The following is a 60,659-nucleotide window of genomic DNA, read 5'->3' as shown; positions in this document are numbered from 1 at the left end:
CAAATTTAGACAAAGCATTGACAGCATTTAAGCAGAATCGGTACAAATATGACAAAGAAATCAGATATAACCGAGCATCAAAGTGGATAAATACAGATAAATTATTCTTGGGGCTCAGAACAGTAACACGCTGATAAACATATATGAAATGTAAATCTCAGGGAATAAGTCACAAACAGCGGTAGTTGCCCCAAACCAACTGACAGCTGCCTTTAAAAATCTGTGGCTGTTTCTGTTGCCACCGGAAGTGCCTCCACTAGCTGCCGCTGCCACGATTTGCTGTCTCTCCTCCCCCGACGTCCTTTTTTTTGGTAGAATACATGTGAGGCTAACGCACTTTTTTAATAAAATGTACATTCATTCTGCTTGTTAACCTATAATTCAAAAATAATACAAATCAGCACCGGATCACAAATGTTTGATTGCTGCCGCGTGGTTTTTGAATGGATGTGTATTGGACACCGGCCAATTTAATAACAGGGACAATGATGACTTGGAGACAGGAGTGTTAAAAGTCGATGCATCATTTCCGATGAGGGGAAACAAATGATGAAATTGAGTGATATAAATAAATAAAAAAAAGTTTCGTCCAGATAAAGGATTTGGGCTGATCCTGGGTCGGGTGGGCCCTCGTGGTCCGCGACCCTCCTCTACACCAGGAAAAAGCGATGAGACCCAATCACCTCCTCCATTACGCGCAGTGATCTCACCTCCCCATTTCCGATTGGGTTGCTATATTTAGGAAAACCAGCCTGCGCTTTATAAGGAGCAGGCTGCTGGGAAAAGGCTGCGAATTCAGGAAAGACAAGTCACTGTGCAGTCACATGTGGAGATTCACAAGTGGAGGGACTGGGAGTGAAGAGGGTGGATGGTACTGGTGGAGCCGCAGCTAGGGACACGATGGCAGGGATGGCAGACATACGCAAAAAACTGGTCGTGGTGGGGGACGGCGCCTGCGGGAAGACGTGTCTCCTGATCGTGTTCAGCAAGGACGAGTTCCCCGAGGTGTACGTCCCCACGGTGTTCGAGACCTACGTGGCGGACATCGAAGTGGACAACAAGCAGGTCCAGCTGGCTCTGTGGGACACCGCCGGGCAGGAGGACTACGACCGGCTGCGCCCCCTCTCCTACCCGGACACAGATGTCATCCTCATGTGCTTCTCCGTGGACAGCCCGGACTCGCTGGAGAACATCCCCGAAAAGTGGGTCCCCGAAGTCAAACACTTTTGTCCGAATGTGCCTATTATCCTAGTGGCCAACAAGAAGGACCTGCGCAACGACGAGCACGTTAAGAACGAGCTGTCCCGGCTGAAGCTGGAGCCGGTGAAGGTGGAGGATGGCCGCGCCATGGCCGCTCGCATTGGCGCATATGACTACATGGAGAGCTCGGCCAAAACCAAGGAGGGGATCTGGGAAGTGTTCGAGAGCGCCACCCGGGCGGCCTTAAAGAAGCGAACCACACAGCAGGGTGGTTGTCTGAAATGCTGCGTGTTGATGTGAATCCACTTCCTCTGAGTGGAGGACCACGAATGCGCAGAAGGACGTTGGCACCTCCGGGGTGTGTGTGTCTGGACACGGACGGGCAGGGACCACGGTGTGGAGCCCCCCATGTTAGCAGGCGACCTTGGCTGAATGACTGCGAACAAGTTGTTTTTTTGAACACACTCGATGATCATCTGTGATCAGTGTGTGTGTCTGTGTGTTCGTGTGTGTGTGTGTGTGTGAGAAAAGCACTGGTCACAGTATGTTCTTTGTGGGTCACATGATCCCAGTCTGACTTGTGGAGGGGTAAAAAAAAGAAAAAGGACACACTCCTCCACCCTGTGTCTGCTGTGTGGACAGGGCCTGCTTCCAGCCAAGATTTTGATTTCACACTTTCTTTGTGCTTCAAACTGTTTGTATAGGCCACTGCCTCACTGCCACGGTTTTACTTTGTAATAAGCAAAGCAGTAATAAATTGCACTCGTTATTTATGTCCATGTGTATTGTAAAAAAGAAAAGAAAAATACTGTATTCAATTTGGGAGATTGCACAGCACCTGTAAACTTAGGCAATTTACAGAGAGTTTTATAAAGCCTGCACGTCGGTGTACGGAGACCCACAGTGTTCTGTATAGCTTCTTTGTGTTTTATGCCATTAGTTTACGGTCCATGACATCAGCTGTCTCAGGTCTGTCAGTTGGATCGACATCCACTCAATGCATGTTTTTGACTCCACAGTATTATTAAGTTTGATAGTTTTTATGCAACAGGGCACATTTCACCACTGATGGAGTAAACTACACATCGACCAGTCTCGAAAAGGGCTTCACATATTGTCCAGTGTGTTTGTGTTAAAGTAAAGTGGGCAAGCAAACAGTTAACCTTGTGTTTCTCCTCATGAAGCATTCTTCCACCCTCAACTTTATGCTTGGCCTTGACTACACTGACTTGTTTGGGCAGGACATTGATGAAATAGATGCTTTTTTTGAACATGGATTATTACAACTGTGTAAGAAAAAGCTACAGCTGCTTTTCTTGCAGCTCAACTGAACCAAATTATTAAGTATCACAGTACATATGTGAACTCTTGGAATCCAGAATCCAAGTTTCTAAGACTGTCATTTTCTACATTGATATGAGGGATATTTCCAACACAAGGTTGAGCATGTGAGATGGTTTAACATGTGAGTGCTTTGCTCAGAGAAACATGTTGTCTTAGTAAATGTCATGAAAAGGAGAGTGGGCTACATGTGAGCTCCAAGAGCCAGTAGCACACTCCCATGTGATTAAACCATTTGGCGGCAATAAAACATTTCAAGTGGAAATTAATCGTATGTTATGTTATGATAACCACAGTCTTATATTTATATATATGACACAAACTTAAAAAAAAGGGTATCCCTTTGACTGAAACACAGACTGAAACTAAATGTAAAGTAGTAAAACTAACTGTTGAAGCTGTAGAAAGTTTGTTTACAGCTGTCAAACTGAAATATGTCTTGCTGAGACGCACACACACAAGATTCCACCTTAATGTCGACCTGTACGACTGAATGTACCTCAGATGTGTGTGTGTGTTCAGGAACTTTGAGGTCGGCAACAGAGATCAACTGCACGCCAGCTAAGTTTCCATTCTTGCGAAATAAATTCTGTTCACGTTGGATCTGTGTCTTCATAAAGCGTTGTGTAACTGTCCTCTTACGCTATGGTGGGAGTGCCTGGTCAAATGACAGCTATGAACATCAATTACAGAGGCTATTGCTACACTGACAATGCAGGGCAGAACCCTGGTTGATGTACAACGTGAGCTCCTCTTTTAATGCTATTTCGAAGACAAAAAGCTCAGTTTCACTCTAATGTGTCATTTTCTGTGGTCCAATAATAGCAAGGATAAATCAGAGTGTGAAGGAGAGAATCTTTAACAAATCCAACCAGGGTTACGATGGTGTAAAAGTCACATTCCTCGCTGCCTTCTGTTGCTGGGTTTTTTGCTGACTTACAGAGCAGGAATGCATTGTGCTGGATTGGTTAATTTTTCCCACACTGGCCCCCCTCATGTGCCTCTGATTTCCAATGTTGTTGGGTTATTATTCACTGACGGCCAGACAGGGCAGTTTTCATCTTCTCCAACAATAGAATCACGCAGAAGGAAAATAAAGAAGCGTTTTAGGGACTGAACCAATGCATGATGTAATAATCTTAAAGGTTTGAACGGTGGATGTCAAACAATGGAAATCTTTGTAAGGAAAAACAATGCAGAATGTAAGGGAACAAGCAGTACTTTTTCTTGGAAACTCAATAAAAAAAATCAATGTGTCACCAGCTTAAATGTTCAATTCTTTTGCATAATTTTCTCTCACCGGAGACCAGTTGATATTGTGCTGTCATCATGCCATCACAAACCCTTTCATTTGTCATTCTTAATATATACATATATCTATCCTTTTTACAATTCTCTGGTAGCTATGCTAAGTACATAAGTATTTTTTCAACATGTACTGAGTACTAATACTTTTTTTTGCTTCTTTTCTCAAGGAAAATATCTGAATACTTTTTTCCCTTCTGCATCATATGGCAGAGCTGGAAAATGTCTGGGCTTGGCTTTTTTTGTGTCAAACAGAGTCTTTATTCATTCTTCTCGTTCCCATTGTTTTATGTTCAGAGAGAATGTGAGTCACAGAGGCTATTTGTGTCTCTGCTAAATTTATACCTGCTAAGAATACAAATGATGTATGTATGAGGGACAAATTGTGACAGTGTTATTGTAATGAGTTACTATTTATTTTGAGTTTTAGGAAAACCAAAGGAAACTGCTCCTTTATGCATGAAAACTCATCATGAAGGAAATCATTAAAAGTCACATCAGCTTTGCACACACTCTTCCAAAAAGATAAGATCTGAGACATAAATTATATGTAAGAAGACTTTATTGAAGCCCACATAAGGGTTTTTTAAATAGTACAAGACACAAAGAAATCAGTAGGATAACCACAAATGGTAAACTACGGTGAAACGGGACAAACCAAATCAATACGTGTTAGCATGCATTCATGTATATTTTTGGTAGAACAGAGTTACTGTTGTCGAGATGGTTACACAACAGATATAATCAATACAAATACTGCATTAAGCATTCTTTGCCGCAGCCAGTTAGTTGGATTTGGCGACAAATGGTAAAGGAATGTCAATATCCATCTGTCTGTCGCTTACTCTCACAAATGGTTCAACACTTTTGCTTTTCTCCTTCATAACGTCAACAACATTGTTGTGGAAAGCATTCATGTGTTTTACCAATGAGTCAATCCAGGACTGGAGGTCAACATTAAGCTGTTCAGTAGACATGTCAGACACAATATTTTGGATTTTAGCTCTCACAGTTTTCAGATATTCCAGAACAATTCTGGTGTACTCTTCAATCTGTCTGGCAACATCGGCTACGACAGGGGAGTTGATGGCATCGTTGTACACATCAGCAACAAAGGCAGAGATCTTTTCTACATTCTGAGATTTCACGGTGTGGAGAAACATCTCACTTTGTTCAGTGATAAATTGCAAGAATAATGAAAATTTCTCTTGGATGTCTTCCACTTGGATATTTCCTAGTTTCCTCACAGTGACAATAACTCTATCCTGGGTGTTCCTCATAGCTACAGACAAATCATCAAGAATTTCTCCTCCACTCACAATGTGGTTAGAGCCAGGGAGGGTGAATTCAATGGCTCTGATAAAATCAAGGACTGATCCAAAGATGTAGGAAAAATACTGTGGAATCTTTTGAACAGCTTCCTCAGATACATCGGCAACAAAAGCGCTAAGTTTCTGGTAGATCTCAAGCCCAGACAGTCTCTGCTCATACCCATAGATCTGGAACTTGGTCTCTCTCAGGACTTTAACAATAGCATCAATAATAGCTTCAACTCTCTTTTGGTTATTTCTGAGGATCATAATAGTTGTATATGTGACATCTGTCATAACAGCAGAAGGATCTACTGTTGCGAGTTTGTCAACAGCCCTCTTGAACACCACTCTGCCTCTCTTGCTAGCCCGTTCAATGGATTCCACAAGCCTTCCAGCTTTCCTGTTGATTTCTTTATATGTGTAATAAGCAGGACCTGACACCAGCTCCACAGCTCTTGGTACGTGGCTCTTCACTTCCAACATCATATCATATGGCATCTCCATATTCCAGGTTGTCTGAATGTTCAGTTTCTCAGAGTTCATCACAGACATCTTCACACTCAGGATATCAATGTCTGTAGTTGGCTCAGACTGTGGGAAAACATGAGACAAAAATAAATGTTATGACAAAAACAAATACACACTTTTTTCATTTAAATCACAATAATATGTAATTAATAAGCATTAAGAAGTCAAAAGTTCTCTTACCGGGTAGCGACCATAGAGTCTTGCTTTGACTTGTGCTGGGGATTTAGTCTGCATCTGAACTGCAATGAGTCCTGCGGATGGAGTGGACATAGAAACAACCAGGCCTTCCTCTGGATTTCCTGTAATCTCTTGGTGGATTTCCATCGTTCTGTCAGGTAGATTGACCTTTGCCGAATTGGTGATGGAGGTTTGGACATTTGCATGACTTAAGGTGATGGCACTGTTATGGGTTCCCTCTACCATTGGATGTTGCACAGAAAGGACAGAGGATATTTGGAATTCACCAGTTTTGATTACGTTGACGTTGCCGTGAATCTTTCCAGTCAGAAGCTCAAATTCAGAGGCTGAAGAGGCATCAAGTGTGATGATGATGTTGTCCTGGTTGAGGATGCTGGCATCAGTTTTGAGTGTGATCATTGCTGTTTTCACTGAACCCTCATAGGTCAGATCACCCAGTACTGGGATCTTGATGCTCTGAATTTTGGGCAGAGTGATTTTGGGAAGAGTCAGCTTGCTCAGGGCAGATGGAACATGCAGAGCAGGCATTGTGATGAGAGTAAGGTCAGGCAGGGGAATGGTAAATGTAGACACCTCGACATTCATCACTGGAACCTTGTAGGCGGGCACTGTAATGGTTTTGGGAAACTCAATGCTATATTTTTCATACTCTGCCTTTGCCTTGTTGTAAGATGTAGCGAGCATGGCAGCAGCCTTGTCCTTGCCGATGAGTGCTCTCTTGTGCAGAGTCTTGACGTTGGTATTAATGACATTGATGAGTGGATCTAAATTAATGTCAATGGTAATCACCTCAGGGTTTTTCTTGTAGGTCAGCTTGGAGTTCATGTCAAATGTCTGCTGAGTTGTGAGTAGGAGGTCGCTCAGGAGAGTATCTTCCCACAGTGAGAAGTCCTCCAGTCTTGGTGTCCCAATACCAACGAATGGCACATTAATTTCAGGAATTGTGATGGTTTGTTTCAATGCATCAAGATTAGCTTCTCCATTAATCTGGGAAACAATGATTATTTCTTTCTCCTCATTATCTATGGTGAAGGAATGGGAGTATTTGTACTGGTTGAATCTAGCCAGGCCTGTCCAGCTAGCTTGCTGAACCTCAGAGTTAAGGGTAAGAGCGATGTCATTCTGGAGATCTACCTTTCCAGACAGCAGGAATGGAAGGGCAAGCTTGGTGTTTCCCCTGTTCTTGGTGTCAAACATAAGCTCATTAGGTGTGATAGAAGCCACCGCACTGCTTGAGAGAGGTCCCTCAACTCCTCCGGTCAGCTCTGCACTGTGAGAGGCAGTGAAATCAATTTTCATGTCTTCAACCTTAGCCTGGAACTTGACATCTGCAACACTTCCCTTCATGAAAGGTGTCTCTGTCTCAACCTTGCCACTGATAATTAGGTGTCGGAAGATGCACATTTCAGCAACCACATTTTGATTCATCTTGTATTGGCCGCATCCTGTTTCTCCGGTGAAAGTTACCTTGGCTGTGTGGAGATCCATGACCACTTCCATGTCACTCTTGTGGGATCCCTCATTTGAGATGTCCTGAACTGCATATTTTTCATGAGCAAGATTGTTGAAGGTCAGACGCGCAGTGCCATCCTCAAGCTGGAAAACGGTCTTTTGATTCATCTGTGCTTCAGTGAAGATTTTAAGGATTGGCATGTTCAGGTTTTGTTTATAGGCAGTCTCTGCAGTGGCGGAAACTCCATTTTCCATGGCCAAAAATGCTTTGTTGACAAGCTCTGCAGCATAAAGCTCAGTATTTACCTTTGCAGTAGTATCAGCAGAAGCCTGAGCTGACAGGCCATAGAGAGTGATCGTTCCCTTGTGGTCAAGTGTGAAACATGACTGGTCAACATTGATGTTCTCAGAAACAGACAGACGACTCATCTTGGGCAGGGCAATGTGGGCACTGGCATCGGTGGTGAAGTCAAGGATTTTCAAAGTAGATGTAGCCTGTGAGTTAAGGTTCATTTTGAACTCTGGTGTGACTGATGCAGTTGTGGTATTCTCCAGATCAGCAGTGGTCCTGAGATTGTAATGAGGAGATGTAACCCTGAACTCTCCGTAAAGCTTTCCAAAACAGGGAATTTTGGTCATATCTGCAACCTTCTCTTTCAGCTCCATAGTGAATGTGTCATAATCAAAAGATCTGATATTCTGGACCATTTTCATGAAATAATCCCTCACGTCTTCAATCAGTTGTTTGAAGTCAAAGGAATACATTTCATTCACAAGCTGCTGAACAGGTGCCAGAGCTTTTTTGAGCAAAGGCTGGAAGTCAATTGATCTGAGAGCAGCAAATGCCGACTGAATCTTCTCCCTCACCTGATACTGCTTCATAGTTTTAACAACCTCATCCATGATGGCCTCAATCATCTTCTCAACCTCGTATTTGGAGAGGATTTCTTCAATTTTGGAATAAACAACATTGAACTTGTTTGCAATGTCATGTTTCTTGATGAAAGCCATGAAAGTCTCCTTGATGGATTTGAGCACATTCATGACTTTGTCAGTTGGGAACTTGGTTGTCAGGTTGCTCAAGACATTTTCCATTGAGTTAATAAACTTTCTCAGGTCCTTGACAAAGAGTTTGTAGTCGAAGTTGTCGATGACCTCCTTAAGTTCCGCCACTTTGTTCTGAAACTTGAGACTGATTTCCAACTTGTTGTTGATTTCTTTCAGCATCTCAATGCTGTTGTCCATCATCCTCATCATTGTGATCTTTACGTTTTCAATGACTGCAGGCAGGTGCTCAATGAATGGGATTTGGATAAAGTGGCTGTCGCTGTTCTTGTCATATTTCACAAATCCAGAGATGGAATAATCTTCAATGGCCTCGGTAAAGAGGGAGGTTGACATTGCTCCTGCCATCTCAATACCCATTTTCTCTGCATTATTATAAGCGCTAATTTCTTCATCGAAAGTGTGCTCGTTTACTTTGGATTTCATCTTCAGTGTGACACTTTGCTCTTGCAAGCTAAGCATGCTGTTGAACTTGTTCTCCATGTTGGTCTTGATCGGTGATGTGCCTTCCAGTTCATGGGTGGTTGAAGCTCTGGACTCAAATGAATGTGTGAACAGAAGAGGTTCTGCTTTCAGGAGGAATTTGCTGTACAGCTCGCCGCTCTGTTGTCCATTCAGATACGCTGCACCATCTGAGTTGAGAAGGGCATCGATGGTCAGAGTGAAGGGTGCTGCAACAGTTTTGACTGTGCTGTCCAGACGAAGATATGGTGAGTTGAAGTTAGCGACATCGTTGAACTTCATGGTCAGACCAGCAAGCTCCATATCAGTGGTATGTGTCATGTGAGATCCCAGGAGTTTACCATTTGTATTGCACTTTGCAGACAGGACCATGTCAATAAACTTGATTTCATACGTGTGCTTGAGCTCTTCCTCTGAGAAAACTCCCATCGTTGTTCCAGTCAGCTCCATGTTGTAGGGCTGTGCCTTGAACTGGGCATCATTCACAAAGTTAATCTCCATGATCTTCAGGTCATTCTTTACAGTAACTGAAGCAGTGTAAGGCGCCATGTTGACTATGATGTTGTGCATGTAGGAGTTCTTCTTATCCAGGACGTTGTCAGTCTTGGAGTGAAGGCTAAACGATTTCAGTGCCAGAGACAGTGTGTGGGTATTTTCAGTCTTCATCTCGTTGAAAGATCCTACCAAGTTGTTGGAGACAACCAGGCCATCATCATTCACTCTAAGGTTCACTCTGTTAATGGTGTTGATGTCATAGAGGTTACCCTTAAGGATGCTGTTGAAATAGGCTTCTGTGCTTGCAAGCTTAGCCTCAACATTGAGGTCGACTTTATTGTCTTGAATGGCTCCCTTGGTGGTCAGAGACATGGTAGCACCAGAGGTATCGACTCCACCATGGAAAATATTCTCAAAGGTCATTGGGCTGTACTGGGCAGTGGTTGTACAACTGGTTGTCAGGCCATTCGTGTTCAGGGTCAAGGTTGCCTTGTGAGAGGCAAGGCTTGAAAAGATGTTCATGGAGGCATCTGTGTTTACCTCCAAACCTGAGGGGTTCATGGACCCAGTGATCAGGGAGTAGGCACGGTTCACTGTGTCATCAGCTTGGTTCTCAATCCTGAGACTGGCCTGTCCTGCGATGGAAGAGAACTCCATCTGGCTACGAACCATTCTGTCATCAGCCTTGGTCACAGAGTCAGACTGGATGGTAAGCTTAACATCCTTGTAGCTAAGGCTCATTTTGGTAGTGTGCTTGATTGGGTTGCTGTTCATGTTGGTGTTAGACTCAATCAGAAGTTCCTCATTTGCATATGATGCCTTGACCTTGTTCACAACCTTCAGGATTTCAGAGTTCAATCTCAGCGTACTCTCCAATCTTGCTTCTTTCTTCATTGGCTCAACAGAGAAGGTGTGCAGATAGGTGGTGGTAGCAGTCATGGGTCCAACGGTCACACTTCCATCTGTGTTAATGTCTCCAGAGAGAATGTTGGCGTCAACAGTGAACTGTGTGGTAACAGTCAGAGAAGTGTCTAGACCCAGAGGGGAGACAGCATAGATGTTGTATCTTCCTGTTGTTAGTACATTGTCTGTGACAGCAATGGTCTCCAGCACATTAAAACCTGTGTCCACGATCATGTGTTTCAGGGAGCCATCAACGGTCAATTTCATAGTTTTCTCTTCCGTATCTGTGATTTTTGCAGCTCCTTTAAAACAAACAAATCAGTAGAAATATTAATTAGTATCAACTTTTATGTTATTTCAGGTGTGTTAAAAACACATGTGTATTTTGTAAGGAATAAAGATCAAATTACCCTCAGTTGAGAAGGAGAGAAGTTTGACTGGACTTTCAGCCATGATGCTGAACTGGGCCAGGTAGCTGGGAGACTCAACAGTTTTGTTTCCAGCAGAGACTGTGGCTTCCAAGTTGTAATAGTTACTGTGGAGTTTGGCAGACACTTCCACCATTCCCATCAGAGGCATGATGAGATCATATTCAGAAGGAATGGTAAAGGTGGGGATTTGGATCTGCTGTGGGACAATATTCATGCCCACCTGAGGCAAAGAGATGTGAGGGGAGGTGAGCCTTGCAGGTATCCTCAGCTCCTCAGATGATTTGCCTCCAAGAGGCAGAGGGATAGTGACGGTCATACGTTCCTGGTTGAACTGGTATCTGAGTTTGCCGTCCCTGGTGGAAGGATGAAAATAGAATATTTGTTTAATTTAAAAGAGACATTTGATCTTATTTTTGTTATGTACCTATTTTATAAGTAATCAGGAAAAAATGCAAGGTTCTTATAATCAATATTTGTATCCTAATTCATGTATTTTAATATGTGTTACACTTACAGGTTCATGAAGAGGTTTTCAGGCATGGCAGGCATTTCCACCTCTGCGATTTTGTTCCTCAGAGTCTCAACATAGGGAACATCAGTTTGGATCTTGTCCATCCAGATGTTGCCGGCCTGATATAGAAACACCACATTTATTATAATTTAGTCTGGGAAAAAGAAACTACAAGCAAATAAAGATAATATAGAATATATGAAATTATTATATTCTGTTCACCTCAACTGCCTTGTTTAAGATGTGACCCAGTCTCATGTCAGTCTTGACAACCTGCTGCTCCATGACGTCATCAGCAAACTGCCTGAGCCAGGCCTGGAGGGCCTCGGTGTAAGGCACCAGGATCTTAGTATCAGCATTGACATTGGACAGCAGCTGGACCTCAGCATGGTCCTCACCTGAGATACAAAGAATTTAGGGTATTTGGGCAAATATCTGAAAGGATCAGTCAATCCTAGTATTTTGTAGAAAAACTTACCATATTTGAATACAACTGCCTGGATGGAGGAGGTCTCTGGAAGCTTGACATCACTCTTGATCTCTAAGGTGAGTCTGTCAGTGTTGCTCATTGTTGCAGTGATGGCAGCATCAGCCTTGAGTGAGGGGACTATCAGTTGAACCTGCAGCATGCCATCAGTCACGGCCTGAAGCCTGAATACAAAAACAAACATGATCCAGTCAGTGCCTGTATTTAAATAAAGACTGTAGAATATTGAAGCAAGTATCAAGCTTGGGTTTACTCACTTGGCACGACCAATCAGAGAGAGCTGGGGCACGTTCTTGTTGGAGATCTCAAGGATCATGGATTTGCCTTCGGCACTGCTGTCGGCCATGCTGACCTTAACACCGGCTTCAACATCAAAGTCGGGTATCTGGACTTCAGTGGTGAAGACGTTCCTGTTCCTGTTGTATTTCATGGTGGCTGTGGCCTCGGTCGGCTGATCACCTGAGGTGACAGAGTAATATAAAGTTTAACTTGATTACTTATAAATGCAATCTGTAGATGGTTATCACTAATAGAAAAAACATCAGAGGTGAAAAGTTTTTTTAAGTATGATGATCATACCTTCAGCTTTCAGGGTCATCTTCAAAGAATCAACCTTCTGGTCGCCATCTTCTCCTTCACTGAGGAGATTGTAGGCGATGGTGGCTGTGTACTCAGAGACCTCTTTAGTGGGCTTGATGTCCACATTAAACCTAGAATGAAAAGTCAAATATCATTGATGAGTGTTCAGTAAAAATCTTAATGAAGAAAACGATAAAAAAACTTTTCTTTCACAATATCAATATCATTTGGATACTTTAACTAAGCAGTACAAATAAGTACAAATCCAACTAATATATTCATAATGTCTCCCCTTCTCCATAGATATCAAATATATTACTTCTTAATGTACTTCTTAATGCAAATCATACCTTTATTCAACCCATATATTTTTCAGCCCAACATTCTTTATCACACTGAATCGTTTCCAAGTGCTAAGGCACCAATTGCTTCAGACTCATGAATAATAATCATGTGGCATGCTGCAATCTGTGATAAGACTGTCAAAATAGTCACACGTTCTCCAAACTTACACAGTCTCTCCATTCAGGGGGAAGTAAGGGGCATCGGCCGAGCCAGCGAGAGCACGAGCTGTTTCGGTGCAGTAGCTGAGCCCAGTGAAGAGAGGGCTGCAGCTTTCATCACTCAGGGTGTGTGGGATCATTTTAGCCTCGCCGGCACCCACAATCAGCACTTTATTGCTATTTAGAAGAAAGAACAGTAAAATTAGTATCTATCTTTTAATAACTTTTATGTAATAATAGTATCACGTGTTGTAACACTTGCTAACAGTTATGCTAGTAGCTCTGAATGTGGCTGCAGAAAAACAAATTCTTCTAGGCTCTTAACACATCTGCGTATATTCAACAGCAGGTAGACAAAGCAGAACACAACCATGTATATATATATATATATATATATACACAAACACAACAAAAATGAACAAAGACATTTGATCTGTTAAATATTACAAATGAATGTGTTTTATGTAATTTGTTACCGGAATCTGAAGAGCTTTGTGGTGCCCTGTGGGGCGGGGATGGAAAGCTTGACCTGGCCCTGCTCCATGCTAATCTTAGCATTGAGCGTGCTCTCATGGTACATGTTGGTTTGCATCTCAACAGCAGACGCAACAAATTCAGGGACATGGACTCCCATCTGAGTCATGAACTCAACTCCAACGGAGGGCATGAACAGCAGCTCCTTCTGTGAACAAAAGCAGAGTGTGTGAAATTAAATTGGATGTAGAGGCAATCAAAAATATCAAACAACACCATCACACAACCCTTACTACAATTTAAAAACTGAGATAATTGTATTACTATTCATATTTAATTCTTGGTATTAATATCAAGGAATAGTACCATGTTTGGAGCAAGGCGAAGGCCTCCCTTTGCACCAGGAGTGAAGGTGCCGGTCATAGCGAATGTCAGAGGCAAACCAGCTGCAGTTGACATCATGAATTTGTTGTCCATGAAGATGTAGTGGGCAAAGATCTCGTTGTCAGTTCTGGACATCATTTTAGACAAAGCCTGATGGAAATAATAAGTTATTTTAAATGATCCCTTGTTGATGGGCAGATAAAGAGTTGTAGTTTGTTGGATGCATTGTAAATGGATAACTGGAGTAAAGATCAGTACCTGTGCAGGAAAGATAATGGCAAAAATATCTGTATACATCAGTGCGTTTTCAGCAATAGACTTCAGGTCGCTGGCCTTGATGAAACCGAGCTCAGCTCCCATGATCCTCAGGTAGGCCATGGCCTCTGGAGACTCTTGATTCTGCAGATCTTTGACCAGCTTGTTGAAGTTGCGAACAATTTCTTTCACAAGGTTTTCAGGGACCTAAGGAAAAAAGTTCCATTGCATTATTTGTGGTGGTAACAGTGGAAATGAAAGGGTGTTTAACAAAAATAAATAATCCCACACGAGATTTACCTTCTGTCCTTCTGCTTTGAGGGGAGCAACCCATTTCTCCAGAACTTCCTTGATGTTTGGTGACATCATGTCTTCGGCCCAGTACAGAGTCTTGGACAAAGTGTCAGGGAAGAAACCGTTCTTTCCAAAGAGAGCGTCAATGCTCGGCTCGAAGCCTTTTCCTTCCATGCCAATCTACAATGCAAAGTGAAGCAATTTAATAACTAGATTGAAAACAGTGGGTTTAACGAGTTAAACCCTAAATTTAAGCCAAATTCTATTTAGCCAAATTTCCTAAGAAGAAAAACATAATTGTTGTTTTTTTACTGTTATTATATAACATTTTCTCGACTGGTGTTTCTAGTGACTGTAGAACTACAATGTGAGACAGCAACAAATTACTGATAATTGAGTATTTTACCTCCCAAATGTCCAGGTTGAAACCAAAAGCGTTCAGAGTAGTCTCAAGCAACATCTCTCTGGGCAACTGGTTACTGGGATCAAAGATAATGTTGCCCTGAATGGCGGCCTTCATGTCGTCATCTTGGGCCACATCCAGCTTGTAGCTGCGAGACTTTGTGGTGTAGTCGTTGTGTGTAAGAACATCAGTGTCTTCCAGGGCATCAAAGATGGTCTTACCGAGCCTGAGATTAAAAAAGAGACGGTAAAACAATCAGCTGAATATAAATACTTGGGTTTGTTAAATCAGGAGAGTATTTACACAAAATAAATCCTGTCAGTTTATAGGTTCTCCATTCTTACTTCTGGGTCTGTGGATCAGCGGAGGTAATGATGTTGTAGACGTGGGAGGTCACAAAGGACTTGACCTGCACGTTCTGCTCCTGCTTGATCAGCTTCTTCAACATTTCAATGTCGCTGGGCTGGGGATCCCTCATCAGAACCAGGTATGCTGCCAGGCGCTTCTGCACAGCCCCCTTGGGGTACTGGCAAACCCTCTGGAGGTTAGAGCGGATCTGGATACAGAGACAAGAGTTACATATTTGTCACCTCAATTCAGGAAACGTTATACTTTAAAAAAATGGAATCCGTGATATTCTCCCGACGGGTCGTTATTTGATCTACCTCATCTGTCACAGACATGCGTCTGAAAGCCTGGATGGCGGCCAGCTGCACAGACAGTGTGGTCGCAGGCTGTCTCATGCACTTGAGCAGGGTGTTCTTGATTGTGGCGTCAGCATCCTCCAATGCTGCTCCCATGTTACCAACAACCTGAATGGAAGAGTGCGCACATTTAGAATAAAAACGCATGGAATGGGAAATCACCGCTACAAATTTTGTGTTTTGAGAGATCACAACAAGTTTCTTACCCTCAAGGTCAGGAAGGTCAATTCTTTCTCTCCACCGCAGTCGGGGCCCAGAAGAGAAGCCAGAAACTCAGAGACAGCAACGATCTCAGGGGTGACTCCCTCTCTCTGGTGCAGTCTAGTGAAAAGAGTTACACATTAGATACAGAGTCCCTGTATTCAATGACTGCCTTCATATGAAAAAAAAACATTTAAAAGATGATATGTGGGTTTACTTACTTCCTGGCGACATTGCTCAGAGCATACATGAAGGGTTTGCTATTCTTGTACTGAGCCATTGCCAGTATGTCCTTAACCATGAGGCGGGAGGGATTAGCCAGCATCCCCAGGGCGTAGACAGTAGCGTCAACCTCGAGAGCACCTTCGTCAAAGGTCCTGAGACCCTTCAGAATGGCACTAGTGCATTCTGGGGTACCACACTGGACCAGAGCTTGGAATGTCAGCGGCATGGAGATGTCCATCATCTCAACGGCAGCAGATCCCAGGACGTCAGCATTCAGGACTCGGAACTGAGACACAAGTTTGCGGAAAAGGCCGGCGCGCTCCTCGCCCTGAGCGGTCTGGGACAAGGTGTTCAGCTGCTGCAGTGTGGCGAAGGCAGCCTCTTTGGTCTGGATGGGGGACTTTTCATCAGAAACATCCATGGGCAAGGACTGGATGTTGCCCTGGTCTGTAGTGAATTAAAGTGTAAACAGTGAGAAAATAATATAGAACATGGACACATTCGACACATTGTGATGTTCTAGAACATGTTATAAAAACTAAACCACTCACTGGCTTCAAAGATTCTGTCATTGATCTTGGAAGTTTCCCTCAGAGTCAAGGTCTGCTTCACCAAAGCAGAAATTCCATATTCACTTCTGTTTATTGGAGACAGAATAAAGCCAGAATTACAAACTGCAAAAATAATCTTATTTCACATAATGTGATCTACATTTGTAGAAACTGTATGGACAAAAATACAAACATTTATTTTAAATTTAGAGTAAAAAAACATACATCAAATATACAACATGCAGTTATTGCCCTCTGCCCAATTTAGACATGGTTCAGTATCAAAATCTAAATTTGATACCCCTCTATTAATGCTCTGTTTGAACTTACTGGTGGGACATCGGCAGGAAGAGATGCTTCTCTGTGCAGGTGCCACTGGTCATGTGCTTCTTCTGGTTGTCAAACTTGTAGTTGCAGGTCTGGGTGCTGGAAATCATCTTGGACATAGGGTAGTTCTGATTGGAGAGAGACAGCATGTTTTTAACAATTTTGTTAAAGAGTTGTATAAAGCATCATCATTTTAGAGGTTTGATTTAAAAACTATGATGTCTAAATGTGTATGTATGAGGCGCTTGTGATTGTTTGTTGTCTGGTTTATTTGTAAGCAGGATTGTGTAAAAACTACAACACTAATTTCAATCAAACTTAGTGGAGGGATGGGGACTGAGTGAGACGTGTGGATGTTGATGAAGGGATGAATCCAGGATTTCATTTAATTTTTACTCTTCTCTACATCCTAGTTGAATATACTGTATATATATCGACATTCTTTTATTTATTTTCTGTTTCTCCAATAGTAAATGAATATATAGCTCCTTCTATTGATCCTTCAACCATTAAGAACTTAAACAGTTTGTGATGATGGCGGCGTTCGGTCGTTACCAGGCCAGAGATGAGGGCCAAGGGGCTCGTGTCCTGCCTGCGAGCGATGAACTCGTCGCACTGGGAAAGATCGCGGGTGACGGTCACATCAGTGGCGATGTCCTCCCTTGAGTTGATGGTGAAGTCAGTGGAGCAGACTCCGTGCACGGTGGGCTGAAAACGAGGAGAGGTTGTTATTAATACTGAAAAAAAACACAGTCGCGGGAGCCTGAGTGGTAAACACGGCTCTTGTCCTGTTTTGCCCTGACTCTGATTATCAATCGATCTGAACGATTACCCCCCATGGTGAGAGCAGGTGATGCCATTAACAAGATAAAGTTATCTAGGACTTTGACCTGTTGATGTTACAGGAGTGTATTTATCACCCGTGACTGGGGCAGCTTATCTACTCATTGTGTAACTTTTTTATCTATGCATGACTCTTCTACACAAACAGATTCCTCAGGGATTCGGGTCTGACCCGTTGGTAACCATGGCAAACACAAAAATAAGGCAACAGAACAGACGGACAGGGGGAAGTTACCATTTCCTTGTTCTTCTCCTCCTCCATCACGGGCACGAGCAGAGCAGAGACGATTCCCCTCTTGATGTTCAGGATGTTGACAGCCTCGTTGTCCTCAGCGTAGAGATGAACATTAGTCATGCCTTCGACTTTGAGCTTCAAGGAGTTCCTGTCGACGTGGAAAGAGCATTTATGACCTGCCCTTTTGCTCTTTACATCCTTAATAATTGTTCTTGCTTTTTGGACAAATAACACAGAGGATGAATAAATCTTTCTTACAAGGCCATGGCAGCCTTGAAGGCCTCATTTCCAGCAGCGGGTGCGTAGACTGTGTGTCCCTGCTCATCCACATGAGAGATCTCGCTCAGAGAGCACTCTGTGGTGCGCAGGATGAAGCTACAGGTCTGGGGCACGTCAATCTCAACCTATATGGCAAATTAAACATTGTTTTTGTTAGTACAAGTGTTTTACTATCAAATACAAATATTAAGTTTATTTTCCAGTTTTGATCAGGGCAGGGAGACGTACCACGCAGGAGACTTTGGAGCCGCTCTTATTGTCAGTAGCTCCACTCACGCCGTTAATGGTCTCAGCTTCATAGTCGTACTTAAACGACCGGAAGTTCTTGAATCTTTTGGCCACTAAAACAGTGAATTTGAAACATGAGTCAGACAACTGTAATATATCTGGATATAGTTTCAGAACACTAATATAAAAAACACTTCGTGGAACTTTTAATATTTTAAATGAAATGTAAAAACAGCAGATTTCACAAGTTAAGTAATTTGACATGAAACAATCAACTCACATTGACACACTGGAGATTGTTCCGTCACATCTTGCTCTGTCAAAGAAGGAAAACATACGTGCTTGACATAATGATAGAAAAATAGAGTGAAATAGATAAATAATGATCCTATACTTGAATAGTAAAGACTATGTTGAGATCCAAATATGCTGAGTAACAGTACAGAAAATATTAATTTGTCACAAACAAAAAATATCAAACATTTGAAGTCTAAATATAAAACTAAGTCCTTAAATCCTACAAGCTTAAAAATAAAAAGACAGTACTTACGGGCTAGTGTGTATGTTCCCAGCAGAAGCAAAAGGCAAAGCTTGGTACCCTCCATGATGGGCATAGCAAAGCTCCCGATGCTTAAAGGAAGCGAGAGTCTTCCTCTTTCAGTGAAGACTAACTTGAGCTCTTGGCTTTCGGCTTTTATAGTTCTCCAATCTTAAGAGTGTGCGATCACCAGGACTTGGAAATGTGTCGACCTGGTTCCAAAGTCTGAGCAGTCCTTGTGGCAGGCCAAAGGTAAAAACATTTCACAAACCAGGACTGAGTGACTCCGTCAGCACAGGGTGGGGGTGGTCTGTGCAATTAGGATCAATCACCTCCTATGGCCTTGCTTTGTTTTTCAGAATCAGTCAGAGAGTGATCCTGGAGTATTTTTTAATATAAATCTGAATCGTTGAAATTGTATTTTTTAAGAAAATCATTTGTATCTTTATCTGAAAACACATTTTGTAATCAGATCAAAACCATTCAATAGATAATATATCCTCAATCACTAACTTTGATTGCTTGTTGTGCTCAAACGGGCTCGATACACTTTGTAGGTAATTTAGTTTTCTTTCTAAACATCTTTTTTTAAACTGCTGTCATAAAGTCAAGTAATGTTTTAGTTTGACCAAATATGGATTTCATGTTGACAGGCACGGCTTAAAAAAAAACAAAAGGGAAAAAAAAATCTCTCTGGTGTTTTATTTTAAGTTTTCAGCTTTAAAGTTACACTGTATTGTCATTTTAAACATGTACAAGTACATGAAGTCCTCTTACAGAAACTAGAGTCAACCTTTGACCCATGAACAATATGAATCATATCACCTGCTGCTTCAGGGTGTTATCGCCGTCGTGCACATACTGTATTTCTTTCAGGCTGTTTTATCTGGATAACCACATCAGTAATGGAAGTATATTATATTTTATATGACATCTACCCACTATGACTTTGTTGAAAACTTTAAACATCATTAGTGTCTTCAGTTATATCTGAGCTTTTAATGCTATGACCAGTAAAACTGTCTCCTATGACCAAGGCCTCTTACAGCATATTGTACATATTAGAGACACTGCTTTAATGTAACTAAGTACATCCACTCAAGTACTTTACTTAAACACAAATTCAAGTCATGTGTACTTGAGTATTTCCATTATGTGACAACGTAAAAATAATCTATGTCTATGTCCTAACATACATTTATACACAGTATATAACTCACTGGGGGGGATTCTCTGTATTGACTTCTTTTTCTTGATTAAAAAGCGGTGCCTCAGCACTGGTATCTTAACACTCTTCACTGACCTTTCACCTCCTCACAGAAGTCTGTGAAAGGATCAGGATTACAAAACAAGTGAACTCAAGATAAGTTAATCAGGCAGAGGTTTGACAGCTTGACTTTACATAACAGTGCTTCTTGAGTGACAGAGGAATTCTGAGGTTTTTAATGACGCTAAATGAGTAGTTCTGACAATCAGTATCAATCAATCCGGTCGGCATAAAAAGCAGAGACAAGTTGGATCTTCTTTAAAAACATGTTTTTATGTACGTTCTGTCATCTTGAAAAATCCATAAATAAGGTTACACAAAAAACCTGAGCATGGAGGTCAGCGGAGAAAATCAATGCACAGTCACATGGGGTGTCATTGTGTAGCTGATGTCCTCAAAACCCCCTGTAGATGTGAAGCCTCTGACTAATGAGCCTAAACCCAAAGAAACAAAGGGTAAGAGCTGACACACATGATTGAATCAGAGAGCAGGAGACAGGAAACAGAAACATGAGCCAAAAGGAAATGTAAATATCAAACATGTAGAATGAGTCTCCCTTCTCTTAAAAAACATTTCTCAATTTCTAATTGAGTTCATGCTTCATTTTGAACTTGTGTGATGAGCAGCTGTCAGGGGACTTCACTTCAGGCAGTCATAGACCACATTGCATCTATTCCTTTGTTTGCCTTTGGAACATGAATCTAAAATTTCATATAGAGTCGTCGGCAAATTACACATTACATTGATTTGTAGAGCGAATGAACAAATACAACAGATCAGCAAACAGACATTAAATTATTTTTTTATTTTTATGTTGCTTTTTATTTCATGACCTTAAATGTTTTTTAAAGTTAATAAGTACTGACGTCAGGGAAGCCAAACATTTTCTGCCACACTCACACAAATTAAAGTAGCTATAATTTGATATTTTAATGCCTGATTGCTGCAGAGGTTGTATTTCTTTCTTTGCAATTAAAAAATCTATAAATGTGTAATTTTATTTCATAACGTTTGTACACACAACAGTTTTCATTATTACAATGTGGTGAATCGTCCCTTTTTTAGTGGTAATCAGATTCAACAATTACCTACAGGACATCTTTCACCACAGATTTTATTTAACTTGACATTAATGACAGTAATGATCCTCCACAACAGGTCACTGGGACATATAAATTGAATGCAACCATTACAAATGTCAATCATTAGACCCGTGCTTTTACTAATATGACATGTTGCCATAGGTCCTTCATTATAGGCTGTTACACAACCACAATAGAGCTGTAATCTTAGGAATGTAGTGTCCTAGATGCCTTTAACTTTACGGATGTAGGTTATTGTAGGACGATTGTCAGTGTTTGAAACAGAAGTTCTCTCCTGGTTTGGCTGGTTGTTGTGAGTGAATTCATCAGGGTGCTAAATAATCATTACATGACTATTTAAAGAAACGTGTATTCGAGCCGTTGCACATTTAGAGAATACTTGTTCTTGCCTTAGCATTGAAAAGAGAAAAACTTTTGTTCAAACTGTTAAACCATTGGAAATATGAGCGAGTTGCCATGTTATCAGTAAGTGAAGGACCCACATACTGTAGCACGCTTTCATCATGCATGCTGGGAGTGATTGTTTTTATAGCCTGCCATTAAAAAAAAGAGCTGGGTGACATAAGTTATTTCTTCAATTTTTTCCTGCGAATACTTTTGGGCATAAAACAGCTTGAAACTGTCTGAATAGAGTGTAATCAGGATCTTTACTCCATAGTCCCCACTAATTGTATTAGTGCAGAGCGCAGCCGGCAGAAAACAATGCTCTACATCTCATGCAGCTGGTATCTACTGGTATCTTCAGGAACTGCTTGATAACATGTTCCAGTGCTGTTGAAGAAAAACAGTAATAGGTCAAAGGTTTCAGGCTCAATCCGGAGTTTCAGCTCAGACAAGTCTATACAAGTCTTGTTTTCATTTTCATCTGGACCGCGTTGAAGGAATTAATAACTTGTTGCCATCTTCAGACAAAAGATGCTCATGGGAATAGTTCAGCACAAATAGCAAGAGCATCAGCTGAATGTACCAGAGACCCAGTTAGTTTCATTTATTAGTATCAAGCTCATTTTTAGTTTCTTGTTTAAATTACATTTTAATCATTAAATTAATCTGGAATATATTGTTTTTGTAAGTACCATAGACTCTGGAACATAGTATATAGTATGCAGAGCTAAATCTATTAATACAAATTCCTGTCTATTTTTAGTTGAACATGTTCACTCTGGGGAAAAATGAATTTATCAGCAGCATAATAGTTTTCAAGGCAGAGGTTCTTGTGACCCCCCCTGGTTGTTGGATGACATTACACTTGTTTTTCCATAGGCTTCTTCATGTAGCTGATATCCACTGAGAGCAACTGTGCAAATGTAAATTCAAGTGGTCGTACATTTTCTCAAATGAACCCTTTGACCACAATTTCACCCTTTAAAATGTATTTTTAATTGACATAAGTTTATAAGTTTATAAGTTACTTTGTTTTATTGTATGTGCTCCCTAAATGAAACCCAATGAAAAGTAAATAAGACAAATAAGGAGTAACTGAATACAGCATGTCCATTAATATCCCCTCATGCAGTATATTCTGCTTAGCATTCTGAACTTAGAATTACAAACATAGACACTGAAAAAAATGAAAACTGGAACTCAAGACTGAGGTGTTATCGTCTAAAGTATAATTGAGTTTCAATACTTCTAAGATGCTGTGAAGTGTGTACAATCTCTCTCCTTTACTCATATATGAATCAATGATATATAAATATCTTGTCTGGGTTATAACATACAGTTGTGCACCCTCCTAATTTTAGTTTTATTGTTCTGTTATTTTGCATGGTTTTTATTCTGACCTGGTAAAATTGTTTAACCTGCAGTAGCTGTGCATTCAGAAACCTAGAATTGGTTCCAGAGACACATACTGTACACTAGTGTCCTTGGGGGGAAATAAAAGACAGCTGTGCATGACTTTTGAGTTCATAGATTTTATTTTACACAATCATCAAAATAAACATAGAACAATTTGACATGCAAGACATAACAGGTTATTTATTATGTGCGGCTGTCACGTGTAATACCATTAGTGTACGATCATTCTATTTTCAAACAAAACGGAACAAGACATTATTTCTAGAGTTGTTTGCATTTGCTTTTTGAATAAAGTAGAATAAGTGTTCAACATGTCCACCTGTACGTTTAGATAATCTGGAGTAGCATTTCAAACATTTAGCGGTGGAATCAAAGATTAATCATAAGCCTTGAACCCTTAACTTTTACGTACATCTTGTACTGAGAAGGAGCATCCTGAAGATAATCAGTAACAGTGTATTTACACCTATTCACTACAGATATTAAAATATCCAGAAAGTAATCAACCATGTTTTTTATAGACGCAGTGTTCACAGCTGTGTTCGCGTACTCAGTGATAGTTTTCATTAATGTCACGTATTTCTCATAGAGAGCATTAATGTAGACAGCAATGGAATCAAGACCGTCCGACGTCAGGCTGTTGTCAACAAAGTCCTGAGCTTTGACAACAACAGCTTTCAGGGTGTCTCCCAGTTTTTCAAGGACAATGTCGATATTCTGTGGGTGCTTCAAAAGATCCAGAATAGGATTAGACATTGTCTTCATTCTGTCCCTCATCTGCTCAAGTATCTTGGCTCCAGCCATGACATCACGAAGGGGCATAGTGACCTGAATTTTACTGACCATGCCAATCATGACATCAGAAGCGTATTCTGCATTAACAGCAACATGGTGCATCGCCCTCTCTAGCATAGAAGTAATTTTGTCATTCAGGTTGTTGAGCACTTCAATGACAGTGGTTACCCTGTCCGACCCAGGCAGTCTGACCCGGGTCTCTCTCAAGAACCTGATGGTTGCGTCCAAGAACATTTGTACGGTCTTCTGGTACTGAGCAACAGTGTTCCTAAAGAGAATAGACACCTGGCTCATATGTGGGGCGTGGTTTGCAATGTTGTGGGCTTCCTCAGTGTAGAAAATAATATTATTCTTCAACTGAGCAGCATGACTGAACAGCTGGTATTTCTCAGCAAAGTTAGACAAACAAGAAGTGATGGCGGGAAGTTTTTCCTGCAGAACCCTGAGCATAATGTCTGGGGAATCCATGTTGAGGGACAGCTTGAGATTCATTTTATCAGTATCCTTGATTGAAGCTCGGATGGTGAGAAGTTCAACGTCCTTCCCAGGTTCAGACTGTTTAACACAAGAAAACAAAAACAGATGTAAAATCAATGTACATTTGTCTCAATGCAAATAGATAAAAGCACTATTAGGTCCTTACAGCATAGCGACCATAAAACCTGGCATTCATCTGGGATGGGACTTTGCCATGGAACACAAGACCCAAGAGGCCTGTAGATGGAATAGAAATTGTGGCACTGGATCCATCTTTGAGAAGAGCAAGGCGCAAGTTCGCATCAGTGAAGGCAGCGCTGGTAATGTCCACATCCAGTATGAAATGGGAGTCACTGTAGAGACAAACAGGAATGTGTCACTTCTCTCTTTCATCATATTTGCCTGGGATATAATTTGTCTTTGAATATTTGTAAAAACAAATATGCATGAGCTAGAGGAAGTAGATAAATAACAATGGCAAAAATAATGTATATACACAAATGCTTGTTTAAACAATTACCTCAGTGTCTGGGAAAAAACATTTTGAAGGTTCACTGTCAGGTCGGTATGGGTGAAAAGACACTTTCCATTCAGACTTAGGCCAGCATTTTCAAAGTTTATGGTAATGGAAGCTGTTGAAGAACAATTATTTAAGTTAAACCTTGTAACAATAATTTTTCTCAAGAAAAAATGCCTAAATGTAGTTTATACATTGATTAATAACTTACAGTCCAGGTCGTATTCGAAGAAGACAATCACAGAGGTGGCAGAGGACTTAAAGGTGATTTTGAAGACTGGAGCATTGCCCTCGACTTCTGATGCCAGGTTTGTGCTGTACAATGGGCTGATGAACTTGGTGTTGGTAGAGATCTTCTGCTTGTCAGCTGTTACTTCAGCAACAGTTTTCTCAAAGATGGTCAGCTCACCCAGACTGCTGGGCTGAGAGATATCGATCCCAATATCGGCAATCAAGGAAGACCCTGGCGCAAAGTCAATGGTTGCCTGGGCGATGTGCTTCCCATTGGTGTTGAAACTAAACAGGTCTGCCTCATTGTTGCTAGTGTACTTCAGCACTGCATACACTCGGCTCAGAGAGGCTTCAACGGCAAGATTTTCATTTACATCCAGGCCAAAGAGTTTGTCGGTGCCATGGTTAAGTTTGGCGTCAGCAATAATCTTGGAGGTGGAGCGAAGGCCATCATTATTCAGGTACAGATTGAACTCATTATCAAGGACTCCCACAAGTAGAATATCCTCAAGCACTGTTCCATCCATGTTTGCTCTGGTGGATGACTCCATGGAAATAGACTCAAAAGCTCCTTCCAGCTTCAGACTGTGGTCAACCTCTGCCTTTCCAACCGCCTTGATCATGGGGATGTTGAAATCAGCCTTCACCCTCAAGGTAGAGACAGCATTTGCTTTGGTTTTGGTGTCTGCAACCAGATTTTGGTTTGCCTCCAGATTGAGAATGGGCAGGGAAATCTTTGCAACAGTAGCCACAGAGACTTCAGTTTCAGTACTCACAGAGATGGAGCTTTCATGAGTGCCTTCAATGTGACGATGTTCAAGGGACAGAGAGTTGGCCAACTTGAGTCCTCTATTGGTGGTCAGACTGGTGGTGCCATCGAGTTTGGCTTTTAGAAACTCAAACTCGGAGACTGTGGTAGCTCCCAGACGGAAGACAAAGTCATCTTCAGCATACAATCCAGCATTGACATTCAGATTGATAATGTCAGACTTGAAGGACAGTTGTGTGATCAAGTTACCCACTGAGGGAATGTAGATTAGACCCATCATATCGACCAAGGGGTCTACTTGGCTTTTTTGGTAAACAATCTTGCTGTGGAAATCAATTTTCTGCTCAGTGGTAGTTAGAATGTTTTTCAGTCCAGTTTGTTCATACAAGTCAAGATCGCTAATCGCTGGGGTATGGAAATCAACAAATGGAATATCCATCTCAGGAATACTGATGGGCCTAGTCATAAAAGCAATGTCTGCTTCCCCTTCTACAGCAGTAATTACGGCTAACTCCCTCTCATTGTTCTCCATAGAGAAGTTCCAGAACAATTTGTGCTGATTAAGACGGGCCAGAGCCACAGTGTTCATATGTTGTTTGTCAGGCCTGAAGGTTGCTGAGTAATCATTCTGCAGATCGATCTTGGCAGTAAGAGCATCATTTAAACTGAGCTGCGTGTTTCCGTTATTCTGAAGGATAAACACAACCTCCCTGGTACCAACAACAACATCAATCACATTGTTGAAGGATCCAATGACAAAACCAGTTAGATATGTAGTCTGAGTAGCCTTCAGTTCAAGCTTCATGTCATGAAGATTGGCATTAACTGATCCCACCAAAATGCTGCTTTTTATCGTGGAGCCTTCTACTTCAGAACGAAAATCAGACTTGAAATAAGTGAATATGAGAGAGTCAACATTCATGGTCTGTTTCATCTTCAGCAGGAATGTATCTGTGTCACTACTTAAGGTGAGCACGAGCGTACTTGGATTGATTGTGACTTGCAGGTCACTCTTATGAGTGTTTTCGTGAGAGTTCAAGGTGGTAGTACCCTGGTTTCCAACAGTTATTGTCACTGATGTACCTTCCTGACGGGCCATACATTTTTGTGTAACAGATGTCTCACTCGTGAGGTCGAAGATAGGGAGGCTGAGAACATGTTTATAGGATGTGTCAGTACTGGCTGATAAACCACCCTTGGTGGCTAAGTAAGCTTCATTTAAAAGCTCAGCATTGTAATGTGCTGTGGTGGCTTTTACTGTGGTTTTGGCTGACGCCTGAGCAGAGAAGTCAGAAAATGTTACAGATGCATGATGGTCCACTGCAAGAAAATCATGAGTGAATTTAAGGGTCTCAGCAGCAATCAGCTGAAGGTCCTTGGGAACAACAATGCGAGCAGTGGAATCCAGGTTGAAGTTAAGGATTTCAAAACTGAGCGATGTCCCTTGGGAAGTCACAAAGGCTGTAAGCTGAGGAGTCTCATTTATGTCAAGAGAGGTTTGAACCTCAGCAGCATTCCTAACAGAGTAGATTGGGGTATTCACTTTAATCTCATAACTCAGTTTACCAAAGCCTGGAATTGTGATGTCACTGGGAATTAATGACAGCTTACTTGTTGGGAATTGGAGAGTTTTGATAAGTTTGTCTGCCGGAAAAACAGGCAGAATAGGAAATGAGAACTCGGGTAAAGTGATCACAGGGAGTGAATATTCAGGAATGGTAGGAAGGTAGTTCATATTCAGGTCTCCAATTAAAGCATTAACATCAAACATTGGCATCTCCAAATTCAGAATGAAATCGATCAAGGCAATGAGCCTCTGTTTTATGTCATTCATTGAGATGGTTGTCGCTTGCACGGTATGCAACCCCAAGATGGTGAACTCTGGGATGTTCAGCTCTGTTGGGATTTCAAACTGGTGAAGATCACTCATGGTGAATGTCTTGGACGGCACTACAAGATCAGTGAGAGGAATTCTGAAGGATGCTATGTTTAGCTGGGCTTTCTTCAGTTCTGTAATGAGCCCATCAATGATTTGCAAAAGCTCACTGACAATCTTTTGGTCAGGTGCCAGCTTCTTAAAGATCTCAACCATATCGGTGAACATCTCAGTGGCAAAGATTAGGAGGTCAGTATAGCACTTACTTGCCAACTGCAGATAAGAAGCAATTTCAGCATTGACATCCAGGTTTGACATTTTCTGTTTTATAACTTCTGCAATTACCTTCAGGTTATCAAGAACAACTTGGTCAATGACATCTTGAGCAGCTTTTACACTTTCTGAAATATTGATTTCTCTCAGTTGTTCGACGGCGCCTCTGACAGACGATAAGACAAAATTGGCTAAATCTGTAGTTGCCTCAAGCTTCTGGGGGATTTCAAGAGACCTGAGCAGATCATTCACATGAGATGTGTACTTGGCAATAATTTGATTTACATAATCCACAAAGTCATTGTAATTAAATGACTTCAGGTTCTCCTCAATAATAAGCAGGTAGTCTTTTAACTGGATAATTATATCCTGAATCTCAGCTGATTTTAAATAGTTGATAGAATCCTCAAAGTTTTGCATGAATTTGGAAGGTATATCTGCATTCTTAACCATCTTAAATACAGCTCTGATGGATTCCTCAATTTTGCACTGCTCGATGAGCTCCATAACTTTTTCCAAGGCAACTTGAACCTTTTTGTCTACCTCGAACTTTAAAGTCAACTCTCTCAGCTTGGAATAGAAGGTGTTGATCTTGCCTATGATATCAAGGTCCTGAATCGTTCGCCTAATATAATCTGTTATATCACTGAGAATCTCTGTGGTAAACTGACTAATGAGTCCCTCAATGTGAGCTCTGAAGTCCACATATTCATATGTGATGTAACCTTTCAATTCAGAAACAAAGTTTTGCAAGTCAAAGGTCTCAACCATTTGCTTAATCTCGGACATGATTGTCTGAAGCTTAGCTTGGATTTCATACTTGGCATCAATGTCAAGCAGGAAGGCAATGCTGCTGCCCTTCAGTTTTTCCAAGTCAAACTTCTGGACCATCTCCCTTACGGTGTCAATCACATACACAACCAGAGCCTTGATGTCATATTCCTCGTTAAAGGCATTAAGATGTTGCTGGATACTCTGAGCGAGTGTTTCAGGGAGGCTGCCACTAAGAAGTTCTTCAATCATACCAACAAAGTGTTGGATGTAAACAGTGAGATCAGCTAGATGTTTTTCAAAGGTAGCATTCAGGTTACTTAAAGAAGCCTCCACATCGTCCATGGAAATTGCATATTCTTGGGTAAGATCCGTGAAATACTGCTTAAGTTGGTTTACCTTGCCTTCAATATTCAATTGGGAAACAAAGTCACTTACATGCTGGGGAAGAGCCTCAAGTTTAGCCTTTATCTCCCCGTTGTTGAGGCAGTCTTGCAGTGTCTCAGCAACATACACGATGAAGCCTTTTACAGTTTCCAAGAGGGCAGGGAGATTGTTAAAAAGAGGGATCTGAATTATATGACTGTCTGTGTTCTTGTCGTACTTGAGGAAGCCAGAGATGCTGAATTCCTGGTTGTCTGCAGAATTTATGTTGATGAGGTTTGTGAGGATGGTGCCAGAGACTTCAATTCCAGTTCTTTCAGGGGTATTGTACACACTCATGTCCTGATTGAAGACATGCTCATTCAATTTAGATTTCATTCTAAAACTGGTCTTTTGCTCTTGGGGTGTAAGAACAGTGTCCATGTTGTTGTCAATTATAGTCTGGAGGGAAAAATTGTTTCCTAGCTCCTGGGTTATTGATGCTCTGCAATCATGTGAGCTAGCAAAAGCCAGAGGTTGAGCTTTCAGGAGGAACTTGCCATAGAGCTGAGCACTGTGCTTTCCGTATGCGTTGATGTCTCCATCAGCGTTGACGACAGCATCAAGGTTGAAATCAAAAGGAACAACGCTGCAGCGGATGGTGTGATCAAAGCGCATTGGCTGTGAGTTGAAACGGGCATCGTTGGAGAGCCTGGCAGCAAGACCAACAACTTCCAGCTCAGTGTTCTGGTTCATGTGGGTTCCAAAGAGTTTTCCAGTGGTGCTACACTTTGCATTTGCAGTCATATCAGCATACATCACCTGATAGATGTGCTTGATCTCTTCCTCACCGTAGAGGGCTTTCAGGCTTCCGGTCAGGTCCATCTTGTACAACTCTGCCTGCAGCTGAGCCTCATTAATGAAGTTGACAGCCAGAAGTCTCAGGTTGTTATTAACATTGGCAGAAGCGGTGTAGGGTTTCATGTTGATGAGGATATCATGGGTGTAAGAGGCATACTCGCTGGCTGTGGCCTCAGCCTTTGAGCTGATGTCTAGGCTAGCAAGAGTAATCACGAGAGTATTTGCATTGTCTACCTTGACATCACTCATTGCAGCCTTGTTGTTAATAGATAAAGTAGCTCTGGAAGCATCAAGCTCAGCATTGAAGCTGTTTTCTAGGGACAGGGGGCTCTGCAGGGTGGTTGTTCCACTTGTGGTCAAACCGTCCTTGTTCATCTTCAGAACAGCCTTGTGAATAGCTTCATTCTCAAGAAGTTTCAAGGTGGCATCGCTGTTTACAGCCAGACCATTGACATCAAGAGTGGCAGTCAGCAGAGAGTAAACACGGTTTTCAGTCTGGTCGGCATTTGTCTCGATCCTAATGACGACTTCACTTGCACCAGCTGAGGCTTCGGCCTGGTTGCGGATCTTCATGCCGAGAGCAAGGACAATGGCATCACCTTTCAATGACAGCTTGCTTTCTTTGTAGGAAAGCTCACCAACATGTGTCAAGAGGTTTTTAAAGGCATTGGTGTTAGACACAAGAGAGAATTCACCATTGGCAAGGGATGCTGCGATTGTGTTCTGAGCATTGATAACTGTGGAGTCAATCTGGACAGTAGAATCAAGCTTTGCTTCTTGCCTGAATGGGAAGATGGTGAATGACTGGGTGGAGATGGTTTTGCCGTACATGGGTCCAGCCTCGAACATTGCATCAAACTTGCTATCAGCAGAGATTTCCTCAGTGTTGAATCCAGTCATGCCTGTGTGCTCTAATGCAACATTGAGACCGAATGGACTTGTGGCTTCAATCTTGCTGCTTGATTTCAAATTGATTTTGTCAGTGAAGGTTGCGTCTTCAGTTATGCTAACACTGGCTTCAATGAATTTATGGACCAAAGAGCTTTTCAATTGAGCATTAATGGAATCAGTTGTCATCAACATTCCTGAGCCTAAATAAGAGACAAAAGAAGAAAAGATGCATAGTGTGAATCATTAGCTAATATGCAATATAACAAATAGAGATATGCACAATAAATTGTATCTTGGGAATTACAAATTGATAAATATTTGCTCAGAATTACCTTCAATCTTTATTGACAGGACGTCAATTGGGGAAGTTCCTTTCACGTCAAACTTCGCTGAGTAGCTTGGTGTTTCCACCCCATCTTTGCCAGCAGAAAATGAGGCCTCTGCATCATAAAGGTTGCTTTTCATCAGAGATGAAACCTCAGCTTTGCCAAAAAGAGGAATAAACAGAGTAAGACTCTCAGGCACAACAAGGTCTGGGATTGGAATCTCCATGGAGACAATCTCCAGACCAAACTGGGGTAGAGATACACTTGGGGTTGTTAAAACCGGTGGGAATTGAAGCTCTTCTGTAGACTTTCCTCCGAGAGGGAGAGGGATAGCAAAGGTGAAGCGCTCATTGTTGAAGTAGTACGAAGCCTTTGCCTCACTGTAAACAGGACAAAAGTAAAATAAATTCATGTTCTGAAAAGAATACATCTCGGCTCATTTAAGTATTTACCATGACATTTGCCACACTTACATGTTCAGGAACAATGTCTCTGGCAGGGAGATCACAGGCATATCAGGAACTCTGAAATTCTGAATGTAAAGTAGGTCAGCACCATACTTTTCCATTTGGCTGTTTGCAGCCTAAAAAAAGAAGAAAAATAAGTTTTTCAGGTCTTTTTCAATTTTCTTTTTAACAAAGAAACCCCAAATAATTTCTGAATCGAGACTCATACCTCCTTAAATGTCTTGAAGATGTGACGGACTCTCACGTCTGTCAGTCCCACTTGTGCGTCAAGTAGCTGGTTGCCGTACTTCTCAAACAAGTCAGCATTTTGCAAGACGGTTGTTTTAGCGTTTACATCCGACTTGAATGCAAATTCAATCTTGCTGGCATCTACAACAGAACACATCAATTAAATATACATCTTTTTGTACTTTTCCTTGTCTTATGTTGCAATGTTTGATGTGACTCAGAGTTATATCCCAGTGTCTCAGAAGTAACAATGTAATAAAATGTTGTTGTAATAGAGATATAAAGATAAAAGGGGAATTCAATTACCATATGTCAGTGCAATTTTCTGCTCAGCGGTGGCGTCCATTACTTTGATTTCACTCTTAAGCTCCAGCTCTAATTCTTCACCATGCTTCATGTTAGCTGTGATAGTGGCATCAGCATTGAGTGAGGGGACAAGCAACTGGACTTGCAGCATTGCTTCCTTCATGGCCTTCAGACTGAAATGTGTACCAGTTGGTTAGTGTCAGTTCAATGACATGAGTCACATTCATTTCATGGTTGATTTCTTACTTGGCACGGCCAACCAGGGAGAGCTGAGGGATGTTCTTGTTTACAAAGTCCAGAGAGATTGAATGAGTTCCTTTGCCCTTGGTGTTTCCATCAACAACACCCAGCCTGAGTCCAGCCTCTACATCGTAGTCGGGGATCTGTAAGTCAGCTGTGACGACATTCTTCCTTCTGTTGTACTTCAGCATTGCTACGGCCTCAGTGGGCTCTGCACCTGTTGTTGGGGAACCAATAGAGTAATTGTTAGCTTGTGGGCCACTTCAACCATGGAAGGATTTGATCATATTGTCCAAATGTACTGCAACTTACCTTCAGCCCTCACAATGAGCTTCACAGAGTCAACCTTCTGCCTGCCCTCTTCTCCCTCCCTGAGGAGCTCGTAGGCAACAGTGGTTGTGTACTCAGTGACTTCGCCAGTAGGGTGGAGCTCCACAGCAAATCTATAATGGTTCATTTAATATTTTTCTGGTTAAACAAGTGAATAAAAAAGATTATCATTTGTCGGTGTTTCAGAAAATGTTGCTTACTTGCTGTCTCCAGTGAAGGGGAAGTAGGGGGTTGTCTCTTGAGAGGAAGCATCAATATACTGCAGAGCGGTGCAGTATTTCATTCCAGCGAAGAAAGGAGTGCACTCACTCACATCAACCTTGTCCATCACTGTTGGGGGGATGGTCATCACCTCTTTTCCAGTCACGGCCACCAGGGTGTTTCTATGTGGGGAAGTTAAAAAGAATGTGAGCATAAGTTTGGTGTATATGTTTTAGTCTGAAAAACCTGTATTTGCTCACACACTGAGCCCAACAGGATTAATCACAAAGTGTGGCTGTAGAGGGCGATGTTGAACCAACATTATCTTGTCGGTAGAACTTGTTGAGCTGGTCATTTCAAAAGTAACTCACAAGCCTATAAAGTGTCAACACCCCTGTTCTAGCACTTGGCTGTTATGAAATCTAGATTTCTTCCAAAGTTGGATTTACTTCAAATCAGACACAATCTTGTCATATATATGATCATGGCCAAGAACCTCTACTTCTGCTTACGTCATTTTGATGAGCTTTGTGGGATTCACTGGTGCGGGGATGGTCAGTTTGAGTCCCTCATGTTCCATGGAGATCTTGGCACTGAGTCCACTCTCGTGGAAAATGTTGGTGTGCATCTCTAATCCTGAGTTGACATATTCAGGGATGTGGGATCCAACTTGAGTTACAAACTCAATGCCAGCAGAGGGCATGAATGCAACTTCATTCTGTGTGGAAACAGGAGAAACATGAATAGTTGCGTTGATGCTGTGAAATAACCATAAAGTGAATGGGCTGTGAAACACATATTTGGATAATTACCATGTCACGGGCAATCTTAAGTCCACCCTTGATACCAGGAGTGAAGGTACCAGACAGTGCAATCCTCAGAGGCACACCAGTTAGAGTGGACAGGAAGAATTCATTGTCCATGAAGATGTAATGGGCAAAGATTGTATTATCAGCCTTGGTCATCAAAGCCTTCATTAGCTGTGGCAGTAAAAAACACAGATGAAATACTGACTAAAAATTGCAATCACTTAAAAAACTAAAAATAACTGGTTTATCTTACATCACCAGGGAACATCTTCATCATGCTGTCGATCATCATTGCAGCAGAGTAGGCCATCTCCTGAATTTCGTTGGTCTTCAGATATCCCAGCTCATTTCCCAGAAGTTTCATGTAAACCATGGCCTCAGGAGACTGAGCAGACTTCAGTTCGCCCACCAGTTTGTTCAGGTTGCTTCCGATCTCCCTCATCAGGTTCAGGGAGGCCTGTGCATGTAGAAGTTCTTACTGTATTTTTTATTTCGTACATTTGATAAAAATACAGTTTCATAATAACTTTTAAGATAACTTTAACACAGACAAAACAGATGTCTCGCTCATACCTGTCTCTTCATTCTGTCCTTCTTCAGATTTGGCAGCATGTTTAACAGATTCTCACTGACTCTCAATTGCATGTTGTCAGAGACAAAGTACATTATTTTCATGGCAGTGTCAGGAAAGAATCCATTCTCTCCAAACAGGGCTTCAGCAGTTGGCTCAAGTCCTTTGCTCTCAATTCCAATCTGTAAAGATGATACATTTATTACACCTACTAACCAAACTAAACTCATCTCGATATGTCTCATGGCACAAAATGTTTACCTCAATCATGTCCATTTCATAGCCAAAGGCCTTGAGAGTCATCTCAAGCATGACTTCCTTGGGCAGATAGCTGGTACCCTCAAAGATCATGTTTCCCTCCACAGATCCCATCTTGTAGTTGCGAGAGAACTTGCTGGCGTCCATAGTGGCTCCAATCTCATTTCCCTGCAGGGCATCACGGATCATCTGTCTCAGTCTGTTGGAAATCAAGAAAAATATTGCAGTCAATCACTTTGTGGTGATTTTATTCAAATTGAGACAACTACATGTAGTTAGTGGCAGCAATTAAAAACTTTTATGAACTTCAAACCCACTCTTTAGTCTCAGGCTCAGTTGTGGATAAGATGTTAGTAATGTGGGAGATGACAAAGCTCTTGACTTGTTGGTCTTGTTCAAGGGGCAGAGCATCCGCCAGCTGAGCCAGTTCATTCTGCTCCGGGTTCTTCATAAGAACTAGATATGCAGCAACACGCTTTTGCATGGGGGTGGTACCGTCCAGAAGCACCTGCATGAGAATCTCTCTGCCCTGTGACAAAAAGAGATCAATAAAACTAGTATCAGTAATGTACAAATAATAATTATATTAAGCCGTCACACCAATTAATCAATTTGTCTTGCCTCCTCAGGGACGGGAATCAGCCTGAAGACTTGGATGGCAGCCTGCTGCACAGCCAGAGAAGCCTCAGGTTTGTTCACACACTGGATCACAGCCGCTCTCAGTGCAGGACTAGCAGAGGACATAGCTGGAGCCATATTTCCAATAACCTATAATCAAAGGACATGTGAACTTTTTGCTTATTGGCGTTGACGGTCATTTTAATTATAATCAGTTATTTATGTTACCCACTCTCAAATACATGAAAGTGGTCTCCTGGTCACCGGAGCAGTCGCCCAGCTGAGAAGCCATGAACTCAGCCACAGAGTAAATCTCAGGGATCAGATTTCCTTCAGCCTTGTACAACCTGTTGAAGAGAGAATAGAAAGCTTTTTATTTTTGAAGACGTTGGTTCTATTTTACATACAGGATTAAGTAAATAGTTGCTCGAATATTATTCAGCATGAAAGTGCGTTGACATCACTCACCTCTTGACGATATTGCTCAGGGCATACAGGATGGGCTTGCTGACCTTGTATTTGGCCATCTCGAGCATGTCATTGATCAGGAGGGCAGAGGGATTGGACACGAGTCCCAGAGCAAACACAGCAGCATCAACCTCGACTGCAGAGCTGTCGAAGGTCCTGAGGAGCTGCATGATGGCACTGCTGCACTCAGGGGTTCCACACTGGGCCAGAACCTGGTAGGTCAGGACCGGGGACACTTCAAGAGCCTCGGGAATGGCGGGACTCAGGGTCTCGGCCTTCATTCCACGGACCATGGTGACAAGCTTGTGGAAGAGGTGGGCCCTCCTCTCACCCTCGGCCTCGGGCAGATTGGCCAGTTCTCTCAGGAGGTTCAGACCTGCATCTTTATCCTGGACAACACTCTTGTCATGGACAGCTTCCATGTGAAGACCCTTGACGATGCCACCTGTTATACAGAAGGAAATGGTTAGTATGAATTATGCACAAATTTAGTATATTGAAATAAAAAAGAAGAAAGTGCAAAAAATGTGTTTACTGTGGTCGAAAACCCTGTCGTTGTGAGGAGAGACCTGAACAAGAGTCAGTTCTTGCTTTCCAACGTTAGTTACTCCGTATTCTCCCCTGTGGGGATGAAATGCATTGAATAAAGGATTGTAGAAACCTCGGGTAATAGTTATCAGTACTCGTTCTTACATAATAGAGTAGTTCAGAATGATCCATAAAGATTGACTTACTTGTGTGAGAAGGGAATGAGGATGTGGTTCTCAGTGCAGGACCCAGAGGTCATGTGTTTCTTCTCATTGTCAAAATTGTAATTACATGTCTGGGAGCTTCTAACCAACTGAGCAAGAGGGTAGTGCTGAAAGACAGAAAAAGTATTGTCAGCAAAAAAGTTATTCTTTCAAAACCAAACCTCACATGTGTCGCTGGAGTATCTCACCATGCCAGAGATAAGTGCCAGAGGACTGGTGTGATCTCTCATCGGGACAAATTTGTCACACGTGGACAGATCCCTGGTGAGGCTAATGCCAGTTCTGCTGTCCTCTGTAGATGTGATGGAGGAATCTGTCTTGCACATGCCATGGATAGTGGGCTAAAATGGGTGTTTACAGAGATGTTACATTATTTTCTGTTCTTACAGTAGGGTGTGATAAGTTGTTTTTTTCTTTTTTAATGTAGGTTTAAATTTGAAGGGTACACTAGTAAGAGACGTACCATGTTCTTGTTCTTGTCTTCTTCGACCAGAGGAACAGCCAGGGCAGAGATAATGCCTCTCTTGACATTCAGAATGGTTGTTGTCTCACCATCTTCAGGGTACAATCTCACATCATATACACCCTCAACCACAACCTTCAGAGGATATCTAAATGAAAGAAACTCAAGGTTAACTCTTGAATGTTCAGCAAATGTTTTTTCCTGCATACGTGGTGTAACACTTAAAGGTCCAGTGGGTAAGATTAAGGTGAAAGGGATCTTTTGGCAGAAATTGAATATTATATAATCTTTGTGATGTTTTCACCAGTGTGTTTAATCTAAATAGTACAAATTGTTGTTTTCTTTATCCTAGAATGAGCCTTTATGTTTAAATACTTTATATTTATATCTGGAGCAAGTCCTCTCCACCAAGGTTTTTTTTTTAAAGGAGTAAACTAAACACCTTTTGAGTTTTTATAACAACTGAAGTCTACCACAGGTTATCTTTCTTGTTTCGAAGGGGAGGGTGAGGTGAGGGGTATTCAGCTGCAACATGAAACTTCACCACTAGATGTCACTAAACTCTATACACTGAATCTTTAAAGAAAAAATGTGTATGTATCGTACCTCTCCATTTCAGCAGCAAAGTTGAGAGAGCTGGACGTGGGACTGAACACAGGGTTGCCTTCTACATCCATGTCGACCACTTCACTCAAGCTACAACCGGTGGTGCGGACGATGAAACTACAAGTCTGAGGCACTTCGATTTCAACCTGTTTAAAAACATATATATATCAGCTTTACCCTGTGTGATACAATTTAAATGAAAATGTGTGTGAGAACATTGAATGGTGAAATGTTTGTACCTTGCAAGTGGCCATAGGTCCATTCTTGAGATGTGAGGCACCATTGATAGCATTCAAAGACTCAGCCTTGTACAGGTATTCATATATGTGGTATGGTTTGTACCTTTGGTTCACTTTTAGAGAAGATATAGATTTTAATATTACAGTTCTATAAACTTACAATAACAATTAAGCAAAAATAATTTACAGAACAAAGAAATTCTTGAAAATATTGGCACAATACAATCTCTAAAAACATTGAAATCAAACTGCCATTCACAACGCATAGTGTTTTTTAAAATTAACATATCAGCATATTGAACTTACACAGGCAGGATACATGCTCCTCTTGGGCAGCTGTAAAAAATATCAAGATAATTAGATTTAAAAAAAGGCAAAAGCAACATAATGGAGATGAAATAACAATACTTACAACTTGAGGTAAGCGTGATAAGGAGAAAGGAAAGGCAGAGCTTGGAGTCCCACATGATGGGCTCGCTGCGTCTCTCTCTTTTGAGGGACTGACGCCTTAACCTCTGCAAAGGCCTTTTATACCAATGGTGGTCTGTAGAAGTGGAGGTTGAAATTACATACAGTACTGTACCAGTTCCAAAGTCCACTCTATATGTATGTGTGGAGGGCCAAAGGCAACTGGCTTCATAAAGCTTCCCCACGAATAAGATTACCAGTTTCAGAAATTGTGTTTTTATAATAAAAGGTTTGAGCCTAACTTCCTAGATTATTCAACTAAAGTTAGAATTGAGCAGAAGTGCACACTCCCCTTCTGAATTTGTAAAGTATAATTGTAAGATGAAAGAACAATAATAGAAGGTTCTTTCATATTAGGTCATATAAATAGGTGTGCTTGTGAGTTTCTTAATTTTTCTGTTTTCAAAATGTTTTTATTTTTCTTGAGTTTATTTTTTTCATCACTGTAAAGTTTAAGAATATAATAGCTTCTGTAATTTCAATTTTTGATATACTTAAAATCTTCTTATAAACAAACAAAAATAAAACATTTAAAACATTCCCAGCATTTTAATGTTTTTTCATTTTACCATGAGGGCGGGAACCATACATTACATAACAGTATTCAAAAGCTCCTTTAAAAGCACAAACCAGAAAGTGGGGTAATGCCTCCTGATAAGAAGTTGTTCACTTGAGCAGGTTTTTATCAAGCATCTTGTCAAAGCAGCATTGGACTCCAGTCTCTGACTGCAGTGTAGACATGATCTTGCACACATGAATTTATCTTTCACACTCTCTGATTCCACAGTCTCTCCATTGAATGACAGACTTACAGCAAGGCCACATAATTCATGGGAAAATCATCTCGAGGCAACTCTAGAGAGCAGAAATACCTTTACATAACACAACCTAAATCCTAAAAACTACTGATATAGGGACAAGTGGGTTGGCCACAGTTGTAGAACAGTCTGTCATGTTCTTACCTACCAATCAAGATCAAGCAACCAAGTTCAGGTTAGTCAAAGTTCTGAAAGTTGTTGGGTTGTTTGCTATTGTCGCAAAAATCACTCACAGTCAAATCTGATCAAACCAGTACTGAGGTGTATTGTGTGACTTTTGAAATGTTTCCACAATCGCTGCTGTTAAGACAAAAGAAGATGCTTAGTGTTCCTAGGTTTGTAGTGAATCTAAGAAACCTTTACATCCTGTTGAAATGTTTATGGGTATAGTTCAGCATATTGGTAAAAACATTCAACCAGTGTTGACCTTACTGGGTTTTCAAGGAAGAAAGAGCAGATTCTAATACACTTTGCTGTGTCTAAAAAGCATCTTTGGATTTTTAAATATTTATGAGTTAGTTACTAAGTATCCATTGTTATAAAGAAGTACTCTTCGGTTTTATAAGTATCTGTTTCAACGGTCTGTAATTCAAAAATTACCAAAGATAAATCTGTGGTAAAATACAGTGTTTTTTTACATTTGCATTTCAGATACAATTAAAACCATAGTGATAATTTCTGTCTGAGTCTCCACTGTTAGCAGATGATTATTATAACCCCCCATCGGAGGTGGTAGGATAAAGCTGACTACAGTAAACAGTAGATGTAGCGTAGTTCTTTGTGCGTTCAATCCGAAATTGTAGTCCACTGCTCCTTTCTGTTCAAACAAAGAGGCGTCTTTCTTTATGTCTTTTCTCTTCTTCTTTCCTTATAAATAGCAAAGCATCAGGATAGATCAACTTATCTGATTTGGCTGCTTAATGAAAAAATTTGCTTCAATATTACTTGGGTGTTGGGAAAGGGGTCATTATTTAATCCAGGAAGGCTTTTCATGTCAAACTGGTTTGGTCTTTCATGTAGGCCCATATATTGTAAATTGTGACTTTGTTTACACCACCACATTAGTCCACTTGATTGGATCGTCCAACAATAACAGTGTTCCAGCTCACTAATCTGTGTAAAGGATGGAAAAGGACATGAAAGCACAGTTAAACTTACTGTATGTGCAAGAAAACTGCTCATAAGCTCAATTTAATTTCTTCATCACACAATCTCCTCGATTGCAGATAGGAGAGAAACACAATACATCTACAGTTCATCTACAACCAAAAGTTTCATCTTAAAGTAAATGTGAAGCAATCCTAGGAAAATGATAATTAAGGCCTGCAGCCATTTTCTTGTAAATGCCATCAAAGGTGCTCTTCCGCAGTTCCTACTCTTAGGATTTTTTTTTACCACAGAAACTGTCTTAAGTGCAAAGATGCTTTTGTGTTTGCTGCACATGTTGATTGTAAGGCATCATGAGACAGTGTAAACATCTGACTTTGGTTCTGCTTTTTTAATTGTCTATTTGGTGTGTTTAGGGTTCTAAACTTTGTAGAGGTTCAAATGAGTATTGCACACAGATGTTGTGGTCAGTTTTGTTTCATTGTCTGCTCTGTACTAGTATTTGTGTGCTGTTTGTGATGGATGTATGTAAACCTTTACTGTCAATGCAGATGCAGTAGGCCTATAGTGAAACTATTTGTTAAAATCCCATTGTGTTGCGCGATTTTGTGTTGTGGTTGAGTTTTCAATGTAGAAAATTGTTTGGTGGATAATAAAAACAAAGACATACCAACAGTCAGGAAATTTCTTCATTCCCGGTTATTTAAAAATACCAATTCAATCAGTGATGTCGTTTATAATTCCAGAGGCTGAGTTGCTGTCACACATATATAGCTTTGATGTGAATTTCATTCAACATCATGAAGCAGGAAATCACACAACTGCAGAGGATTGCGTTGATGTATTTTATTGAGTCTGGTAAAGTTTGACATGTACACAATAAAACATAAAAATTGACATGATATAACAGTTTTTTCTACTAAACCTATTGGTATAAATATGGTTAAAGAACTTATTATCCAGATTCCTTCCAAACATGTTTTCTAAAGAGATGTTAGTTTTTCAGATGTTACAATGTTATTGTTACAGCCTCAGTCTGTGAGGGTTAATTAATGATGGAAGGCAAGTGGAAGGTCAAGCTCAAGTTTTCCTTCACTAACTTTAACGTAGGCTTGAGCTTCCTCTGAAGTTTGCTGCAGGAAAGCAGAGGCAGTGTTATTGAACTGTTCCACAGCATGAATGAGCATGTTCATGATGTTCTCAAATGCATTGTGGGGATCTACATTAAGATAAATCTGGTCAACAACATTCTTCACAAATGTGAAAAGGTTAAGATAGAGGGCATTGATGTTGATGAACACTGCATCTAAATAGTCAGACTTGATAGAGTCAACAAACTCCTGAGATTTCTCAACAACAGCCTTCAGGGTCTCTCCAATTTTCACTAGCATTGTGTCAAGACTCTCCATATTTTTCACAAAATCCACCAGTTCATCGAATACATTCCTGAATGTTGCTTTGATCTGATCCAAGACCTGACCACCAGTAATTGCATCGCCAACTGGCATTCTCAATTTAATGCTGCTGATATTATCAATAAAGAGGTTATAGTAGACTTCCATATTTTCATAGGTAATCTGAATGGTTGCATCTAGCATAGCTGCAATGCTTGTGGTGAGCTTCTTCAGGACCTCAGGAAGAGTGGTCATCTCATCAGAACCGGGCACTTTGAACTGGGTCTCTCTCAGAACCTTAATGACAGCATCCAAGAGGACCTGGACAGTCTTCTGGTACTCAACAATTGTGTTCCTGTAGAAGATTGACAGCTGGCTCATTTGATCGTCATAGTTGATAGCTGCAGCGTAGGCCTCGTTGATGCGGTTAAGAACAGAGTCCTTCAAGTCGCTCATCTTTGTTGTGATCTGGTACTTGTCAGCAAACACTGTGAATGAAGAGAGGATGGAGGGGAGTTTCATCTTGAGCTCAGAGAGCAGTACTTTTGGTGCCTCCATGTTGTAAGCAACGTGAAGGGTCATCTTGTCAGCGTTTTTAGGAGATGATCTGATGGCCAAGATGTCAACATCATCCTCTGGGGCAGACTGTTGAAAAGGGGAAAACAAAATATTATTTTAAACATATTTTAAATATATTTAGCTTTTCCAAAAAGGCAATGTTAATGATACTCACAGGATAACGGCCGTAGAATCTAGCGTTCATCTGAGATGGGACTCTGCCGCTGAGCTGAAGGCCGAGGAATCCATTGTGTGGGGTGGATACTGAGCCACTGATACCATCTGTGCGAACGGCAAAACGGATGTTCATGTCGGTGAAAGTAGGACTGGTGATGTCCACAGTCAGGGTGTTGTGAGAGACGCTGGAAGAGAAAGAAAGCATGTTAAATGAAAAATCGAGACAAGTTTTCAACCAGATATTTATTTCTGTATACATTAAAGAAAGGATAAGAAGATAGCAAGAAGAAATAGGAGCCTTACCTGTCATCAGCCTGCCGCCTTTTCCTAAAATATGAAGAAAATGATTTCATTATTATATCATTGAGAAGCAGTTTCTGTAACATAATGTGTATTTAATACAAATCCTGTTACCTCAAGGCCTGGGCAATGGCATGATTGACATTCACGGTCATGTCACTATGTGTCAGGACAACCTTGCTATTCATGTTCAGAGCCTCATCCTCAAATGTGGCAGAAGTGGATGCTGTCGAAAAACAAATTCTTAGGATTTAGTTTCTGAAGATGCTTGCCACAAAAAACAGGTAAATCTATTTGAGGGGTTTAAATAAACTCACCATCCAGGTCGTATTCCAAGAAGACAATCACAGAGGTGGCAGAGGACTTAAAGGTGATTTTGAAGACTGGAGCATTGCCCTCGACTTCGGCTGCCAGGTTTGTGCTGTACAATGGGCTGATGAACTTAGCGTTGGTAGAGATCTTCTGCTTGTCAGCTGTTACTTCAGCAACAGTTTTCTCAAAGTAGGTCAGCTCACCCAGACTGCTGGGCTGAGAGATATCGATCTCAATATCGGCAATCAAGGAAGACACTGGCGCAAAGTCAATGGTTGCCTGGGCGATGTGCTTCCCATTGGTGTTGAAACCGAACAGGTCTGCCTCATTGTTGCTAGTATACTTCAGCACTGCATACACTCTGCTCAGGGAGGCTTCAACGGCAAGATTTTCATTTACATCCAGGCCAAAGAGTTTGACGGTGCCATGGTTAAGTTTGGCGTCAGCAATAATCTTGGAGGTGGAGCGCAGGCCATCGTTATTCAGGTACAGATTGAACTCATTATCAAGGACTCCCAATACTAGGTAATCTTCGCGAACTGTTCCATCCATGTTTGCTCTGGTGGATGACTCCATGGAGATATACTCAAAAGCTCCTTCCAGCTTCAGACTGTGGTCAACTTCTGCCTTTACAACTGCCTTGATCATGGGGATGTTGCAATCAGCCTTCACCCTCAAGGTGGAGACAGCACTTGCTTTGGTTTTGGTGTCTGCAACCAGATTTTGGTTTGCCTCCAGATTGAGAATGGGCAGGGAAATCTTTGCAATAGTAGCCACAGAGACGGCAGGTTCAAAAGTTTCAGTACTCACAGTGATGGAGCTGTCATGAGTGCCTTCAATGTGACGATTTTCAAGGGACAGAGAGTTGGCCAACTTGAGTCCTCTCTTGGTGGTCAGACTGGTGGTGCCATCGAGTTTGGCGTTCAGACCCTCAAACACAGAGACTGTGGTAGCTCCCAGACGGAAGACAATGTTATCTTCAGTGTAGAGTCCAGCATTGGCATTCAGATTGAGGATGGCAGACTTGAGGGACAATTCTGTGATCAGATCACCCAGATGGGGAATGTGGACCAGTCCCATCACATCCACAAGTGGAGCAGCTTTCCTTTTCTGGTAAACAATCTTGGCATCTACATCAACAGTTTGCTCAGTGGTAGTCAAAATCTTGTCTAATCCAGTCTGCTCATACAAGTTCAGTTCACTGATGGCTGGAGTCTTGAAGTCAACAAAAGGCAGATCTAGCTCAGGAATGCTGATGGGGGATGTCAGGAAGTCAAGATTAGCCTCACCATCCATGGCAACAATGAGGGCAGCCTCATTTTGGTCATTGTTAACAGTTAGGTTGTAATGCATTTTGTACTGATTCAGGCGAGCCACAGCAACTGTGTTCAAATGTTGGATGTCAGGCTTGACGGTAGCTGAGTAGTCATTCTGGAGATCGATCTTAGCGATCAGAGTGTCAAAAATGCTGACCTTGGCATTTCCTTTGTTTTGGAATTCAAAGACAAACTCATTAGGATGGGCAACAATGTTTAGTCCATTGGACAGGACTCCACTGACTGCGCCATGCAGTTCTGTGTCATGGTTGGCCTTCAGCTCCGCCTTGAAATCATGAAGGTTGGCGTTTGCAGATGCAACAAGAAGACTGTTTTTGATGAATGGTGTCTCGGCCTCATTGCGTAAATCAACCTTAAGGTATGAAAAGGTGCCCATTTCAGCAGCAATTTGCTGTTTCATCTTTATGATGGCAGAGTCTGTGTCGCCAGAGAAAGTTAGAGTTATAATGCTAGGAGTGAGTGACAAGATCAAGTTGCTCTTGTGTTTGCTCTCTTCAGCATTAACTTTGCCAGTGCCTGAATTGTCAACTGTAAGAGTGAGTGTGAGGCCGTCTTGGCGAGCAACGGATTTCTGGGTTAAATTGGCCTCACTTCTGACATTGAAAATTGGAAGGGTCACCTCATGAGTGTAGGTTGTATCGAGGGTAGCAGACATTCCTCTTTCCATAGCAATAAATGCTGTGTTCATAAATTCAGCAGTATAGGGTGTAGTGGCGACCTTAACTGTTGTCTTGGCTTGGGCCTGGCCTGATAGACCATAGAGGGATACAGATGCCTGATGGTCAACTCCGAGAGCAAGATGGTCAAACTTCAGAGTCTCGGCTACAACGACACGACTCATTTTTGGGAGTGCAATCTGGGCAGTGGAGTCAAGTTTGTAATTAAGACTTTCAAAGCTAGGAGATGTGGCCTGGGAGGTGAAGAATCCAGAGAACTGAGGTGAGATGTCACTCTCAGTGGAGTTCTGGAACTCAGCAGAAGTCTTGATGGTGTAGATAGGAGTGATGAATTTGATCTCACCAAAGAGTTTACCAAAGCATGGGAACATGAACTCACTTGGGATGGTTGGCAGCTTACCAGTAGGAATCTGAAGAGACTGAACAAGTTTTTCTAATGGAACTTCTGGGAAGGCAGGGAAATTCATCGCAGGAAGAGTGAATTCTGGAAGAGAAAGCTCAGGCATGGGGGGGAGGTAGGTCAGTGTCAGATCTCCAAAGAAAGCATCAACATCAGGAATTTGGATGTCAAGGTTTACAATCATATCAATAAGCTCAAGGATTTTCTGCTTGATGTCATCAAAGGAAATTGTGGTGGCCTTTACTGCTTGGAAGCCCAGGATGGTGAATTCAGGGATGTCCAATTGTGTTGGGATTTCAATGTGTTCGAGCGTATCCATGCTGAACATAATGGAAGGCACAACAAGATCAGTAAACGGAACGGTGAAGGATGGCGTGGCCAACTCAGCTTTTTTCAGTTCTCTAATTAGGCCATCAGCGATCTGCTGAATCTCGCTTATGATTTTTTGCTCAGGTAACACCGACTTTACCATCTCAACCATGCTGTTGAATACTTCAGTGACGATGGTTACAACCGTTGTGTAGTGCTCCCTCACAGAGTCCAGACAACTGTTAATCACAGCGTTGACATCCAGATTTGTTAATTCCTGTTTCACAAATTCAGCACAGCTCTTCACGTTCTTCAGCAGGTTCTCGTCAATGACGTCCTTGACTGATTTAATCATCTCGGCAATTTTGATGTCTCTCACACGCTCCGTGAAGCCTTTAAGAGAGGACAAGGCTAAATTGACAAAATCTCTTGTTGCTGCAAGTTTCTGGCCAATTTCAAAATGCTCGATGAACTCATTCAGGTATGTTGTGAACCAAGCAACAATTTCATTGAGAGAGTCAACAGACTCCCTGTAATTAAATGATGTCAGCTGTCGCACAACAGACTCAATGAACATATTAAGCTTTTCAATTATATCCTTGACGTCGGTTGATTTCAAGTTTTCGATTACAGTCTTGAACATTCCCATTAATTTGGTTGGTATATCTGCTTCCTTCACTTTGTTGACGACAGCTTGGATGGTTTCCTGAATTTTGAACTGCTCGATGAGCTCGACAGCTTTTTCCAAGGCAGCTTGAACCATTTTGTCAGCCTCAAACTTGACGATTAACTCTCTCATCTTGGCATAGAAGGTGTTGATCTTGCCGATGATGTCAAGGTCCTCAATCATTTTCCGAACATAATCTCTTACATTGCTGAGAATCTCTGAGGGAATCTGACTAATGAGTTCCTCAAAGTGAGCTCTGAAGTTCAGAGATGTAATGTAGCTTTTCAGTTCAGCAACAACGTTTTGCAAGTCAAAGGTCTCAACCATTTGCTTAATCTCTGACATGATTGTCTGTAGTTTAGCTTGGATTTCATACTTGGCATCAATGTCAAGCAGGAAGGCAATGCTGCTTCCCTTCAGTTTTTCCAAGTCAAACTGCTGGACCATCTCCCTTACGGTGTCAATCACATACACAACCAGAGCCTTGATGTCATATTCCTCGTTAAAGGCATTCAGATGTTGCTGGATACTCTGAGCGAGTGTTTCAGGGAGGCTGCCACTAAGAAGTTCTTCCATCATACCAACAAAATGTTGGATGTAAACAGTGAGATCAGCCAGCAGTTTTTCAAAGGTAACCTTCAGGTTACTTAAAGAAGCCTCCACATCATCCATGGAAATTGCATATTCTTGGGTAAGATCAGTAAAATACTGCTTAAGTTGGTTTACTTTGCCTTCAACATTCAATTGGGAAACAAAGTCACTCACATGCTGGGGAAGAGCCTCAAGTTTGGCCTTTATCTCCTCGTTGTTGATGCAGTCTTGCACAGTCTCAGCAACATACACGATGAAGCCTTTCACAGTTTCCAAGAGGGCAGGGAGATTGTTAAAAAGAGGGATCTGAATGATATGACTGTCTGTGTTCTTGTCGTACTTGAGGAAGCCAGAGACGGTGAATTCCTGGTTGTCTGCAGAATCGATGTTGATGAGGTTTGTGAGGATGGTGCCAGAGACTTCAATTCCAGTTCTCTCAGCGGTATTGTACACACTCATGTCCTGATTGAAGACATGCTCATTCATTTTAGATTTCATTCTAAAACTGGTCTTCTGCTCTTGGGGTGTCAGAACAGTGTCCATTTTGTTGTCGAATGTGGTCTCAAGGGAAAAGCCAGTATCTAACTGCTGGGTTACTGATGCTCTGCACTCATGTGAACTAGCAAGAGCCAGAGGTTGAGCTTTCAGGAGGAACTTGCCATAAAGCTGAGCACTGTGCTTTCCGTATGCGTTGATGTCTCCATCAGCGTTGACAACAGCATCGAGGTTGAAATCAAAAGGAACAACGCTGCAGCGGATGGTGTGATCAAAGCGCATTGGCTGTGAGTTGAAACGGGCATCGTTGGAGAGCCTGGCAGCAAGACCAACAACTTCCAGCTCGGTGTTCTGGTTCATGTGGGTTCCAAAGAGTTTTCCAGTGGTGCTACACTTTGCATTTGCAGTCATATCAGCATACATCACCTGATAGATGTGCTTGATCTCTTCCTCACCGTAGAGGGCTTTCAGGCTTCCGGTCAGGTCCATCTTGTACAACTCTGCCTGCAGCTGAGCCTCATTAATGAAGTTGACAGCCAGAAGTCTCAGGTTGTTATTAACATTGGCAGAAGCGGTGTAGGGTTTCATGTTGATGAGGATATCATGGGTGTAAGAGGCATACTCGCTGGCTGTGGCCTCAGCCTTTGAGCTGAAGTCTAGGCTAGCAAGAGTAATTACGAGAGTATTTGCATTGTCTACCTTTACATCACTCATTGCAGCCTTGTTGTTAATAGATAAAGTAGCTCTGGAAGCATCAAGCTCAGCATTGAAGCTGTTTTCTAGGGACAGGGGGCTCTGCAGGGTGTTTTTTCCACTTGTGATCAAACCGTCCTTGTTCATCTTCAGAACAGCGTTGTGAATAGCTTCATTCTCAAGAAGTTTCAAGGTGGCATCGCTGTTTACAGCCAGACCATTGACATCAAGAGTGGCAGTCAGCAGAGAGTAAACACGGTTTTCAGTCTGGTCGGCATTTGTCTCGATCTTAATGACGACTTCACTTGCACCAGCTGAGGCTTCAGCCTGGTTGCGGATCTTCATGCCGAGAGCAAGGACAATGGCATCACCTTTCAATGACAGCTTGCTTTCTTTGAAGGAAAGCTCACCAACATGTGTCAAGAGGTTTTCAAAGGCATTGGTGTTAGACACAAGAGAGAATTCACCATTGGCAAGGGATGCTGCGATTGTGTTCTGAGCATTGATAACTGTGGAGTCAATCTGGATGGTAGAATCAAGCTTTGCTTCTTGCCTGAATGGGAAGATGGTGAAAGACTGGGTGGAGATGGTTTTGCCGTACATGGGTCCAGCCTTGAACATTGCATCAAACTTGCTATCAGCAGAGATTTCCTCAGTGTTGAATCCAGTCATGCCTGTGTGCTCTAGTGCGACATTGAGACCGAATGGACTTGTGGCTTCAATCTTGCTGCTTGATTTCAAATTGAGTTTATCAGTGAAGGTTGCGTCTTCAGTTATGCTAACACTGGCTTCGATGAATTTATGGACCAAAGAGCTTTTCAATTGAGCATTAATGGAATCAGTTGTCATCAACATTCCTGAGCCTAAATAAGAGACAAAAGAAGAAAAGATGCATAGTGTGAATTATTGGGTAATATACCAAACACAATATGCACAATCAACTGCTGTATCAGCAGAGATCAGTGCATTGTTATATTGTTGCACTGTTACTGAAATAAGCCACGTAATATATCATCAGTGGGAAAAGAAAAAAACTGTTACATGAATCTGTTCCACTAAAAGTGAACAACACATCACATACAATGTAAATTCAGAATAACATGGATGTAAGAAATGATTAATAATTCAAATCTGAATTACCTTCAATCTTTATTGACAGGACGTCAACTGGGGAAGTTCCTTTCACGTCAAACTTCGCTGAGTAGCTTGGTGTTTCCACCACATCTTTGCCAGCAGAAAATGAGGCCTCTGCATCATAAAGGTTGCTTTTCATCATAGATGAAACTTCAGCTTTGCCGAAAAGAGGAATAGACAGAGCAAGACGCTTGGGCACAACAAGTTCTGGGATTGGAATCTCCATGGAGACAATCTCAAGGCCGAACTGAGGCAGAGACAGGCTAGGTGTGGTCAGAGCTGCTGGGAAGTTAAGCTCCTCTGTGGTCTTTCCTCCGAGAGGGAGAGGGATAGTGATGGTGAAATGCTCATTGTTGAAGTAGTATGAAGCCTTAGCCTCACTGTTAAAAAATACAAAAATAAAATGCATTAAGGTTTTGAAAATAATAATAATAGTCATTTGTAGCATTTAGCCCCATGACATGTTCCACACTTACGTATTCAGGAACAATGTCTCTGGCAGAGAAATCGCAGGCATATCAGGTACTCTGACATTCTGAATGTAAGGGAGGTCAGCACCATATTTGTCCATGTAGTTGTTCGCAGCCTAAAAAGACAAGAGTTTTGTAATGCCTGCTTTACTTATTTTTTCAAAACAAAAACCTAAAAATCTTAAATCCAAGACGCTTACCTCGCCAAACTTCTGGAAGATGTCACGGACTTTCATGTCTGCCTCTCCCACATGTGCGTCAAGCAACTGGTTGCCATACTTCTCCAACATGTCAGCACTTGGCAACATGGTGGTCTGGGCGTTCACATCAGACTTGAATTCAACTTCAAACTTGCTGGCATCTGCAACAGTACACAGATCAATTAAATCTAGGTACTTAAAACTTTGATCTCACGTCACATGTCATGGTGTCATGTGTTGCTACATTTAGGATGTGACGTTACTAAAGAAAGAATCGTTTTAACGGAATATTATTCTAAGAAAGGCAGGAGGAAAATACGTTACCATATTTCATCTCGACCTTCTGCTTAGAGACGGCCTCCTTTACTTTGATTTCACTCTCAAGCTCCAGCTCCAATTCTTCACCATGCTTCATGTTAGCTGTGACAGTGGCATCAGCATTGAGTGAGGGGACAAGAAGCTGGACTTGCAGCATTGCTTCCTTCATGGCTTTCAGACTGAAATGTGTACCAATTGGTTAGTGTCAATTTAATGACAAGAGTGACATTAATGTTATTTGATGAGGATTAATGGCTGATTTCTTACTTGGCGCGGCCAACCAGGGAGAGCTGAGGGATGTTCTTGTTTACAAAGTCCAGAGAGATTGAATGAGTTCCTTTGCCCTTGGTGTTTCCATCAACAACACCCAGCCTGAGTCCAGCCTCTACATCGTAGTCGGGGATCTGTAAGTCAGCTGTGACGACATTCTTCCTTCTGTTGTACTTCAGCATTGCTACGGCCTCAGTGGGCTCTGCACCTGTTGTTGGGAAACCAAGAGTGTACTTTTTAGCTTGTGGGCCACTTCAACAGTGGAAGGATTTGATCATATTGTCCACATGTACTGCAACTTACCTTCAGCCCTCACAATGAGCTTCACAGAGTCAACCTTCTGCCTGCCCTCTTCTCCCTCCCTGAGGAGCTCGTAGGCAACAGTGGCTGTGTACTCAGTGACTTCGCCAGTAGGGTGGAGCTCCACAGCAAATCTATGATGGTTCATTTAATATTTTTCTGGTTAAACAAGTGAATAAAAGAGATTAGCATTTGTCGGTGTTTCAGAAAATGTAGCTTACTTGCTGTCTCCAGTGAAGGGGAAGTAGGGGGTTGTCTCTTGAGAGGAAGCATCAATGTACTGCAGAGCGGTGCAGTATTTCATTCCAGCGAAGAAAGGAGTGCACTCACTCACATCAACCTTGTCCATCACTGTTGGGGGGATGGTCATCACCTCTTTTCCAGTCACGGCCACCAGGGTGTTTCTAAAATTTAAATGGAGAAAAATTTTAATCTGAATTTGGCTATTATCTTAAATTTAAACATGGCAAAGTTGATGACACATAGTAACAGCTGTTGTACTTAAGATAACACAACATGGCTTCTATTTCTTGAATGTTCCCTTGTGAAACATCATGGTACACTTTGTACTTCAGGTTAGCTAGATTAAGAGCTGCATTTCAACCAATGTTGCAGAGAAACTATTACTTGTATAATATTTGAAAGCTCTATGGCTTACGTCATTTTGATGAGCTTTGTGGGATTCACTGGTGCAGGGATGGTCAGCTTGACTGAGTCACGTTCCATGGAGATCTTGGCACTGAGTCCACTCTCGTGGAAAATGTTGGTGTGCATCTCTAATCCAGAGTCGACATATTCAGGGATGTGGGATCCAACCTGAGTTACAAACTCAATGCCAGCAGAGGGCATGAATGCAACTTCACTCTGCGTGGACAAAACGGGACAAATATAAATGGTTTTGTTGATGTTGTGAAATTTAAAATATTTGTGTAAGATTTATAAGCACATTTAGGGATTTTTACCATATCACGAGCAATGTGAAGTCCACCCTTGATACCAGGAGTGAAGGTACCAGACAGTGCAATCCTCAGAGGCACACCAGTTAGAGTGGACAGGAAGAATTCATTGTCCATGAACATGTAGTGGGCAAAGATTGTATTGTCAGTCTTGGTCATCAAAGCCTTCATTAGCTGTAGGAAATAAAAATACACAGGACATTTAAATCATAAACTGTTTATAAAACATAAAATTGTTTAAATGCTCTTTAAAATAAGAACACTAAAATTCTAACACTTCCTTACATCACCAGGGAACATCTTCATCATGCTGTCGATCATCATTGTAGCAGAGTAGGCCATCTCCTGAATTTCGTTGGTCTTCAGATATCCCAGCTCATTTCCCAGAAGTTTCATGTAAACCATGGCCTCAGGAGACTGAGCAGATTTCAGTTCACCCACAAGTTTGTTCAGGTTGCTTCCGATCTGTCTCACAAAGTCCTGGGTGGCCTGTGCATATATTACCAAATTAATCACTCGCCTAAAAACAAGATATTCAACACATTTTCTTCATACAAAACAAGTTTCTTTGAATACCTGTCTCTTCATCCTGTCCTTCTTCAGAGCAGGAATTATAGTCTGCAGCATCTCACTGACTTTCAATGGCATGTTTTCAGATACAAAGAACATTGTCTTCATGGCAGTGTCAGGGAAGAATCCATTCTGGCCAAACAGGGCTTCAACTGTTGGCTCAAATCCTTGGCCCTCCATACCAAACTGTAAAGGTGACACATTTATAACACTTACTATCACAACTAGACACAACTTGTCACGTTTCAAAATGTCTGATGGCACAGCATATTTACCTCAATCATGTCCGTATCATAGCCAAAGGCCTTGAGAGTCATCTCAAGCATGACTTCCTTGGGCAGATAGCTGGTACCCTCAAAGATCATGTTTCCCTCCACAGATCCCATCTTGTAGTTGCGAGAAAACTTGGTGGGGTCCATAGTGGCTCCAATCTCATTTCCCTGCAGGGCATCACGGATCTTCTGTCTCAGTCTGTTGGAGAGAAAAATACATGTTAAAGTTAAGCCAATGATGGTGTCAGGGGACATATTCACCACTAGGTTTTTTAACTAAAAGGTGAAACAAAAATTATAAAATAAAAACATTTAAAATTAAAGCTGCAGATATTTTTGCTTACTCTTGGGTCTCAGGCTCAGTTGAGGACAAAATGTTGGTGATGTAGGAGATGACAAAGCTCTTGGCTTGTTGGTCTTGTTCAAGGGGCAGGGCAGCCGCCAGCTGAGCCAGTTCACTTGGCTGGGGGTTCTTCATAAGTACCAGATACGCAGCCACGCGCTTTTGCAAGGGGGTGGTACCGTCCAGAACGACCTGCATGAGAATCTCTCTACCCTGTGACAACGAGGGTTCAACATGATTAGAATCAGTCATGCAGAAAAATTATTCTAATAAGCTCTAAAACCAATTAATCAATTTGTCTTGCCTCCTCAATGACGGGAATCAGCCTGAACGCTTGAATGGCAGCCTGCTGCACAGCCAGAGAAGCCTCAGGTTTGTTCACACACTGGATCACAGCGGCTCTCAGTGCAGGACTAGCAGAGGACATAGCTGGAGCCATATTTCCAATAACCTATAATCAAAAGTAAAGTGATCATTATCTTCACTGGACTGAATCTAAATTCATGCAAAGTATAAGTCAGTGCTTCCGTTGCTCTTAATCAAGTCATTCATATCCTTGAAGAAACTGGGTGAGACACTTACCCTCAAATACATGAAAGTGGTTTCCTGGTCACCGGAGCAGTCGCCCAGATGAGAAGCCATGAACTCAGCCACAGAGTGAATCTCAGGGGTCAGTTTTCCTTCAGCCTTGTAGAACCTGTTGAAGAGAGAATATGAAACAAATATTTTTTAACTTTGTTTTATTTAACACTCAGCTAAAACATTATTCTGTCATTCTTTTACTGAGTATAACTCATGGTTAACATCACTCACCTCTTGACGATATTGCTCAGGGCATACAGGATGGGCTTGCTGGGCTTGTATTTGGCCATCTCGAGCATGTCATTGATCAGGAGGGCAGAGGGATTGGACACGAGTCCCAGAGCAAACACAGCAGCATCAACCTCGACTGCAGAGCTGTCGAAGGTTCTGAGGATCTGCATGATGGCACTGCTGCACTCAGGGGTTCCACACTGGGCCAGAACCTGGTAGGTCAGGACCGGGGACACTTCAAGAGCTTCGGGAATGGCGGGACTCAGGGTCTCGGCCTTCATTCCACGGACCATGGTGACAAGCTTGTGGAAGAGGTTGGCCCTCCTCTCACCCTCGGCCTCGGGCAGATTGGTCAGCTCTCTCAGGAGGTTCAGACCATCTTTATCCTGGAAAGCACTCTTGTCATGGACAGCTTCCATGTGAAGATCCTTGGCAACATCACCTGTGATACACAAGAAAGGTGGCGAAACAGGGTTACATCTAATGATCCTTTTCAAACAGCTATAAATCCAAACAATACAAATCAAACAATGGAGCTCACTGTGATCGAAGACTCTGTCGTTGTAAGGAGTAACCTCAACCAGAGTGAGTCCTTGCTTTCCAACGTTGGTAACTCCATATTCTCCCCTGTAGGAAGAACATATATCCTTAAATATGCCACACAAGTCATATGAAACGGATCAGTACATAAACCTTTATGAAGGAGAACCTAGTATATGGCTTCTCTTACTTGTGTGAGAAGGGAATGAGGATGTGGTTCTCAGTGCAGGATCCAGAGGTCATGTGTTTGTTCTCATTGTCGAACTTGTAGTTGCAAGTCTGGGAGCTTCTGACCAGCTGAGAAAGAGGGTAGTGCTGAAAGACAGAAAACATAATGACGTTAGTGTCGTGGAATATTGATTTGAGATATTCTAGCTCACTAAAGGTGCTTGAAAGGTTGTCATGAAGCAGCTTTTTTCACCACGTTTCCACTTACCATGCCAGAGATCAGTGCCAGCGGGCTGGTGTGCTCTCTCACTGGGAGAAACTCGTCACATTTGGACAGATCCCTGTTCAAGGTGATGTCAGTTGCAATGTCCTCTCTTGCGTTGACCGTGGAATGGGTCTTGCACATGCCGTGGATTGTGGGCTGAAAGTAAGAGATAAAGATGATTAGAAGCAAAGTTTGTGTTCAATGTACTATAGAAAGCTATATAATACTTTTTGGTGAATACCATAAAGTATAAATAACTTGGTGTTAAACTGTGATATAAAAATATTTCTCATGATGCGTATTAGAAGGCGTTTTTTTAGTAAATTAATTTACCATAATCTTATTCTTGTCTTCTTCCACCAGAGGAACAGCCAGAGCAGAGATGATTCCTCTCTTGATGTTCAGGATGGTTAAAGTCTCACCTTCCTCAGGGTACAGTTTCACATCGTACACACCCTCAACCACAACCTTCAGAGGGTATCTGAAAGAAAACATAGCGTATTTAAATGTAATTATTTGTGCAATAGCTCCATAAATACCTAAAGTTGTGCAATGAAATGTAAACTGGACATTGGGGATTTATCATGGAGTCACATACTTCTCCATTTCAGCAGCAAAGGCGTCGGAGCCGGCAGCAGGTCTGAACACGAGGTTTCCCTCTGTGTCCATGTCAGCGACCTCACTCAGCACACAGTCAGTGGTGCGGACGATGTAACTACAAGTCTGAGGCACTTCGATTTCAACCTGTGAGAGAAGGTAAATGTTTGATTTGTCTTTGGGGAATTTTTTTTTTTTTACAGCGGATGATTGTGAAAGATTTTTCCTCGTACCTTGCAAGAGCCTTTGGGTCCATTCTTCAGAGTGGAAGCTCCGTTGATGGCGTTCAAAGATTCGGCCTCATAGCGATACTCATACTTGTGCAGGGTCTTGTACCTTGTGGCCACTGGAGAAGAAAATCAACAATTACAAGGGAGAAGCAGTGTTTTATGGAAAATATATATTATTTTAAATAATAATAATAAAGACACAAAAAAACACAAAAATTTAACACAAAAGTTTAAATCTTGATCCCTGAAGCAGTCTTGAATAACTTACACAGGCAGGTTGGCACATCTTCGTCTTGGGCAACTGTTCAGGAAATAAGTTGGACAATGTAGGTTTTTAGTCATTTCAATGCAATTGAAGATCTTTGAATGTCAAATTAAATAAATACATTTAATTATTACATTTTATTTAGCTGATACTTTTATCTAGAGCCACTTACAAGTACGTTCAGCCATGAAACTCAGAACAACAAGAATCAAGAAAATACAATTTTCTTAAATGAAATGAAATCAATTACACTAGAGTTACAACAGCCCCTCAGTCCTAGGTCATAATATTATTTCATGGCTAAAAAGGATAATGGTTTTAACATTTGTTGTTTTAAAGAAAGGTAATAATAATAATGCATTGTATTTAGACAGCACTTTTCATATGTAAAAGACATGAAATGACATAGATCTATAAGAATAAAACTAAAGACTTAGGATAAAACTAAAACTAGCAGAAGGTATAATAAGGAAAAATAAATAGCATAAAGACAATGGTGTTAAAGAAAGAAGATAAAATGTAATTAAAATCAAGATCAAAGAAATAAGTCTGGAGTTGTTTCTTAATTTCTTAACTAACATTTAAAGATTTGTAAAAAGACGGATGTTACAATGCATTTTTAGGAAATAATCTGATTAAATAATTTATAGCACAAAAGTTGAAAAGAAAAACTTGGAAAACAGCGGATTCTATACTCACAAGCCAAAGCAGATGTACTGAGGAGCAGCAGAAGACAGAGCTTTGAATCCCCCATGTTGGGTTGGTTAAGCTCGCTTCTTGGGTCTGGCGAGTACTCAGATGAGACTGATTCCTAAGCCTCAGCTCAGGGCTTTTATACCCACGGACGGGCTCGGTCACAGCACTGGGAGACACAGACAACGGTTTGAACATTCAAAGTCCACCCCAGCCTCCTGTGTGGAGGGACAAAGGGAAAAGGTTCGAAAGGATCTCATATCTCGGGCTTGCAAAACTGATCATTTGTGATCAATCTGTGAAATGTCTCCTACATCACAGGTTTTAGACAAACAGAACTCTGGATGAGATATTTGAATTGATTAAAGCACATTAAAGCTCAGTCTTATCAGATACTTATGGTTTTATGATACTTTATTACTTGTAATATAATTTAGATATCTCATTTGTATAACAATAATTGGATTTACTGCAATTTACTTCAATTCGTTGTGAGTATTCATGTGATAAGAAGTGATAGACTATAGAAGCTTGTCTGGACTTTTAGTCTTTGCACTGTATATCTAGACCAACATACATGTCCCAGTGTTTGAAATGTCCACAACCAGGCAGATGTTGTTAATCTTTTGCGAAGTCAATCAATGAATTTGACGAGCCAACAGCAGCAGCGTGAACCCGGTCACTCACAGGCGCTGATTAGTGAACCCTGTGTGATCAAGGCATGCTCAAATAAAAAATACATTCTGTAACTTATTTCAATTTTTAATACACTCAAAATCTTTCTAATAAACAAACAAAAATTAAAGATTCAAAACATTCCAAGCATTTTAATTTGTTTTATTTCACCATGAGGTCGAGAACCATACATTATATAACACTGTTCAAATGCTCATTTAAAAGCACAACCCAGACAGTGGGGTAATGCCTCCTGATAAGAAGTTGTTTACCTGAGCAGGTTGTTATCAAGCATCTTGTCAAAGCAGCATTGGACTCCAGTCTCTGACTGCAGTGTAGACATGATCTTGCACAGATGAATTTATCTTTCTCACTCTCTGATTCCACAGTCTCTCCATTGAATTACAGACTTACAGCAAGGCCACATAATTCATGGGAAAATCATCTAGAGAGCAGAAATACCATTACATAATACAACCAAAATCTTAAAAACTACTGCTATAGGTACAAAAAGGTTAGTTTCAACAGCTATTTGTTAATTTAAAATATGAAGGTTTTAAAGAGTTTCTTGTGTGTTCATAAATCTTTGAACCTATCACCCTCAATCATCTTACTGTGATTGATCCCCAGAATTTTCTACCATAACTTTGGTCACTTCACAAAAGATGTCTGTACATCCTATCATACTGGTTTGAAGTGGGTGGAACACAGTTCTAGAACAGTCTGTCATGTACTTATCTACCAATCAAGATCAAGCAACAGGGTTCAGGTTAGTCAAGGTTCTGAAGGTTGTTGGGTTGTTTGCTTATGTCGCAAAAATCACTCTCAGTCAAATCTGATCAAACCAGTACTGAGGTGTATTGTGTGACTTTTGGAAAGTTTCCACAATCGCTGCTGTTAAGACAGAAGAAGATGCGTAGTGTTCCTAGGTTTGTAGTGAATCTAAGAAACCTTTACATCCTGTTTTAATGTTTGCGCATATAGTTCGGCATATTGGTAAAAACATTCAACCAGTGTTGACCTGACTGGGTTTTCAAGGAAGAAAGAGCAGAAACAGATTATAATACACTTTGCTCAGTGTAAGAGCATCTAAAAAGCATCTTTGGATTTTTAAGTATTTATGAGTTAGTTACTTAGTATCCATTGTTATAAAGAAGTACTCTTCGGTTTTATAAGTATCTGTTTCCCCGGTCTGTAATTCAAAAATTACCAAAGATATATCTGTGGTAAAATACAGTGTTTTTTTACATTTGCATTTCAGACAGTGGTGTTTTTACATTAGGGGCAGGTACTGCCCCACCAGATGGCGCTGTTGTGCAGAAAGCTAAATATTGCATATCTGAACTTTGTGGCAAAATATATTTTATTTTATTTAATATGCCAAGTAGCGTGAATGTGTGTGTGAATAAACTTGACTCACAAGCATTATAGTCTTGTTTTGGAGTAATTTGATTTGTGTGTGTGTGTTTCTGTCTGTGTGCTGCTTGCTCTGTGAAATGCTGCTCGCTTGCCGTCCGTCTCTGCTCTGGGCACAACGGGGCAAGCGTAAGAGCCATGGGAACACCAATGAGCGTGAACCACACAGGCCAAAGTTAACATTGGGAGAGTGGGGACTTTCAGATGGGCCCTACGAAATCTGCCAAGCAACTCGACTCCAGCTTCAGCCTGTTGCCTGCTCGGCTTAACCTGAGCGAACAGGCTAACAGGGCAAGCTATCCCTCGTCAGTGAACACCACCCGAGTCTGTGGAGAGGTTTCATTCACACATCGGATGAATAATACGTTTTCAGAGTTGCCAACTCTCACACTTTCGCCGTGTGACACACGCTTTTGCATGTTTTCACACGCACTCACACCACACATCCAATTTCTCATGCCAAAAAAAAAAATCTGATTTTGGGCCGAGAAGCGCGCGGCGCACCTCTCTCTCTCTCGCTCACTCGCGTGCCCGCTGCCTCGGGAGATGTGCAGGTCCGGGGGCGTGTTTGCCGTCAGGGGGGGAGGATGGCAGCGCGAGACCCAAGCGTCCGGAGGTTGTTCGGGATGCCTTGGCCGACCGGGGTCGAGCAGGCTGTACCGGTGATTATCCCTCCGCAGGTTCATCTTCAGAAACTATGTTACCAGTTTTACTTCCTCTAGAGCAGGGGTTTTCAACCGGGGGTCCGCGGCCCCCTGGTGTTCCGCGACGGCATTGCAGGGTGTCCGCGAAATTCGCTTTGATATTTCAACACATTTCCAGATTACTCTTGAATATCGTGAAAAATATCTAAAATAAGAAAAATATGTCTAAAATAATATAAAGGTGCTGGTGATCATGAGGTTAAACTTAAGTAGGCCTCAATTGTTTTTGTGATATTGTATGATTATCATTTGTGACATATTCTGCATTACTTTGTCATCTTCCCTCTTCAGCTGTAGCCCCAGTTTATGTTGATCGTTATTGATCACCGTTACTTTAACGTTCTTTCAACATGTCAGCTACATTTAAGTCATGAACGTTATATATTGATGTACATATGGTTCTGAGATTCAGTACAACAACAAACTGCATTTTAATTTTGTTTTCAATTCTTAAGCACTGAAAATCAACCGTTTTTGTTGTTTTTTCACAGATCTTTCTAGATTTGTTTGAGGTTTTTAAATTTAACCAACATGGAAAACCAAATGGTAAAACTTCCTTCTATCCACATGCACGCAAGCACACACACACACACACGTAGGCACACGCGCACGTAGGCACATCAGTGGGCAATTATTGACAATATAGGTTAGGTTTTCAGTTAAGAATTAGTTGAATACCATTGTAATCAAAATGTCAATCAACCTACCTTGGTCTATTCTTAAACACAGGTCTATTAATTAGGCTATATTGTGGTACATAGACAGTCATTGAGGCACAACAATAGTTTTCTGGTTGAATGTTCAGCTCAAGTCTAGAAGGCCCTACAAGTCATGATCAGATGAACATGAATCAGAATAAGTTCAGGTATTGCACATCTTTAGCATACCACACAAAAAGCCACTAGAATGCAGGAAATAACATCTACTTAAACCAAAATTTCCTGGGGGTGGACCTTCAGCTATGTCTTTGCTTCACAGAATGTAACCAATGTTGTCCATCTCCAGTAGGCCGCCCCTATCAACGACTTTGGGCCCCACAAACAACCAGAATGAGTCATGGGTACAACGCCAAATTAATTCCAATTCCCTGATAATTGAGCCACCAACGTGTGTGGCTGGTGCGCGGCAAAATTTTGGTCACCCATGACAAAATCTCACTCCAAGGTTTTTAGTAAAGTTGGCAGCTCTGCGTTTTGAAGTTCTGCTTGTTCTCCTGACAGAGAAGCCAAAGATGTTTGCGTTCTCGTTTCTGAGGTTAGTCAAGTTTAGTATTGTATTTATCTGTTAGTAGTGATTCGCAGGTACCTGTACCTGGTTTGTTAGCTTAGCTCGGCTAGCCCGCAGGCATGATAGCAGCAGTAATAGCGATGCTAACGGAACCGTAGCCTACGGAGTTATTGACCCAACATGAACCGACATGATCCGGGCCACCCAGCAGAGAGAAGCATTAGTTTATGAGGATGAGTGTGTTTGGAGAATAAGCTCCCCCACGTAAGATATCTAATGGTATGTAAAGTTATTTGACTTGAATACGTTACACAGATTATTATTCTGCAGAAACAGATTT

General features: G+C 41.5%; 4 protein-coding genes across 4 annotated transcripts; 1 reads left to right on the top strand and 3 right to left on the bottom strand.

Annotated features, from left to right (window-relative positions):
* The first annotated feature begins 779 nt into the window (after positions 1-779).
* On the top strand, positions 780-3,803 carry LOC133024051 (rho-related GTP-binding protein RhoB). Its single transcript, XM_061091010.1, has one exon. The coding sequence runs from the start codon at positions 901-903 to the stop codon at positions 1,498-1,500; it is 600 nt and encodes a 199-aa protein (XP_060946993.1). The 5' UTR covers positions 780-900; the 3' UTR covers positions 1,501-3,803.
* A 587-nt stretch (positions 3,804-4,390) lies between these two features.
* Positions 4,391-18,948, bottom strand: LOC133024049 (apolipoprotein B-100-like). Its single transcript, XM_061091008.1, has 26 exons — positions 18,727-18,948; positions 18,457-18,492; positions 18,177-18,289; positions 17,928-18,073; positions 17,670-17,817; positions 17,147-17,299; positions 16,595-16,719; positions 16,265-16,350; positions 15,710-16,160; positions 15,494-15,608; positions 15,249-15,395; positions 14,928-15,139; positions 14,587-14,809; positions 14,187-14,360; positions 13,890-14,093; positions 13,614-13,781; positions 13,250-13,455; positions 12,783-12,950; positions 12,271-12,401; positions 11,949-12,150; positions 11,683-11,855; positions 11,427-11,602; positions 11,208-11,323; positions 10,673-11,046; positions 5,868-10,564; positions 4,391-5,750 (listed from the first exon to the last, which is right to left on the bottom strand). The coding sequence occupies exons 1-26, from the start codon at positions 18,788-18,790 to the stop codon at positions 4,632-4,634; spliced, it is 9,927 nt and encodes a 3,308-aa protein (XP_060946991.1). The 5' UTR covers positions 18,791-18,948; the 3' UTR covers positions 4,391-4,631.
* Positions 18,949-23,253: 4,305 nt separating this feature from the next.
* On the bottom strand, positions 23,254-38,057 carry LOC133024854 (apolipoprotein B-100-like). Its single transcript, XM_061092019.1, has 27 exons — positions 38,003-38,057; positions 37,591-37,703; positions 37,352-37,497; positions 36,746-36,893; positions 36,471-36,623; positions 36,265-36,389; positions 36,066-36,151; positions 35,531-35,975; positions 35,295-35,409; positions 35,066-35,212; positions 34,762-34,973; positions 34,448-34,643; positions 34,189-34,368; positions 33,869-34,072; positions 33,619-33,786; positions 33,319-33,524; positions 32,806-32,988; positions 32,588-32,718; positions 32,282-32,492; positions 32,036-32,208; positions 31,710-31,870; positions 31,508-31,617; positions 31,041-31,414; positions 24,885-30,908; positions 24,677-24,788; positions 24,323-24,509; positions 23,254-24,234 (listed from the first exon to the last, which is right to left on the bottom strand). The coding sequence occupies exons 1-27, from the start codon at positions 38,055-38,057 to the stop codon at positions 23,254-23,256; spliced, it is 11,346 nt and encodes a 3,781-aa protein (XP_060948002.1).
* Positions 38,058-40,814: 2,757 nt separating this feature from the next.
* LOC133024058 (apolipoprotein B-100-like) lies at positions 40,815-56,423 on the bottom strand. Its single transcript, XM_061091019.1, has 29 exons — positions 56,304-56,423; positions 55,608-55,640; positions 55,343-55,455; positions 55,111-55,256; positions 54,846-54,993; positions 54,516-54,668; positions 54,270-54,394; positions 54,081-54,166; positions 53,540-53,981; positions 53,309-53,423; positions 53,031-53,177; positions 52,728-52,939; positions 52,387-52,582; positions 52,118-52,297; positions 51,827-52,030; positions 51,548-51,715; positions 51,244-51,449; positions 50,807-50,989; positions 50,589-50,719; positions 50,283-50,493; positions 50,022-50,194; positions 49,698-49,858; positions 49,504-49,613; positions 49,034-49,407; positions 42,730-48,756; positions 42,527-42,638; positions 42,416-42,439; positions 42,111-42,297; positions 40,815-42,022 (listed from the first exon to the last, which is right to left on the bottom strand). The coding sequence occupies exons 1-29, from the start codon at positions 56,356-56,358 to the stop codon at positions 41,033-41,035; spliced, it is 11,412 nt and encodes a 3,803-aa protein (XP_060947002.1). The 5' UTR covers positions 56,359-56,423; the 3' UTR covers positions 40,815-41,032.
* Positions 56,424-60,659: the final 4,236 nt, after the last annotated feature.

Source organism: Limanda limanda, chromosome 18, assembly GCF_963576545.1.
Source record: "Limanda limanda chromosome 18, fLimLim1.1, whole genome shotgun sequence".
Taxonomy (NCBI): domain Eukaryota; kingdom Metazoa; phylum Chordata; class Actinopteri; order Pleuronectiformes; family Pleuronectidae; genus Limanda; species Limanda limanda.
Note: the sequence above shows the minus strand (reverse complement) of the source record. Positions and strands in the feature narration are given on the sequence as shown.

Bases quoted from the DNA above. Each gene is read 5' to 3' on its own strand.
- LOC133024854 (XM_061092019.1), bottom strand. From the start codon at position 38,057: ATGTGGGACTCCAAGCTCTGCCTTTCCTTTCTCCTTATCACGCTTACC. The intron at 36,390-36,470 runs GTGAGATACTCC...TCTGTCTTTCAG, and splicing joins TGGCACTTATCTCTGGCATG to CACTACCCTCTTGCTCAGTT. The intron at 35,410-35,530 runs GTGAGTGATGTC...TCTCTTCAACAG, and splicing joins CTGAGCAATATCGTCAAGAG to GTTGTACAAGGCTGAAGGAA.
- LOC133024049 (XM_061091008.1), bottom strand. From the start codon at position 18,790: ATGCCCATCATGGAGGGTACCAAGCTTTGCCTTTTGCTTCTGCTGGGA. The intron at 18,493-18,726 runs GTAAGTACTGTC...CTTCTTTGACAG, and splicing joins GGGAACATACACACTAGCCC to AGCAAGATGTGACGGAACAA. The intron at 14,361-14,586 runs GTAAAATACTCA...TTTGCATTGTAG, and splicing joins TCAACCTGGACATTTGGGAG to ATTGGCATGGAAGGAAAAGG.
- LOC133024051 (XM_061091010.1), top strand. From the start codon at position 901: ATGGCAGGGATGGCAGACATACGCAAAAAACTGGTCGTGGTGGGGGAC.
- LOC133024058 (XM_061091019.1), bottom strand. From the start codon at position 56,358: ATGGGGGATTCAAAGCTCTGTCTTCTGCTGCTCCTCAGTACATCTGCT. The intron at 54,669-54,845 runs GTAAATTAATTT...TCTTACTTTCAG, and splicing joins AAGACAAGAATAAGATTATG to CCCACAATCCACGGCATGTG. The intron at 53,178-53,308 runs GTAAGTGTCTCA...TTTTGATTATAG, and splicing joins CCACTTTCATGTATTTGAGG to GTTATTGGAAATATGGCTCC.